The sequence below is a fragment of the Phyllobates terribilis genome, unplaced genomic scaffold, assembly GCF_046119375.1.
Source record: "Phyllobates terribilis strain yellow unplaced genomic scaffold, ASM4611937v1 Scaffold_4__5_contigs__length_816908805, whole genome shotgun sequence".
Classification (NCBI taxonomy): Eukaryota; Metazoa; Chordata; class Amphibia; order Anura; family Dendrobatidae; genus Phyllobates; species Phyllobates terribilis.
Window position 1 is genome coordinate 414,418,952 of NW_027362764.1, and position 72,089 is coordinate 414,491,040.

The 72,089-nt window shown below is 44.6% G+C and overlaps 1 protein-coding gene across 1 annotated transcript; it reads left to right on the plus strand.

Moving 5' to 3' along the window:
* The first annotated feature begins 32,181 nt into the window (after positions 1 to 32,181).
* Positions 32,182 to 47,130, plus strand: MED10 (mediator complex subunit 10). The gene is made up of 4 exons (XM_073676640.1): positions 32,182 to 32,497; positions 38,693 to 38,776; positions 45,252 to 45,354; positions 46,612 to 47,130. The coding sequence occupies exons 1-4, from the start codon at positions 32,376 to 32,378 to the stop codon at positions 46,708 to 46,710; spliced, it is 408 nt and encodes a 135-aa protein (XP_073532741.1). The 5' UTR covers positions 32,182 to 32,375; the 3' UTR covers positions 46,711 to 47,130.
* Positions 47,131 to 72,089: the final 24,959 nt, after the last annotated feature.

The window sequence follows — 72,089 nt, forward strand, 5'->3', positions numbered from 1 at the left end:
ATTAGAGGGACTGGGGAAGGGGCTGGGTGGATGGGTATAAGGTTAGAAGGGTTAAGAGAGTTACGCATAAATCGTGAATAGGAGGTGGAAGTGATTGTAGGGATGTGGTGAGGAGGGCAGGATTTGAAGAGATGTCGCCGGCAGTGAGAAGGAGCAGAGAAAGTGTTAGTAGGTGCGAGTAGGAGAGGGCAGGGCATGGGGTGTCTGTTTGTGTTTGGAGACAAAGGATTGTATGCTGAGGAATAGCTCTGAGGAGGAGGTGAGATGGGTGGGTAGGATGGAGGGAGAGATGAAGAGTTCATTGCTAGGTGTAGGGATTAGGGGTGGTTGGAAAAGGTAAAGGATTAAGGGGGTGAGAGTGAAAACAAAGACAAACATTGCTTCCTGTGACTTAGTATCCAGTTCACCTGTAAGTTTCTGAGGTTTCATTTTAGCATGTTTTAGGGTTTTTTTTCAATAAAGAACAAATTTTAATTATTTCCTGTTGGATGTGCCGGTGGATTTCCCTTTTCTTTTTCATTTGCTTGTGATCACCAATGGGTGCGGCACGCTCAGGATGGATTCTGGCTGACATATGGTTTTGAAATCGACAACGTGGTAAGCTTTCTACATTTCCCCTCCCCTCCTCCCTTCTACACCAGAGGGGAGTGGTCTGTGCTCATCTTGATCAGCTGATTAAGGCTGAAATAGATGCTGGATAGTCAAAGGCTAAGTAAACAAGGTCATAAATGAAAGTGGGGGGTAGCTGGTGTTACTTGAAAAACATACCATTAGTATATAGGGGCAGAGAGGTAGAGAGAAATCTGCATGGAAATCAGGATGAGAAAGCTGATTCACGTACCATTAGTTTATAGGGGCAGAGAGGTAGAGAGAAATCTGCATGGAAATCAGGATGGGAAAGCTGAGTCACATACCATTAGTATATAGGGGCAGAGAGGTAGAGGGAAATATGCATGGAAATCTAAATGGGAAAGCGCAGTCACGTATCATTAGTATATAGGGGCAGAGAGGTAGAGAGAAAACTGCATGGAAATCAGGATGGGAAAGCTGAGTCACGTACCATTAGTATATAGGGGCAGTATATAGCAACCTTTTCACACCCCTTGATTGTGTAGTGAGGATAGGCAGTTAGTGTATAGATTGACACGCCTCAAGGTGTCACGCCAGATGTGGCAAAGACTTAGTGGACGGCTAGGGATGGGTGGAGATGAGCACTAGTCAACTTCCGCTAATCTCTATAGAGAACAAGGGTAGACAAAACAGGGGGAAAATGGCTTAGCTTTAGATGAACTCCAAATAAGCACATGGCCTCAAGCTCCAGAGAGGACGAAGTACTGCTCCTGCTAAGCTTCACAAGTAGAAATGAGTATAACTGACGACTCCCTCTCAGACACACCAGGTATGTAGCGTCGGCGTCCCTGCCCCCTGCTTGGCAGGGACGCCGTTCCCCTCACCTCTCCGCTCCGTGCCCGGCGTCTTCCTCCCGCTCTGCTGGCAGCGCGCGCTGCTTCCCGGCCACTGTGCTTAGGGCGCGCGCGCGCGCTCCCCCCTCTCTTAAAGGGGCCGCGCGCGCCGTCCTAAGGAGTCCCCGGCCAATGGCCGGAGGATCTCACCATATATAAGTCACCTCCTCTAAAATGGAGGTGCCCGAGCAATGTTGTTGCAAAGCCTATCAACTCTGCTTCAGCACTCAGGTCCCGTTACCAGATACCTGCCAGTTACCTGCCAGTTTCCTGCTTGATACCTGCCTGATACCTGTCTATCTGCTTGCATTCCTGCGGTCCGACAGTCTGCCTACCAGCACCTGCCAGTCTGTCTATGGATCAGTCTGCCCGCTCACCTGGGAGCGCCCACCTGCTACCTGCCTGCTAGCCTACCTGGAGGCTCTGCCGTCACTTTCCGTGACCACCTGCCAGCCAGCCGTGAGACTCTTACCCGCTCACCTGGGAGCGCTCACCTGCTACCTGCCTGCTAGCCAACCTGGAGGCTTAGCCGTCACTTGCTGTGACCACCTGCCTGTCCAGAGACTCTTGCCCGCTCACCTGGGAGCGCCCACCTGCTACCTGCCTGCTAGCCTACCTGGAGGCTCTGCCATCACTTGCTGTGACCACCTGCCTGTCCAGAGACTCTTGCCCGCTCACCTGGGAGCGCTCACCTGCTACCCGCCTGCTAGCCTACCTGGAGGCTCTGCCATCACTTGCTGTGACCACCTGCCTGTCCAGAGACTCTTGCCCGCTCACCTGGGAGCGCCCAACTGCTACCTGCCTGCTAGCCTACCTGGAGGCTCTGCCATCACTTGCTGTGACCACCTGCCTGTCCAGAGACTCTTGCCCGCTCACCTGGGAGCGCTCACCTGCTACCTGCCTGCTAGCCAACCTGGAGGCTTAGCCGTCACTTGCTGTGACCACCTGCCTGTCCAGAGACTCTTGCCCGCTCACCTGGGAGCGCCCACCTGCTACCTGCCTGCTAGCCTACCTGGAGGCTCTGCCATCACTTGCTGTGACCACCTGCCTGTCCAGAGACTCTTGCCCGCTCACCTGGGAGCGCTCACCTGCTACCCGCCTGCTAGCCTACCTGGAGGCTTAGCCATCACTTGCTGTGACCACCTGCCTGTCCAGAGACTCTTGCCCGCTCACCTGGGAGCGCCCACCTGCTACCTGCCTGCTAGCCTACCTGGAGGCTCAGCTGTCACTTGCCGTGACCACCCGCCTGTCAAGAGACTGTTCCCGTCACTTGCTGTGTCCGTTCTGTCCTTCTACCCTGAGACTGTTCTTGTCACCTGCCGTGTCTACCTTCCCGCCTTCCCTGGGAGCCACCTGTCTCCTTACAAAGACTGCCCCTTTGTATAATAGCTCAGAGGTTCCACCTCCCAGACCCGTTACAAGGTATATATACACCCAGGCCAGAGAGCTAATTAGCAAGAGAGAGGTAGCTGCTCGGCCCTAAAGACAGCCTCTTATCTAAGGAGCTGTCTGCAATGCCAAACGTAGAGATCTCCTGCAACCCACTGCAGGGCGACTGTCTGTCACCTCTGACACACCCGTGACACCAGGACAGCGAGTTTTAAATACTGCTGTCAGAGATTGGCAGCAGAATTTAAGGGGTTAACAGAGTATGGAGATCATCTCTGCTCACTACTGATAGAGACACTCCTGAGCCTGTATGAAAAACTAGGACTTGATGTAAGACATAGCAGTATGTCTAATGTCGGAAAGGTGTTAACTGTGTGCACATAAGTTTCTCTACTTGAATGAAGAAAAATAGAACATTTAATAATATTACAATATTTCTGCAAATGACATTTCTGGCATCAAAAGTGGAAAAAAAGTTTAGGTACACTTTAAAACTACTTGAAAAAAATTCAATATTAACTACATTTTTTTCCATAAATCAATAGTACAAATAACGTCATGGAATTTCGTAATATATCTTATTAGAGTGTAAGGGTGTGACAGAGATTGCCGTGTTTCTGCCCCTGATGACAACAACTGTGTAGTGTAAATATTGAAAGCTAGTGGGACAAAAAGAAAACTACTTCCTGGTTTAGTCAGTTAGAGCTAGTGAGAGTGTTCATGAGAGACAAGGCCAAGTTCAAGTGACAGTTGGCTGGAGGCACGTGAAGTACATATCATTTTGGAGGTATAAGTTCGTACCAAATTACCTGCGGACCTTCTATAACGTACGCAGCCTACAGCCCAAACTAGGCACAGAGGAGAGTGCTTTAATCCCATAGAGAGGAAGCCGGAGAGGGAACCGTGTCAGGGAAACGTAGTGGATCTCGAGAATACTGCGGTGCCGGACAGGGAATCCCTAGGTCTAACAGGACCTGTTAAAGTAGGGATACGTAAGCAAATGCTTGAAATGTACTGTGTTGATGGAACAAGAACCGGAGGGTTCTGTGCCCGATACTGCATGTTAAAGACTTGTCCTGTTCAGTAAAGTTGAACCTCTTAAAACAAACTGGGTGTCACCTGATGTGTGTGCGGCTTGTCCTGGAATTGAGGACGTGGAGACAGCAAAGGCTTCTGGCCTGCAAGTGAGTACAATGCAATGTACTGTGGTAGATCGGCTCACTTGATTGCACAGGCTGGTACACAGGAACACTGTCTCTTTAAATCTGCTGGGTTTATTAAGAGTGCTGCATAAATCACAGCAATGTTAGCAAAAACAAACACGGCCTTCCCAGCCTAACAGGAAAAACAAAACATAACATATGGCACAGTCCTTGTTGCTACGGGTAACCGCCTGCATCAAGAACAAACAACCCAAGGTTTGTCTTTCCTTCATATGACAAAACAGCTCAGAGCTTTCACCTCCATTCCCTCCCCACACCAAATGCTCTAAAAGACTGGGATTTTATCCTCTGACCTCCTCCCTCTCTGTAGGTGTTTAATCACCCTAGCACTAAAGATGTCTGATTAACCCCTTATCACTTCGTGTGCTGGAACATTTTTCCTATGTTTATATTACTGGAGCTAACAATCTCAGTGCTAAATATCTGCCCTCGAGCACTTTGCCAGTGACTTTGTCACAGTACACAGCACAACATTCATGGACTGGGAAACTGTTGGTAAAGTGCCAGGACATTAAGGAGCAGCAGCTCGCCCACGGCTACCGTCAAAGGCACCTTACAAGAGAAAAATGATTCTCCCTCCATTTATCAGTCACTTCTTCACTCTCAAACACGGCTCAAATCTGTCTTCAGTTCTGTTTAGATCAAATTATACTTGCTGCCTATAAAAATCTATGCAGAAGGGAGGGTGGGAAGCTGGGGGTAGAAGCAGAGCACACAAAAAGAAGCTACTGCAACTTCTAGTGACTAAAACCTATATATGTTTTATTCTGCATGTACACACATATGAGCTTATTCTGAAAAGTCATCTAAAAGGACCTATATTTGAGATGAGAGCATCTTTTCATATTCAAATTCGCCAGTTTCACCAAATTTTTCCCCAAAATGTAATTGCTTTGACTAAATCAGTTGCGAATAGAAATGCTGAAAAGCCACAAAAAAAAACAAATTGGCTTAGGCGGACTGCCCTCCTTATTTGCAGTTTGTGAAGAATAAAAAAAGCCGTTACACTGAGTGACTATACAGCTACAGTACAGACTGTAGCACTCCCATTTTCAATGTGCTTGAGCACTGAAGGTAGTATTCACAGTAAGATTAGGACTATTTCTATCACTATGTGAATTGTGCACTTTGACCTGCCATCCCTACACTGTACAAGCATAAAAAAATCAAAACCTAGCGTGAAATAAAAATGAGCAAATACCCTGCAGTAAGTAAATAAATAGTAATAGTACATATAAATAACACAGGGTACTTAGTTGACACTATTTTGATCAAAAGAGTGTAAAAGCCATTCCACCGCAACAAGGTGTAATCAGGATCCCAATCAGGAGGGTCCCTAACTCTTGTACATGGTCACTGAGGGATTGATTTTAATCAAAAAAGTGTCAGCTAAGTACCTTATATTATTTATATGCACTATTACTATTAATTTATTTACTTACTGCAGGGTAATTACTCTTTTTTTTTTCCTCGGTTTTGACTGTTATTGGCAACAGTGTGAAGGTGCACCTTATACCAACATGTGTTCCAGCTCATTTCTTTGACATCCTTGAACAAGATATTGTTGTCCTCTGGACAGGGAAATATATAAACAGCAAAATATGATAATATTGTCATATGATAAAACATATTCCTGCTTTTCTTATAATCCCACTATGGAATTTAAGTTTATTTTACAAAAAAATTATAGATGAGAGAGTTTCTCTTGGAATTTTCCCCAAAAACATGAGGAAACAACAATTTCCTTTATATTTTACTAGCTATTGAACCACCCGTTCTACGCCCGGGTGGCGAGCATTTTTATTGGCATATGGTCTCTCATGCTGGTATGTGCTGCCCCCCTCCTGGTATTTGTGCTGCCCCCATCCTGTCCCCACCATCCTATACTGGTATGCGTGGTACCCCTCACCCCAATCCTGGTATGTGTCGTACCCCTCACCCCAATCCTGGTATGTGTGGTACCCCTCACCCCAATCCTGGTATGTGTGGTACCCCTCACCCCAATCCTGGTATGTGTGGTACCCCTCACCCAAATCCTGGTATGCGTGGTACCCCTCACCCAAATCCTGGTATGCGTGGTACCCCTCACCCCAATCCTGGTATGCGTGGTACCCCTCACCCCAATCCTGGTATGCGTGATACCCCATACCTCATCCCTATCCTGGTATGCATGGTATTCCTCATCCTGGTGTGCATGGCCCCCCTCATCCGAATCCCGGTGTGCGTGACACCCCTCATCCCCCCAATCCCGTATGCGTGGCACCCCTCATCCCCCCAATCCCGGTATGCGTGGCACCCCTCACCCCCCCCAATCCCGGTATGCGTGGCAGCCCTCACCCCCCCCCCAATCCCGGTATGCGTGGCAGCACTCATCCCCCCAATACCGGTATGCGTGGCACCTCTCATCCCCCCAATCCCGGTATGCGTGGCACCCCTCATCCCCCCAATCCCGGTATGCGTGGCACCCCTCATCCCCAATCCTTGCAGGCGTGCTACCCCTCCCCCCCATTCCCGGTAAGCGTGGCACCCCTCACCCCCAATTCCAATATGCGTGGCACCCCTCACCCCCAATCCCATTATGCGTGGCACCCCTCACCCCCAATCCCGGTATGCGTGGCACCCCTCATCCCTATCCTGGTATGTATGGTACCCCTCACCCCCCAATCCTGGTATGCGTGGTACCCCTAACCCCCAATCCTGGTATGTGTGGTACCCCTCACTCCTAATCCTGGTATGTGTGGTACCCCTTACCCCCAATCCTGGTATGTGTGGTACCCCTCACCCCACAATCCTGTTATGTGTGGCCCCCTCATCCCTATCCTGGTGTGTATGGTATCCCTCATCCTGGTATGCATGGTACCCCATCCCTCATCCCAGTATGCATTGCACTCCATCCCTGATCCCCAATCCCGGTATGCGTGGCACCCCTCATCCCCAATCCCGGCATGTGTGGCACCCCTCATCCCCAATCCTTGTATGCGTGGCACCCCTCATCCCTAATCCCGGTGTGCGTGGCACCCCTCATCCCTAATCCCGGTATGCGTGGCACCCCTCATCCCCAATCCCGGTATGCGTGGCACCCCTCATCCCCATATGCGTGGCACCCCTCACCCCCAATCCTGGTATGCATGGCACACCCTCATCCCCAATCCCGGTATGCGTGGCACCCCTCATCCCCAATCCCGGTATGCGTGGCACCCCTCATCCCCAATCCCGGTATGTGTGGCACCCCTCATCCCCAATCCCGGTATGCGTGGTACCCCTCACCCCCAATCCCTGTATGCGTGGTACCCCTCACCCCCAATCCTGGTATGCGTGGTACCCCTCAACCCACAATCCTGTTATGTGTGGTACCCCTCACCCCCAATCTCGGTATGTGTGGTACCCCTCACCCCAATCCTGGTATGTGTGGCCCCCTCATCCCTTTCACACTGTACACACATACAAAAAAAATAAACAGTTATACTCACCTTTCTTCTCTGTGCTCCAGCACTGCTGCGTCCTCTTCTGCCGGAGGCCGGGGGAGGAGTGCGGCGCCGGAGCACCGCTCTGTCCGGCGCCATTTTGCTGAAGACACACTGTAAATGTGTCTTCAGTAAAATGGCGCCAGATAGCGCAATGCGCACGCGCCGGTCCGACACCTTCACTCCGCCCCCCGGTCTCCAGCGAAGAGAGGCACCGCGGCAACGCTCCTACCGGTCAGGTAAGTATGGCGCTGGAGATCCGCGGTATGCGTTCAGTTTCTACGCATACCGCGATCTCCGACGCCATACACTCCTCTTACCTGTAACGGCTGGATGCGTGCTTCTGTCTGGAGCCAGACTGCGCGTCACGCATGCGCAGTCTATCGAGGCTTCGGACAGAGACACGCTTCTACGATTATATTATACATTCTTTTCCAAAACTCTATAGAAGGGGATTTTCCCCTCCCATGCAGCCAATTGTTGCAGGTATTGGCTCACGCAATGAACGCTTATTGGTGGGCCGATATCATGCTACAACCCTTCATACAGCTTAATTTGGGATACATCAAAGCTATTTGCTTTGGATAAATTTACATGGCAATGTAACTACAGTTGGTTAGCCGCAGAAGTTATATCTTTATATTCAGTCATAACTCATAAAAAAGCTATTGAGGCATTAAATGGATTCCTCAGGAAATATAGTGACTACATCTCTGATCTGTTGGACTTTCTATATTCTGTTGTTTATTATTTTTTAAAACTTTTTTTATTGTGAATATATTTTGCAGAAAATCGGTGCTTCGGAGGGAGCCAATTTCTATTTGTCTCTAACAAATATTTAAATGGCATTTTGGGAAGGGGAATTTTTGTACAATTTGGGGTGGTTTGACGTGGTCTTGTGGTCTGGTATGGTCGCCACATAGATGACCTCTGTATTTGGGTCTGTGTTTGGGGGGGGTAGGGTCTTGGGGGGGGCCCTGCTGGACTTCATGGCTCACCTCAACTCCAACATTTCATACCTTAATTTTACTTATATTTTTTCTATTACATTCTTGGATGTATATTGACAGACAAGATGTTCTGCAGATCAAAGGGTGCTCTCACGAGTTTACTGTAAGGAATCGGCAAGTAAATCCATTGTGCATCTGGATTCTTGCCATACTTCCAATACTGTCAAAGGTATCCCTGTGGGAGAGTTCCTGACAGTCAAATGAAATTGTTCTGATATAAATGATTACACACGTGAAATCAATAGAGTCTGATCTAACTTAAAAATTAGAAGATACACACGATGGGTTTTGTCTCGTGCTAATACCATAGCAAAACAAAAGAATAGAAATCAACTTTTATCTAATGACTTAAAAACTAAACTAAATACCATCAATACATCTGTGTTAGTTTTTCTCACAATATTCAGTTAAATTTCATGCTATTTCTAAAACCATTAAAAGAAACATTCCCATATTAGTGACTTGTCTTTATAAATATTTAGATGCTGGAGTACATTGTGTATCATGTAAGGCACCCACTTTTTCTGTAAGGTGCTTTCTCGTCTCTTTTCTCACATAATCCACAGAACACAGCCACTTGGCTACAATTAAAAGGGAATTTCAAATGTGGACCTGGGCAATGTTTATGCTGTAAACACATGTTCACATCACGTGATTTTACATCTACTTCCAATAACAAAAATTGTCAAGTAAAACAAAATATCAATTGTACCACTGTTTTCATGGTTTATCTGATCACTTGCACGGACTGCAAATTACAATATGGTTGATGCACTACTGGTAACTTAAAGCACTACTGCAGCGTTTTTTTATTGCACCACTGGAGTGGTGCTTTAAATGTAAGTCCCCTCTCCCTGTCTCATACACCTGCCGCCGCCTTCATCGTTTTCCAGCGATGCTACCATCGGTCTCCAGCGAAAAGTGACCTGCTCGCAGCTCCAGTGTTTCATGCAGATACACAGAGGTCACTTTTCAATACAAGTCTATGAAAGCCTCGTTCTGGCCTTGTTGTGGCTCACATAGACTTGCATTGTGAGCTGGTGACGTAGCTTCTAACTTCCGGCGTGTCAGAAGCTGAGCTCACAAGATTTTGCAGGGTGAATGGAGCAGTGCCAAAAAATGGTGAAGATGCCAGAGGGTAAGTATGTGACTGGGGGCAGGGGACTTACATTTTAAGAGCCACTCCAGGGCTAAAAAAAAACAAACGCTTGGGTGGTGCTTTAAAAACACATATTTGTTAGTGTTGAGCGAGCACTAAAATGCTCGGGTGCTCGAAGCTCAGGCTGAGCTCACCGTGATACTCGGGTGCTCGACCTGAGCAACGAGCCCAATGTTAGTCTATGGGAGACCCGAGCATTTTTGCGGCGGCACCCCCGGCAGTCTGTAGAAAGCCTAAAAAGTGCCCAAAACGATAGTGACAGTGCTCAAAAGACATGGGGACAGCATGGGCATCGCCCCAGGAAGCATTTCTGACCCCCAGGTCACTGCTGTCAACAACGTGGTCAGAGGTATTAAGCCACTTTAACGGGCTCACAATAAAACGTTCAAAAACGAAACTGAAACAGTTTTCCTGTGAAATATGTTAAGGAACTTCCTTTCCAGGGTAAAGACTTGTGTATAAGGTAAAATAAATAACCAAAAACAAAAATACTCCTCCACACCTTGGGCTATATTCACAAGTAGCATTTTTTATGCGTTTTTGCACTTTTGTATTGCTTTCAACCGTGACAAATGCATTCACCGGGAAATGTCATTTTAACATTTTACAATCTTATCTGACCATGTGCTGTGTGACACATGCATACAGTGCTGAAAAGAGATGGGAACAGCATGGGGAAAACCCCTGGAAGCATCTCTGACACCCAGGTCACTGCCTAAAAGTGTGCCCATCAGAAGTGATCCTTTCCGCATCAGAAGATGCAGACTTGCAACTATCCCCGTGCAAGTCCTTGTCCCAGGGCAGTGTTCAATTGTACCTCCCCCATTTCTTGCAATGCAAGCGCAAGTATGCAGCCTGCCACCCACCCACCCCCAGGCTGCAATACCATACTGCTAGCTTGCTTGCACTTGAAATAGGGCCTTTTAGTTTGGAGGAGGCTGAAGCTGGCCACTACCTCATGGCTGCTTCGGCAGCGAGGTATTCATACTCAGTCCCCAGCCGCCCAGTGGCCGGGTGTCCACGCTCGGTCCCCAGCTGCCAGGGAGCGGCCGGGTGTCCATACTCGGTCCCCAGCCGCCCCGCGGCCGGGTGTCCACACACGGTCCCCAGCCACCTGGGGGCGGCCGGGTGTCCATAAACGGTCCCCAACCGCCACTATTTCTCCTTCAAACTTCCCCCACACTTTTCTTAGCCTGGCCTGCTTTAGGGCAGCATTGGACGAGCCCACCAGAGAACCAGACTCCTCCGGTGGGCCCTGGCTTCTCCATCAGGGGAGTTGAGAGTGCCAAGGTGAGGAGCATGATGATGATGATAGAAGTTAGCATCTGCTTTGTTTTCTTGGAATGCAAGCGTAAGTGTGCAACCTGCCACCCACCCACCCCCAGGCTGCAATACCATACTGCTAGCTTGCACTTGACATAGGGCCTTTTAGTTTGGAGGAGGCCGAAGCTGGCCACTACCTCATGGCTGCTTCGGCAGCGAGGTATCCCATACTCAGTCCCCAGCCGCCCGGCGGCTGGGAATCCACGCTCGGTCCCCAGCCGCCCCGCGGCCGGGTGTCCACACACGGTCCCCAACCGCCTGGGGGCAGCCGGGTGTCCATAAACGGTCCCCAGCCACCCCTATTTCTCCTTCAAACTTCCCCCACACTTTTCTTAGCCTGGCCTGCTTTAGGGCAGTATTGGACGAGCCTACCAGAGAACCAGACTCCTCCGGTGGGCCCTGGCTTCTCCATCAGGGGAGTTGAGAGTGCCAAGGTGAGGAGCATGATGATGATGATAGAAGTTAGCGTCTGCTTTGTTTTCTTGGAATGCAAGGGCATGTATGTAGTAGCGGCTAGGCCTGAGGTGGTCAGCGTTTTGGCGCATATCCTACCTCCTCCGAGGATTGCTGGATGTTTTCCTGCTACTATCCCAGTTCTATGACTCCCGTTAAAACAAAGCTTCAGGTGATGAATGATGGATGGGGTGGTGGCAAAGGAGAAAGAGCAGGAGGAACAGGGACCATTCACCAGTTCCACGTCCCTTGCCACGTGCCTTGCCCATTGTAAATGAAGTAAAATAGCTTACACTCGCACTATCAATGGAAAAAGGGTAATAAAAAGGAGATTAGAACTGTGGAAGAGGAAAACCACAGTTCTATTTGTCTGGCCTACACCAGAATCTTTTAAACAGATACTGTATATTTGTGACTGAACAGACAGGGAGACACTATTAATGTTTTTTTTTAAAACAGGCCAAAAGTTGGATAATACAGAGATTTGAACCGTGGAACTGCAAAACCACAGTTCTAATTTACTGGCGTATACCAGACTTTTTTAAATAGATATATTTGGGGCTGAACAGTCAGCGACACACTTTTACTGTTTTTTTTTTACGGCAAAAAAAGCCAAAAACAGAATAATACAGAGATTTGACCTGTGGAACTGCAAAACCACAGTTATAGTTATGTGGCGTACACCAGACTATTTTAAACAGATATATTGGTGTCTGACCAGTCACGGAGACACTATTACAGTTTTTTTTACAGCAAAAAATGCCCAAAACAGGATAATTCAGAGATTTGACCCGTAGAACTGCAAAACCACAGTTCTATTTTTCTGGCCTTCACCAGACTCTTTTAAACAGATATATTGGTGTCTGAACAGTCAGGGAGACACTATTACTGTTTTCTTTACGGCAAAAAATGCCAAAAGCAGGATAATACAGAGATTATCTACACTACCTATTTCGCACTATATATCTCTCCCTAACTCAGCAGCACTGACCCTACACTGGCTGATCCGGAGCGACTGTGTTCAAGATGGCGGCGCCCGGTTTTAAATACTTGAGGTTACGCTGTGCGGCCAGCCAATCACGGTAATGCCCACAAACAACATGGCTGCGGCATTACAGTGACTGGCTGGCAATGTCGGCATGTTCATTGGCTCTGTAAAGCGCGCCCAATGTGCAGGACGGAGACCCAAGCTCCCGCCCGAGTAACCCGGAAATGCTCGGTGCTCGCCGAACATCCCGAGTAGCATGATGCTCGGGCGAGTAATGAGCAGTGTTGAGCATGCTCGCTCAACACTAATATTTGTAGATATGCAGCCAGCGCAATTAAAAAAACATCTCAGCAGTGTCAGCATATTGCATTACCAAACATAAAGGAAACACATCTCATTTAAATGTGCAAGGAACAGAAATAGTTAACATATCTAGTAGAGGTGGGGACCATTTACTCAGTTTGTTCAGCAGGTAAGCCTATAGGATGTTCCTGTTGAACACTTGTGTCCCTTTTAGTCTTAATAAAAAAAATACTTATTTTTTCATTATTAGCTCTTTATCATTGCTTGTTCTATATAGTGGTAATAATACTCTGTTTGTTTTTGAAATCAAACACTATAAGTTGTACAATCATTGAGTGTTTGTCTATTCAAGGGTTAATTGTGGGTAGGTTGTATCTACAATTGGCTCACAACTGGTCAATGGTTGTTATGCTTGAAACACACCAGGTGTCAGAATTTCAGTTTCCATCTACAGTTTGACCACTAGTGGCTGCTATTGTTCACCTTAATAATTGTGCTGCAATCCCACTCCTTACCACTGGAGGCGGCTGTTGCATTCAGCAATTGCCCTTTACTAAGATGGCAGATTCTGAACCTGTGGGATCCATTTTGTTTCCTGTTTGGGCATATTTAAAGCCGCATGAATCTCTCACTCAATGCTTGAGTGTTGTGTCTAGCTGTTAGCCTAGTTTCCAGTCTCCAAGCTCCTGAACATTCTTACCTAGATTGTTCTCACCTATTTATGGATTGTTTCCTACAACTCCTATTGCTAACTACAAGAACTTCTATTACCGCTTGCTGTACTGCTTGTGCTCCTTTAGCCACTGGTTTCCAGCAGTACTATTCCAGTATTGTAACATCAGAACATATGTGTCACGGGTGTGTTGCCACGAAGATCGTCACGAGTACACAGCCTGACTTCTCGCAGCTGACTTGTTGGTGCTTTGTGTTTCTCGGCAGTGAGGGAGTTAATTCTCTCTGGGCTAGATGAGGTCCAGCCTCGCCCAGCTGCAATCAATACTTCTGTAGTGAGACTCCTTCATATACCTGCTGGTCTGTTTGGGAGGTGTCGGTGAAAGCATTTCATTCAGACTGACAGAGCGGATCGTGGTGTTTGGAGTTGCTGAGATAAGTGTATTTGGAAGTGTTTTTTCCCTTTCCTCGCTTTATCATTTATCTCCTTTCCCGTTGGTTTTCCCTCTGTTGTAGTTGAGAAGTTGTTTGTATGCAAGGTGGTTTTGGTTTTTCCCTTGTACTGTCTCGTTCGTCTAAATACTGTGTTTGGGCATATTATTTCTTGTTCCCTTTGGTTGTGATCGGGGTCCTTCTCAGGACTAGATTACTGAGGTGCAGGGATCTTCAGGAGGTAGGGGTTACGCTGGCGGCCTGGACCTCTGTACCTTTAACAGTACCTCCAGGTTGAGGGATTAGTCAGGGCCCCAGCTTAGGGTCAGCTTAGGCCCCCTACCTCCAGTTTACAGAGACAGCGTGACATTTTCACCGACCCACTTAGTTTTTCTCCAGCTACTATGGATCCAGTAGCCGGTCTAGCTCGGCAATTGCAGAGTTTGTCCATGGAGCTGGCGGACGTTAGGTCCAAGGTTTGGCATCCTCAGGAGCAAGCCGGACCAGAACCTAAAGTAGCTCTCCCTGATAGGTTCACTGGGGGGCGGGACAAGTTTTTTGTTTTCCGGGAGGCATGTAAATTGTACTTTCGGCTGCGGCCTCGGTCATCGGGGAGTGAAGAACAAAGGGTGGGAATTGTCATCTCGCTCCTACAAGGGGACCCACAATCTTGGGCGTTCTCTCTCCCCCCGGGTTCCCCGGCTCTCCAGTCAGTGGATAGGTTTTTCGCTGCCCTGGGACTCGTATATGATGACCCAGATCGGATCTCCCTTGCTGAGTCTAAGTTACGTAGGATCCAGCAGGGAGATCGTCCGGCGGAGGAATTCTGTTCGGAGTTCCGTAGGTGGGCCACGGACACCCAGTGGAATGACCCGGCTCTTAGGAGCCAGTTTTGTCATGGTTTATCCGACAAATTACAGGATGTGTTGGCACAGTATGACTCTCCCGTGTCTCTGGAAGCCGCTATGGCCCTCGCTATTCGCGTGGACAGACGGCTTCGGGAGAGGTGCGGGATAACTCTACCCCCTGTGATGACTTCACCTCCTACAAGGTCCCCTCATATGGTGGTTCCCCTGGTCAGTCCAGAGGAGCCTATGCAATTAGGAGGGACATCATTTCGGGGGAGGGGACCGGTGGTGCGCCATAAGGCAGGAAGGTGTTTCTTCTGCGGGAGAAAGGGACATTTTATTGGGGGGTGTCCATCCCGTCCCTTGCAGAGTGAAGAGTCGTCGGAAAACTGTTGATCCCAGGTTGTGTGGTGGACGGCAATCTGGGAGTAGGTATTTCGTCCCTAGGTTCGTCTCAGTTTCTCGTACCGGCGGAGGTGGTGGTGGGTACGAGAACTGAGAGGATATCTGTTCTTCTGGATAGTGGGGCCGGGGCTAATCTGGTTGATGCTCGGTTTGCCCGGGTTCAAGGTATGCGGTTGAGTGAGTTGGCTAAACCCATCCCCATATTCTCGATCGATGCCAGGCCTCTCGGGCAGGGAAGTTTTTTGCAAGTTGTGCATGACGTAAAACTTCAAGTGGGGGCAATACATAAAGAACTGTTGTCTTGCTACGTGTTGGAGGGTCTTCCCACTCCTATTGTGTTGGGCCTTCCTTGGTTAGCCAAGCATAACCCGGTTATTAATTGGCAAACCAGGGAGATAAGCCAATGGAGTAAATTCTGTAATAAAAACTGCATGAACACGGTCATTGGTGCGGTTACTCCTTGGGTCTTACCTCCATTTCTGGCGGACTTTGAGGATGTATTCTCGGAGAAAGGGTGTCAGGAACTACCTCCTCATCGCGTGTATGACTGTTCTGTAAAACTGCTCCCTGAGGCCAAGTTACCTAAAGCTAGGTTGTATAACCTTTCTGGTCCTGAGAGGCAGGCCATGAAGGATTATATCTCAGAAAGTCTGGCTAAGGGGCATATTAGACCTTCATCTTCACCGGTGGCTGCGGGGTTCTTCTTTGTTAAGAAGAAAGATGGAGGCCTACGCCCTTGCCTGGATTTCCGTGAACTTAATCGGATTACGGTCCGAGATCCGTATCCGCTCCCACTTATTCCCGATCTCTTTAATCAGATCGTGGGCGCCAAATGGTTTTCTAAGTTGGATCTCAGGGGGGCGTACAATCTGATTAGGATGAAGGAGGGGGATGAGTGGAAGACGGCGTTTAACACTCCGGAGGGGCATTATGAGAACCTTGTCATGCCATTCGGTCTGACTAATGCCCCGGCGGTGTTCCAACACTTTGTTAATGACATTTTTCGCCGCTTGGTGGGACAGTTTGTTGTCATATATCTGGATGATATCCTAATTTACTCGCCGGATCTGGTGTCTCATCAGGAGCACGTTAGGCAGGTGTTACAGATCTTGCGGGATAATAAACTGTATGCCAAGTGGGAAAAGTGTGTGTTCGCCGTACAGGAACTCCAGTTTTTAGGCTTCCTGGTTTCAGCGTCCGGTTTTCGTATGGACCCTGGGAAAGTGCGGGCAGTTCTTGAGTGGGATCGGCCAGAGAATCTTAAGGCACTACAACGTTTCCTGGGGTTTGCTAATTATTACCGGAAGTTCATTCGTAATTTCTCGTCCATGGTTAAGCCTCTCACTGACATGACTAAAAAGGGGACGGATTTTTCTAGGTGGTCTGACAAGGCTTGTCAAGCATTCTCCTCTTTGAAAAAATGTTTTGCCTCGGCGCCCATACTCATTCAACCTGATGCGTCTCAGCCATTCATTGTAGAGGTAGACGCTTCCGAGGTAGGGGTGGGAGCAGTATTGTCACAGGGTTCGTCCCCTGGTAAGTGGCATCCGTGCGCCTTTTTCTCTAAAAAATTGTCGTCCGCTGAGAGGAATTACGATGTCGGCAATAGGGAACTCTTGGCCATTAAGTTAGCTTTTGAGGAGTGGCGCCATTTTCTGGAGGGGGCTGTTCATCCGGTCACCGTCATCACCGATCACAAGAACCTGCTATATCTGGAGTCCGCGAAACGTCTGAATCCCAGACAAGCTAGGTGGTCATTGTTTTTTACCAGGTTTAATTTTGTCGTTACATATCGTCCTGGGTCAAAAAATGTAAAGGCGGATGCCTTATCTCGTAGTTTCCCGGGGGCCGGGAATACGGACGACCCGATTCCTATCCTTCAGGAGGGGGTGGTGGTTTCGGCAGTATGCTCTGAGCTGGAGGAGGAGGTATTGGAGGCTCAGGGGGACGCCCCTGTTGGACCTCCAGGGAGATTGTTTGTTCCAGATCAGTTGCGACAAAAGGTGATCGAGGCACACCATAACTCAGTTTTTGCAGGACACCCGGTGAGTAAAGCTACTGTGGATCTCCTCTCGCGTCGGTTTTGGTGGCCTAATTTACATAAGGAGGTGGTAACTTTTGTCGCGTCCTGTGGGGTTTGTGCGCGCTCTAAGACCTCACATACCCGTCCGTCTGGGGCCCTCTTACCTTTGAAGATCCCGGAGCGTCCTTGGACTCATCTGTCTATGGACTTTATTACGGACCTCCCTCCGTCTTCGGGTAAAACGGTCATACTCGTTGTAGTGGACAGGTTCAGCAAGATGGCACATTTTATCGCTCTTCCGGCTCTCCCTAATGCTAAAACTCTTGCGCAGGTGTTCATTGGGGAGATTGTGAGGCTTCACGGGGTACCCTCCGAGGTGGTGTCTGATCGGGGGTCTCAGTTTGTGTCTAAGTTCTGGAAGGCGTTTTGTGCACGGCGGGGGATGCAGTTGTCATTCTCATCGGCTTTTCATCCTCAGACCAATGGTCAGACGGAACGTATGAACCAGAGCTTGGAGACATATCTCCGGTGTTTTGTGTCAGAGAACCAGGAGGACTGGGCTTCTTTCTTACCTCTGGCAGAGTTTGCTCTTAATAATAGGCGGAGCGAGTCCACTGGTAAGTCCCCGTTTTTTGGGGCATATGGTTTTCACCCCCAGTTTTGTACTTTCAGTAGGGGGGGCTCTTCGGGGGTTCCTGAGGAGGAACGATTTTCCTCATCACTCGCTTCAGTATGGAGAGGGGTGCTGAAGAATCTGAATACTATGGGGAACCGATACAAACGTATGGCTGATAGGAGGAGAGTGTCTGGTCCGGACCTAAGTGTGAACGATCGGGTATGGTTGTCTACCAGGAATATAAAACTTAAGGTTCCCTCCTGGAAACTGGGTCCCAGGTTCATCGGGCCGTACAGAATCAGTTCTATTATTAATCCGGTGGCATTCCGTCTTGACCTCCCCCCTACGTTTAAAATTCACAACGTGTTTCACAGATCATTGCTTAAGAGGTATGTGGCGCCGGTGGTACCGTCACTTTTACCTCCCCCTCCAGTGGTTGTCAATGGTAACTTGGAGTTCCAGGTATCGAGGGTCATTGATTCACGCTTTAATCGCCGGTCCCTTCAGTACCTGGTTCATTGGAAGGGGTATGGTCCTGAGGAGAGGATGTGGGTTCCTGCGTCGGATATTAACGCAGACCGATTAGTTCGGGCCTTCCACACGACTCACCCGGATAAACCTGGCCCTGAGGGTCCGGAGGCCCCTCGTAGAAGGGGGGGTACTGTCACGGGTGTGTTGCCACGAAGATCGTCACGAGTACACAGCCTGACTTCTCGCAGCTGACTTGTTGGTGCTTTGTGTTTCTCGGCAGTGAGGGAGTTAATTCTCTCTGGGCTAGATGAGGTCCAGCCTCGCCCAGCTGCAATCAATACTTCTGTAGTGAGACTCCTTCATATACCTGCTGGTCTGTTTCGGAGGTGTCGGTGAAAGCATTTCATTCAGACTGACAGAGCGGATCGTGGTGTTTGGAGTTGCTGAGATAAGTGTATTTGGAAGTGTTTTTTCCCTTTCCTCGCTTTATCATTTATCTCCTTTCCCGTTGGTTTTCCCTCTGTTGTAGTTGAGAAGTTGTTTGTATGCAAGGTGGTTTTGGTTTTTCCCTTGTACTGTCTCGTTCGTCTAAATACTGTGTTTGGGCATATTATTTCTTGTTCCCTTTGGTTGTGATCGGGGTCCTTCTCAGGACTAGATTACTGAGGTGCAGGGATCTTCAGGAGGTAGGGGTTACGCTGGCGGCCTGGACCTCTGTACCTTTAACAGTACCTCCAGGTTGAGGGATTAGTCAGGGCCCCAGCTTAGGGTCAGCTTAGGCCCCCTACCTCCAGTTTACAGAGACAGCGTGACAATATGCTTGTCTGTATCCTCTCTTGTCACACCATGATGCTTCTACAGTGGTACAATAAACTGACGTTCTAGCGACATTTGGAACAGTGGATTCTATTAATTTTTTGCTGCTTCCTGCAGTCTAATCCTGCTGCTCCATGTGAACCAATTTTAAAGAGGTTGTCCACTACCCTAACTCAGTTACTAGTTTTCCCAAAAATGCCTGGAACCTGTTTTGCTGTCACATTATCACTCCTCAGATTCCTGTGCTCCCTTCTAAATACATTTCCAATCATCTCTTGTGCTGGGCTACATCCAGCAGCGAGCACACCACTGTAACTCCACCTAAACACTCCCACTCCATCTTCACTGTAACATACAGCCTCGACATACCATCCTGTCCAAGACACTGTTACAGGCAAGTTACTAATACATGGCATAGAAGTTACATAAAGAACCAGAACAGTAGACCAGGCGATAAAGTTTATAGCCAAACTCATCATCATTCCATTAATCAGGTTCCACTGTAACAGGATGGATGCATGGTTGAGGAACATATATATCCCCAAGGAAAAACTGCAGCACAGCTCTAATGTTGTGGGTGCAATACTTCCGAAAGCAACGAGCCAAAAACCCTCCAAATATAGAAATAAAATAGACTGGAAGCAGCACTCTATTTCTTACACATTCCTCACATGTAATAAAACTGTCAAACAGTTGCAAATCATGCACACGGAGCGATTCAACCATATCACCGAGCAGCTATAAATACTCGGAGCTCGGCCCGAGCATACTCGGACAGAACATACTCGCTCAACCCTACTTACAGCCAATGAAAACACAAAAGTCATTATCTCATTAAATTAGAATAATTTCTAACACCAGCTTGAAAAATGTTTTTAAAATCCAAAATGTTGGCCTACTGAAATTTATTTATGTTCAGTAAATGCACTCAATACTTGGTCGTGGCTCCTTTTGCATCAATTACTGCATCAATGCGGCGAGGCATGGAGGCGATCAGCCTGTGGCACTGCTGAGGTGTTATGGAAGCCAGGTTGCTTTGGTAGCAGCCTTCAGCTCGTCTGCATTGTTGGGTCTGGTGTCTCTCATCTTCCTCTTGACAATACCCCATAGATTCTCTATGGGTTTAAGGTCAGGCGAGTTTGCTGGCCAATCAAGCACAGTGATACTGTTGTTTTTATACCAGGTATTGGTACTTTTGGCAGTGTGGACAGGTGCCAAGTTCTGCTGGAGAATGAAATTTCCATCTCCAAAAAGCTTGTCGGCAGAGGGAAGCATGAAGTGCTCTAATATTTCCTGGTAGATGGATTCGCTGACTTTGGTCTTGATAAAACACAGTGGACCTACACCAACAGATGACATGGCTCCCCAAACCACTCTTCCTCCAGACTCTGGGATCTTGATTTCCAAATGAAAATTGGAACTCTGGGACCTTGTGGAGTGTGTCAATGACTGCCTTCTGGACATCTGTCAAGTCAGCTGTCTTCACCATGATTGTGGAGCCTAGTGAAACAGACTAAGGGGCATTTTTAAACACTTAGGAAGCCTTTGCAGGTGTTTTTTGTTAATTATTTTAATTTACTGAGATAATGACTTTTGTGTTTTCATTGGCTGTAATCCATAATCATCAAGATTAACAGAAATAAACACTTGAAATAGATCACTCTGTTTGTAATGACTCTATATAATATATGAGTTTCACTTTTTGCATTGAAGAACTGAAATAAATGAACTTTTTGATGATATTCTAATTTGGTGAAATGCACCTGTATATAGTGACGAGCAAAAGGGTAATGTTTTGAACTTTTGATTTTCAGGCTCCATATCTCACCATCCACTACTCCTTTGAACATGAGACAACCATCATTTTAAAGACAATCATCTTGGCTATCACATACATAAATTTGATTTGCAACTATTTAGCATATGATTAGTTATGCAGATTCTTGTCATGTCACTGCATTGTTACTGTTTTGCTCCTAAAAATCTAAATTGTCATTTTTATTATTTTGTTAGTATTTTGTAAATCCACCTTGGCTTTCAACACTGCCTGAATCCTTCAGGGCATGCTCTCGATCAGATTCAAGCATGTCTTGACCGAAATCCGATCCCAGGTCTATTCTACACATTCCCAAAGTTGGTGCACACTGGTCGACTCACTTGGGTATGTATACAGCTTTTCCAGCACCTCTACTTCATTGTCATTGAACCATTTCTTTGCCAATCTTGATATATGCTTTGGGTCATTGTCCTGCTGGAAAACTATGTCGTCCTTTTCATACCCAAGGTACTCGAGTGTACGAAGTAACTTATCTTGTAGAATGCTCACATATAGCTCAGCATTGAGACAATCATCGATCCTGGACAAGTATCCAATGCCTTTGTCTGTGAAAAACCCCATATCATCAGGCTTCCTCCACCGAACTTGCCAGTTCCTAAAAATTTCTTGATCTGTTAGCCCCTTTTACCCTTTTTTCTTCCAGACTCATTTGCACCCATCAGAGCCTAGTATATTGACTTTTGTCTCATCACTCCAAATCACCTGTTTCCAATCTTCCACTGTCCACTTTTCATACTTTTTTGCAAACTCAAGCCAACACTTCTAATGACGATATTGAAGTCGAGCCTTCGTCACCTTTTTTCGGGCCACCATTCCAGACTTATATAATGTGCGTCACAAGGTGCTTGCATGGCTGTCTATGATATCACTATTACAAAGCATACGAGTCACCTCCACTGCCGTGTTTGTTGCTCCAGGACTGACAGACCTTGCGATGAGCCAACTTGTTGACTCCCATATTTTGCCTGGACGCCCAACTCTTGGCTTTTGAATGGATGGATGGACTTAATTTCAGATTCTCCCAGCTGTCATGGAACTCACATGATGCAGTTTGATGCAGTTTGGAAAATTTCTTGCCCGAGAGACCACTATCGATGAACTGGATGATGCTGTTTCTCTTTTCTTTGGAAATCTTCTTCATGGCTGCTCCTCGATCCGCACCAGTGACCCTTCCCTTGGGAAACAACCTAATAACACACTGAGCTATTAGGGAATGTGAGAACAGGTTGTAATTTGTAGTATACAGGAAGGAAAAGATTTTTCCACCACCAGGGGCAAAACAGTAACAATGCAGTGACATGACAAGAATCTGTATAACTAATCATCTGCAAAATAGTTGCAAGTCAAATTTATGTACAGTACAGACCAAAAGTTTGGACACACCTTCTCATTTAAAGATTTTTCTGTATTTTCATGACTATGAAAATTGTACATTCACACTGAAGGCATCAAAACTATGAATTAACACATGTGGAATTATATACTTAACAAAAAAGTGTGAAACAACTGAAAATATGTCTTATATTCTTGGTTCTTCAAAGTAGCCACCTTTTGCTTTGATGACTGCTTTGCACACTCTTGGCATTCTCTTGATGAGCTTCAAGAGGTAGTCACCGGAAATGGTCTTCCAACAATCTTGAAGGAGTTCCCAAAGATGCTTAGCACTTGTTGGCCCTTTTGCCTTCACTCTGCGGTCAAGCTCACCCCAAACCATCTCGATTGGCTTCAGGTCTGGTGACTGTGGAGGCCAGGTCATCTGGCGTAGCACCCCATCACTCTCCTTCTTGGTCATATAGCCCTTACACAGCCTGGAGGTGTGTTTGGGGTCATTGTCCTGTTGAAAAATAAATGATGGTCCATCTAAACGCAAACCGGATGGAATAGCATGCCGCTGCAAGATGCTGTGGTAGCCATGCTGGTTCAGTATGCCTTCAATTTTGAATAAATCCCCAACAGTGTCACCAGCAAAGCACCCCCACACCATCACACCTCCTCCTCCATGCTTTACGGTGGGAACCAGGCATGTAGAGTCCATCCGTTCACCTTTTCTGCGTCGCACAAAGACATGGTGGTTGGAACCAAAGATCTCAAATTTGGACTCATCAGACCAAAGCACAGATTTCCACTGGTCTAATGTCCATTCCTTGTGTTCTTTAGCCCAAACAAGTCTCTTCTGCTTGTTGCCTGTCCTTAGCAGTGGTTTCCTAGCAGCTATTTTACCATGAAGGTCTGCTGCACAAAGTCTCCTCTTAACAGTTGTTGTAGAGATGTTTCTGCTGCTAGAACTCTGTGTGGCATTGACCTGGTCTCTAATCTGAGCTGCTGTTAACCTGCGATTTCTGAGACTGGTGACTCAGATAAACTTATCCTCAGAAGCAGAGGTGACTCTTGGTCTTCCTTTCCTGGGGCGGTCGTCATGTGAGCCAGTTTCTTTGTAGCGCTTGATGGTTTTTGCAACTGCACTTGGGGACACTTTCAAAGTTTGCCCAATTTTTCGCACTGACTGACCTTCATTTCTTAAAGTAATGATGGCCTCTCATTTTTCTTTACTTAGCTGCTTTTTTCTTGCCATTATACAAATTCTAACAGTCTATTCAGTAGGACTATCAGCTGTGTATCCACCAGACTTCTGCACAACACAACTGATGGTCCCAAACCCATTTATAAGGCAAGAAGTCCCACTTATTAAATCTGACAGGGCACACCTGTGAAGTGAAAACCATTTCTAGTGACTACCTCTTGAAGCTCATCAAGAGAATGCCAAGATTGTGCAAAGCAGTCATCAAAGCAAATGGTGGCTAATTTGAAGAACCTAGAATATAAGACATATTTTCAGTTGTTTCACACTTTTTTGTTAAGTATATAATTCCACATGTGTTAATTCATAGTTTTGATGCCTTCAGTGTGAATGTACAATTTTCATAGTCATGAAAATACAGAAAAATCTTTAAATGAGGTGTGTCCAAACTTTTGGTCTGTACTGTATATATATATATATATATATATATATATATATATATATACACATAAGTAAAATCCATTCAGATATAATTGTATCATATGTGAATACAGTGATAAAAATACAATAGTACATAAACACAGAATAAATACTGTATGGTCCTCCAGTAAATTTATGAATAATATATAACCCTAGGTTAAGTAATACAATCAAGTGAACACATGTTAAAAGTAAACATATACATTTAGGATGCTCACCAAAGACCTGGCAGCCATAAAACATGTGGCCTGGGCATTTGTTAACCTTCAGTAAACAGACACCAGACGAAGTGCAAAAAGAAGCATGGACTTCAAATCTGTGGCAAAGCTGGGGCGTGAACCAACTCTGGGAGACACCCAGCCATTACATCATCAACTCTGTCATATGACTCATCTCAGTAACCTGGTTAGTTCATGCCATTGAGCAACTGACACAGCAGTATACATGCTTATATTTATATATATATATAGATAGAGAGACAGAGAAGAATATGTGTGTATATGTATATATATATTCTGCTATATACATATAGATAAAAGGGAGAGCTTGGAGAACGACATGTAAATGGAGATGGGAGAGCTGTGTCTGCAGCTGTATGCCCAGAACCAGAAGCAGTGAGTGAGCTCTGCTGAATAAAGCCCCGCCCACCCACACAGCATAAAAGTCACATGACTGTGATGTCACATCAGATTCCAGAGCCAGGAAGTCAGGGAGAATCTAAGTGACTTCAAGGAAAGTCAGAAGATTCTCAGCCACAGATCATGTATTCGAGGGTGCAACTCAAGTTACAGAAAGATTTGGGAAAGCAAAGTATTTATAAAAGAGCTTATCTTTGGTAGTTAGTTCACATAAAAGAGACTTATAAAGTAATGACCAACCGCTAATGATGAGTGAGCTGTAATCTACATCTACATCATTTTACAAAGCCTTTATAAGCATTTAAATGAAGGCAGAATTTAGTTTCTGTGCAATTATATGCCTAAAAATATATAGATACAGTAGGCATTAGCTCACAGTAATTATTTTCGTCATTATGAAGGTCTATTGACTGCTTTTGTTGCCAGTTTCTGTTACATTACTCCAATTCAAAGCATCATGCTTTACTTTGAAGACAGCAAAACCTGCCTGAGTATATTCCATTGAAAGCGTCGATAGGCTATGTTTGGAAGATATGAAACATCTGCACAACCTCTATCAATAAAACAACTACAGTGATCAGATCACAGAAAAGTAGACTGATTAGATTCACACTGGCGGGCAGCAATACCTTCTTAAGGCCTGCACGCTGAAAAATTAATAAGAGCTCTATACGATGCAATAACCTCTAAGGATGATCTTGTGTCTAACAAAACATGCACTCGGAATGACTTAGCTTCTACAACCTGGCTACGTGCGTTTTATTATTGTGTTAGGCTTGAGATGGAAAAACACCTCACTTAACGCTTTGTTTACCGGCAGTTCAAAAGCTAAACACAGCCATAAATTTTGCTGCCTGGTAATCAACGCTTGGATTAAGCATAATTTCTGGAGATCCCCCACAAGTGGCCCCATCTTATAAACTCCATTTTGGAATTTGTCAAAGAGTGTGGTGTGCATTTTGAAACAATAGGTGCTTCACGAAATTTTATTACTTACATTGTGCCGTGAAAACAAAAATTTATGTTTTTCCACTAAATTGTGTCTTTAGCCACAAATATTTTGTTTTCACATGATGTAATAGGGGATAATGCAACCCATAAATTGTCTTCCGAAAGAAGTAATAACCCATATTTGGTTGCAATTTACTACCTGGGCACATGGCGGGACTCGGAAAGGAAAAAACGGTCCTTAACCTCTGGAATGCAGATTCTTCTGAAATAGTTTGCGGGTGTCATTTGCAGACCTTCTGAGGTGGTAGAACAGCAGGAAATCTCCAAAAGTGACCCCATTTTGAAAATGTGTAAATTTAGAAATGGGAAACAATGCAAAATAGGGTGATATCCTATAGAGGGAGAGTAGGAGAGTGCTGGTTATGCTCACCTGGTGGAGTTGTCACAGATACAACTCCTATGTAGGCACGAAGAAAAACAGCTGCTGCTGCCCCATGGCTGGTGGATAAATCCTCCAGGAGATATTGGATCCAGTTGGATGAACACATAGGTGGGCTGCACTGTTGGAGTAAATCCGTTCTTCAGAAATGAGGATGAGAAAAAGGTTTTTTATTCACAATGCATTTTAACGTTTTTTCCAAAAACTAGGAGGATTGGGCATCTTACTTACCGCTGGCAGAATTTGCTATTAATAATCATCGCCAAGAATCCACTGGCAGGTCACCGTTCTTTAGTGCATATGGTTTCCACCCACAGTTTGATACCTTTAGTGGGGGAGGGGCTTCGGGAGTTCCTGAGGAGGAACGTTTTGGTTCGTCGCTCTCCTCGGTGTGGTTCTGAGTAATTTGAAGATCATGAGAGACAGGAATAAACGTATGGTTGATAGGAAATGCTGGCCAGGTCCGGACCTGAGTGTGAATGACTTTATGTGGTTGTCTACCAGGAATATCAAGTTGAAAGTTCCTTCTTGGAAGCAGGGACCTAGATTTATTGGTCCCTATAAAATAACCGCCATCATTAACCCAGCAGCGTTTCATCTTGAGCTACATCAGGCACTTAAAATCCTCAATGTCTTTCACAGGTCTCTGCTCAAGAAATATGTAGAACCTCTTGAGTCTTCTTCCCCACCGCCGCCCTCAATCATGGTTGATGGTAATTTGAAGTTTCAGATTTCGAGGATTGTAGATTCTCGTCTCCAGCGTCATTCCCTACAATACTTGGTGCACTGGAAGAGTCATGGTCCAGAGGAAAGGATGTGGGTTTCAGCATCAGAGGTGAATGCCACCAGGTTGGTTAGTGCATTCCACACCTCTTATCCTGAGAAACCTGGTCCTGAGTGTCCGGAGGCCGCTCATAGAAGGGGGGGGTACTGTCACGGGTGTGTCATGTGTAATAGACAGTCGCTCTGGATCTAGCTGTACAAAGTAACTGCACTTGGCATTGCAGACACATTCTTAATCTTTCTTCCTTTAAGACCCAGCGGAGACCCCCCTCCTGTTGCTAATTGACACACCCTTGCATGGGAGTTAAAACCCTCAGTTTGCTCCAGGCAATCGCTGGTGATACTTCTATGTTCAGGCTTGGAGCACTAGCAGTCGGCTAGCATCTTCTCTGGTGCCCTTGGAGGACAGTTGGTGTTACTCCTCTGGTGTCTTCTCAAGCTAAGTTTATCCCCTTTGTTTGTCTACTTTGTTGTCTTTAGTTTGTAGTGGGGCCTGACAAGAGCTCACCCCTCCCCCTCCCTATCTAGGGCCAAGCTTTAGGGTCATCCAGGGTTTAGGGTCCTGCTCAGCAATAGGTGTGGAACCTATATAAGGACGGTAGGTAGGCAGAGTGATATTAGATCTCATTAGGGGTCTCCAGCCCCCTTTCCCTAGTGTTTGGGCTTCCTCCCCCTCTTCCCTTTGTGTTGCACTTAGTCTTTGCCACACCTTGCGTGACATCAGATTCCTCTGTTATTTCTCCTAGAAATAAGCAAATAAATTAACAAATGAGTGTTGCAATCCTTCTCATTATGGGAGGTGTTCCTTTAGGCTTGGTTCACATAGCGTTTGTCCCTACGTTCAGTGGCTCCATCAAGCCTTATGTTTGAACCCCAGCAAAATGGATTTGGGTGTATACACTGACGGGGCCATTGACTGTTATGGTGCAGACGGAGTGACAGTGTGCTCTGTTGTTCACCATTTTCGGCCATATACGCCTAGTTGACGCGATCAGCAAGACGTAGGAAACTGCTGCACTGGGTCATAAACTCGGTAGTGTGGAGTCTGTCACTCTCTACCTACTCTCTAGGTGTAGTGTGGGGTCTGTCACTCTCTACAGGGCCGGGACAAGGTATTTGGTGCCCTAGATAACGAAGAAAATGGCACACCACCCCAAATGAACCCTCAGCCCCCAAGTAAAGGAATAGATTGGAGACTAAACTCAAAGGAGCCCTAACGCATCCTCCCTCCCCCTCCGGTGGGTTAAGTAACAAGCTCTAGCCACCAGAGACCGAGCCGCATGAGAGAATAGTCGGACACAGGGGTCTTCATCTGCTCCTCCCCAACTGCTGCCCTAGAGTGACAGGTCTCTGCTTACATACGTTCTCTGGCCACGTTCAGTATATGGTCAATATTTGGAAGCAAAAATCAGGAGTGGGTGATAAATACAGAAGTGGTGACGTGTTTCTATTATACTTTTCCTCTGATTGTTCCACTTCTGGTTTTACCTTACAAATACTGATGTAAAATACTGACCAAGTACTCAACGTGTCCTTAGGGAGAGAAGCTGTCTGGGACTCATCTGTTCTACTAATCTCCAGTGCGGCTCAGTCCCTGGTGGGTAATAAACTATGTTTTTCTCTGAAATGCTGCAGCGCTTCAGAGTCAGAGATCATACAGCCAGTTCCTGATACATGCTGGTCATTTATTGGGCAACATATATCAGGTGTCAGATTCCCTTTAAGACCTTTGACGTATGAGTATGTCCAAAGTCGTATCCCTGCACTCCATGCGGCCTCCGGCGCTGAGCCTGCATGTTTTCAGGCACATGACAGCTGATCTCATCAGCTGTTATGTGCCCATAACAGCTGATCTGATCAGCTGTCATGTGCCCATAACAGCTGATCTGATCAGCTGTCATGTGCCCATAACAGTCGCAGGTGGAATCACGATCTACTCACGGCTGTTAACATGTTAAACGCCGCTGTCAAACTCCGACAGCGGAATTCAACATGCATGTGCCAAGAAGCGCGTCACTAATCTCGGCCATTGGCGCCTGTGTCACATGACCGCAGGTTACCGATGGGTTGGCATGACAACCCGGGGTCTGCAGGAGCACCCTGCAGGTGTCATTGTCGGGATGCTATGAGCGACGTCCAATGTTCGGCGCTCATATCAAGTGAGCATTCTTTCTACACACACCAGAGTTGAAGCCCTGCTGTGTGTAGCACAGGCGATCAGATGATTGCAGCTTCTTGTCCCCCATTAAGACTATTGAAGCCAGTGAAAAGTAAAAAAAAATGTTTTTAAAAATATTGCAAAAAATTAAAAAAATATAAAAGTTTAAATCACTCCCCTTTTGCCCCATTCAAAATAAAACAATAAAAAAATCAAATATACACATATTTGATATCGCCGTGTTTAGAATCACCAGATCTATCAATATATGTAAATAATTATTCCGATCGGTAAACGGTGTAAGGAGAAAAAAATCAAAACGCCAGAATTACGTTTTTTTGGTTGTTGCAACATTGCAATAAAATGCAATAACAGGTGATCAAAAGATCGTATCTACCCCAAAATGGTATCAATAAAATCGTCAGCCCGGCGCGCAAAAAATAAGTCCTCACCCAGCCCCAGATCCCGAAAAATGGAGATGCTACGGGTCTCAGAAAATGGCAACTTTTTTTTTTTTTTGCAAACTTTCAGATTTTTTTTTCACCACTTAAATAAAAAAGAGCCTATACATGTTTGGTATCTACAAACTCGTAATGACCTGGAGAATAGTAGTAGCAGGTCAGTTTTAGCATTCAGTGAACATAGTTAAAGAAAAAAAAAAAAAACAATTGTGGAATTGCACCTTTTTTGCAATTTCACTGCACTTTAATTTTTTTTCCTGCTCCTTGTACAAGATATGGTAAAACCAATGGTGTCGTTCAAAAGTGCAACTCGTCCCGCAAAAAATAAGCCCTCACATACCCATGTTGACAGAAAAATAGAAAAGTTATGGCTCTGGGAAGAAGAGGAGCAAAAAACGAAAACAGAAAAACCCAAGGTGGTGAAGGGGTTAAAGCACCACTCCAGCGTTTTTTTTTTTTCTTAGGCTGTGTGCCCACTATGCTTTTTTTAAGCGTTTCCGCCGTGGCAATTCCCCTGCAGAAACGCTTAAAAAATGCTTGGTAGAAGGTCTGCAATGTTTCCCAATGATAATCCGCATGTGCTGTGCACATGCTGCGGAAATTTCCGCTGCGGATTATCATTGCGGAAAAATACGCAGCACTACCAATTATTTTGCGGAAGCGCTGCGTTTTTGCCACCATTGACTTGCATTGGACCACATGACATCCGCATCACTGCTTCTGTAGATGCGGAATCCATGCGCTTCAATGTGTGGATGGTACCCGGGTTTGGAGAAGAGGAGACTCTCCTCCAGACCCGGGTACCCTAGAACCTGTAAAAAAAAGAATAAAATAAATATATACTTACCTTCTGATGGCCCCCGGAGTCTTTATTCGATGCGTCCAGGCTTGCCGGCAGCTCGCGGTGGACTCAAGGACCTGCCATGACGTCATTTAGTCATGTGACGGGTCACGTGACCGCTGATCCTTAAATCTACCGCGAGCTGCCGGCAAGCCAGGACGCATCGAATAAAGACTCCGGGGGCCATCAGAAGGTAAGTATATTTTTATTTTTTGACATTCTTTGGGGTCACACTATATAAATCCATGCTGTTTGCATGGATTTATATAGTGTGACCAAGTTGTCAAGCACTTTCCAAGTGATGCTAAAATCGCTTGGAAAGCGCTTGTCAACCCGCATGCGGAAATGCATGTGAAGAACGCTTCACTTTCGCTTGTACAATCCGCATGCGTTTTTTCTGCCAGGGAGATGCAGAAACGCTCAGGAAAAAATCTGGAGCATTTCTGCATCGTGGGCACATAGCCTTATACTCACCCTCCTGCGTATTCAACTTTTACCAACGCCGTTCCGGTCTTGCAGCGTCATCTTGTGCCCGAAATTTCTGACTGGCCGGAAGTCAGAAATTGTGTCACAAGAGCTCAATGCAAGTTTATGAGAGCCAGAACGAGGGTCTCATAGACTTATATTGAAAAGTGACCTCCGATGTGCTCCATGAATCACTGGAGCTGTCAGCAGGTCAATTTTCGCTGAAGGCTGAAGGGAGCAATAATGACGGCGGTGGCAGGGGAGTATAAGACAGGGGGAAGAGGAATTACATTTAAGGCACCACTCCAGAGGTGCAATAAAAAAAACGCTGGAGTAGTGCTTTAAATGGGTTATCCACTACACAGCCTTTTCTTAAAGTGAACCAGTCATCAGGATTGTGCTATGTAAACTAGAGGCCGTGTCAGGTGGGCGCCTTTGCACTGATTAAAATGATACCTTGGTTGATGAAATCTATCCTGTGGTTCTTGTATAATCTTTATTTGCAGTTTGGAGATAATGACATGCCCGTGCTCCAGGGCAGCCTGTGTGGGCGGGGCTTTTCTTGGTGCTCTGTTCTCATATTCATCATTGTGGCTTAATTAACAGCTCACTGTACCTTCACTGACCAGCCTCCTACTTTTAACCCCAGCAAAATGGCACCAGCACCTGCACAGCAGCAGCTATCGGAGGCAGGTCAGTGAAGGCACAGTGAGCTGCCATAAGAGCATACAGATGAATATGTAAGCAGAGCACCAGATAGAGCGCCCCCCACAGGCCACCCCGAAGCATGAGCATATCATTATCTCCACACTGAAAGTAAAGATTACACAACAACCACAGGACGGATTTCATCAACCCAGGTATCATTATAATCAGTGTAACGGCGCCCACCTGACAGTGTATGTAGAGTACTGAGCACAATCCTGCTGACAGCTGCGCTTTAAATACTATATTCCTCACTGTAAAATAATCCTCACCTCCCACAATGGTGCTGCTCCAGCTATGATGACAGCGGTTCTCCTAAGGTTCGCATGACATTGTTAGGCCACGTGACAACATGATCACAACTAAGCGACTTATCTCAGGTGGCAAAATAATGTCACATCAGCCCTGGATCCTATTTTGCTGGAATGGCTCCAGACAGGAAAAGATTTATTATTTCATAAGGGATATTTATTATTCAAGAATCATTATCGGCCGCACATCCTATTGTGTAAGTAGATGCTATCCTGCATGCACAGAATGATCGTAGTGACACTCGTTCTGTGATCACATTGTGGTCGCCCCCTTAAACGTCTGTATACATTGGAATAGCGAACGCTTAGCGGCAGCTGGTGTACGTGCACGTTTACACTAAGCTGAGTACGGCGAACACATCACTATCAGCTGTAACGTGCAGCCGCGTGTGCGCGCCTCCACCAGCCGCGTGTGCGCGCCTCCAGTCTGTGACTGTCGCCGGCGAAGAGCACACACACAAAGTGAATCCCGCGCACGTTCCCGCCACACGTCACCGCTCGGCATTAAACCCAGTCAAGAGCGCGCACGCAGAAACCATACACGTTCTGATCACGTGATTCTCTTTCTGCGACACCTGGGGGCGGGGACTAGACCGGAAGACGAGAGCGCTGTGCCGTGGAGTGTTCCGCAGCCTTTATACCGGGAGCTATGGGGACCCGGTGAGGAGACGTAGTGACTGGAGCATGTTTGGCCGGTAGAGACAGACGCGGGAGAAGTGTCGCAGGGAACATGGCGGAGAAGTTTGATAACTTGGAGGAGCACCTGGAGAAGTTCGTGGAGAACATAAGACAGCTGGGGATCATCGTGAGCGACTTCCAGCCCAGCAGCCAGGCTGGCCTCAATCAGAAGCTGTGAGTCCTTGTGTGCTGGTTGTCATGTGATCTGTGCTGTTCTCTATGGCAGGAGATGCTGCATGTGGCCGGCTGCTGCTGTCACTGCGGTGCGCATCTCTAGCTTCTTCCTAGGGAGTACTAATACTGTGGCACATCCTTTCCAGCATCAGTTTTGTGTAGAGAAACAGACAAATGAGATTAAAGAAGTTGTCCAGTACTTTATATTATCCCCCCGGGGCCCCTAAGGATTTTTGGAAATACCTTACGTTGCAGACACTGCCTGTGAGCGGCGCTATCACTGGCCGCTCACTGGCATCACATGACCCCGCGCTGACGTCACGACAAGTGCTGGCAGCAGCCGGGAGTCACGATCTTCCTGGTTCCAGGGTGGATGCCAGGCTGTGGGAGGGGTTATTCCCGGGTCACACCCAGCATCCACCTCACGCTTTCCCAATGAATGGGGAGAGACGGAGCATGCGGTGGATGCCGGGTGTGACCCGGGAATAACCCCTCCCACAGCCTGGCATCCACCATGGAACCAGGAAGATCGTGACCCCCGGTTACTGCCAGCACTTGTCATGACGTCAGCGATTTTCTCGCCAGCTGCAGCCAGGGGTCACGTGATACCTGTGAGCGGCCCGTGATAGCGCCACTCACAGGCAACGTAAGGTAATTACAAAAAGGCTTAGGGGCCCCGGGGGATACATTGGGGGGGGTAATATAAAGTACTGGACAACCCCTTTAATGTACGGAAAGGATACAATGCATTAATGGGAACCACTCATCTCTAATATGCAAATAAAATAGGGATGAGCGAGTAGTGAAATAATCGGACTCGCTATACTCGTAACGAGAAGGTCCCAATACTCGGGTACTCGTTACGAGTAGCGAGCCCAATGTAAGTCAATGGGAAATGCGAATAAGCCGAGTAATTGCTGGAGCCTATAAAGCAGTCTGGGGGCTGAGGAAAAGGCTGAAATGGGTGCATGATTGTTTAAAAGCCGGTGGTAAAAAGCAGTCTGCTTTTAAACAATCACTCAGCCCCATACTGGCTTCCCCGCCCGGGTCCTTCGCCCCCCGCTCGCTGGTGCTGCGCTCTTCGCCCGGTCCTAACTTAGGATCGGGATGGGAGGCGGTGGGGGAGCGTACATCAGGGAGTGGGGAGCGCAGCACCGAATGAGAAAGCCGGCGGTGAAGTCTTTTCACTGCCGGCTTTCCCGCCGGTTATTTCAAATGGACAGCTGAGGTATCAGCTGATGCTGATCAGCTGTTCATTTGAAGTAGCTGTGGTGCCCTCAGAGGAGGGTTCATGTGAGTTCATGCTTGACTGCATGAACTCACATCAACTTTCCCACGGCCGCACAGCTCAGCTACATCTCTGATAGAGAATCAATGCCTATTTGTACCTGGCTGGAAACAAAAATACATGGAAGCCCTTTTTTTAAATTATTTCATGAATTAATTAAAAAAATTATGACGTGGGGCTTCGTCCTATTTTTGTGTCCAGCCAGGTACAACTAGGCAGCTGGGGGCTGGAATCCGCAGTGCAGGGAGGACCAAGCTTTCTGCCCCCCCCCCCCCCCGCTGCAGATTGCAGTCCGCAGCCACCCCAGAAAATGGCACGTTCATAGAAGCGCCATCTTCTGGCGCTGTACCCAACTCATCCAGGGCCCTGGTGCGGTGGCTCACTGGGTAATAAAGGGGTTAGGGCCAGCTATGTATTATCAGCTGGCTCTAAGCCGGAAATTCATGGGGTCACGCCAATATTAGACATGACCGCCATGAATTTCTAAGTGAAATATTAAAAAAAAAACCAACAACACAGAAATACATTTTTATTAGAAATAAAACAAAAAAAAATTAGATACTCCATCTATATTAAAAAAATTATTTTCCGTCCGACGTAGTCCAATGGTATTTTCTTCTTTAGCTCAGCTACATCTCTGGTAGAGATTCTCTACCAGAGATGTAGCGGAGCTGTGCGGTCGTGGGAAAGGTGATGTGAGTTCATGCAGTCAAGCATGAACTCACATGAACCCTCCTCTGAGGGCACCGCAGCTACTTCAAATGAACAGCTGATCAGCATCAGCTGATACCTCAGCTGTCCATTTGAAATAACCGGCGGGAAAGCCGGCAGTGAAAAGACTTCACCGCCGGCTTTCTCGTTCGGTGCTGCGCTCCCCACTCCCTGATGTACGCTCCCCCGCCGCCTCCCATCCCGATCCTAAGTTAGGACCGGGCGGGGAGCGAAGCACCAGGGAGCGTACATCTGGGACCGGGGAGCGCAGCACAGAACGGGAAAGCTGGCGGTGAAGTCTTTTCACTGCCGGCTTCCCTGCCCGGGTCCTTCGCTCCCCGCTCACTGGTGCTGCGCTCCCTGCCCGGTCCTAACTTAGGATCGGGATAGGAGGCTGCTGGGAAGCCAGTATGGGGCTGAGTGATTGTTTAAAAGCCGGCGGCTTTTTACCACCGGCTTTTAAACAATCATGCACCCATTTTAGCATTTTCCTCAGCCCCCAGACGACTTTATAGGCTCCAGCAGACAAGGCTTACTTTTCCCATTGACTTACATTGTACTCGTTACTCCTAGCAAGTAATCACAAGGAAACTCGGGGAGTAACGAGTAGCCCGAGTACCGTACTATTCGGCGAGTACCGAATAGTAACGAGTATACTCGCTCATCCCTAAAACAAAAGCAATCAGCTTTAAAGAAGCACTCCCATGAAAGTTTTTATCCTCTTAATATATTACAATCATCATATTATATAGCACTGTGTACTTAGAATTGCTCATTTTGCCTTTCTACCCAGTTAATTCTTCTCTTTTCCATTAGGTCTATGACATAAAATAATTAAAAACTGACTAGCTGAATCCTTCTAAGGGTGTTTTCACACAGCATTTTGTGTCCCCGTCAGGGCATACGTCCTAAAATTCCCAGCAAAACGGGGTCCGGACAAATGCTCGGACAGGGCCATAGACCGCAGTGGTGATGGCAAAGCGAACATGCGCTCCGCTGTGCACTTTTTTTGGGAGTGTACTTCCACAGGATGCACAGTCAGACGTAGGCTGCTGCATCTGAGTGTCCGCCTCCTGTGGGCGTACACTTCCGAAAAAAATGCACAGTGGAGCACGTTCGCTTTGCCGTCACCATTGCGGTCTATGGCCCTGTCAGAGCATACGTCAAGACCACGTTTTGTGGGGAATTTTAGGACGTATGCCCCAAGGGGGATACAGAACGCTATGTGAAAACACCCTAAGCTCTATGTAGAAACAGGAGGCCAATTTTCCCTGTATGACTCATCAGTCACTGCGAAAGTCCCTGGCAGGGGAGAGGACGGAGCCGCTGGGTCAGGAGTTGAAGAGGGGAATGATAAATGCAGGGACCAGAGACTTCCTGTTTCTACACAGAGCAGAGAAAAGAGAAGAATTAACTGGGTAGAAGGTAAAATGAGTAATTGTAAGTACACAGTGCTGTATAATATGATGACTGCAATATGTTAAGAGGATAAAAACTTTGGGAGTACTTTAACCAGTCCTTCGTCGCAGTCCACAAACCTCTTTATTATCTATGAACTCCCCTTATATATTCCCAAAATATACCATTTGTTTATCTCCGACATTGTATGCTAACTACCTGTAATGCTATTGTGCAGGGGTGAGATTTTGTTGTTATACATTTACTGCTGTCATGAGCTGCTTATGACGTTTGGTTTGGTGGCCCTGGTGGGTGCCATTCCCTGGGTTTGGATGTCCCTAATAAATGCCCTGCGCCTGGCTGGGCTAGGGGTGGCTCTGGTGGGCGGCTGGGGTGTCGTGGGTCCGGCTAGGCTGATCTGACTATGAGGTTAAAGATTTACTGCAGCAATAACTTGACTGGGTATGATGTACAGTCAGGTTAGATATGCCTCCGTTCTCTATTTGTTCATGCCAGCATTGTTATAAGATATAGTAATGTTTCCCTACATAAACAGCGAGTTCTTAACATTTTGTATATCTTCCATGCTGATGCTAATTACATAGTTCTCCTCACCTAAAAATGCTGAGTAGTGTGGGCGGACCCGTGGATGTTCGGGTCCGTCGGGTTCGGTTCTGGTACCAGAACGGTACCTGAACTCTAACCTGGACCCCATTCAAATGAATGGGGGGCCTGAACATCAGGCGGTTACCACGCTGTCATCTATGTGACAGCGCAGGAAACATTGGCTCTGGTCAACGGTAACCTTACTGATGTTACCGCAGGTCTTCCCAGGCAATTAATATCAGCCTGCAACTGTCTGCTTAACCTTTACTGGTCATTAAAATGGGGGAACCCTCCAAATAATGATGTGGGGGTCCCCCCTATATTTAATAGCCAGCAAAGGTTAGATAGCTGCGGGCTGATATTACTAGGTTGGGAAGGGGACCATAGATATTGGTCCCTTCCCAGACTCAGCCGCCCCAGAAATGGCGCATCCATTAGATGCCCCAATTCTGGCGCTTATCATCGGCTCTTCCCACTTGCTCTGGTGCGTTGGCAAGTAGGATAATGGTTTTGGGGTTGATGTTAGCTGTTTTATGTCCTCTAACATCTAGCCTAGGGGTTAGTAATGGAGAGGTGTCTATCAGACACCCCCATTATTAACCCCATAATCAAAAGTAAGAAAGACACACGCCCACACACACACAGAAAAGTCCTTAAATAGAACAAAACACTCCCTGACGAAACCCCTCTTTTACCCATTTATTAAGATCAAAATAAAAAAATCAGTCAACCTTACCTGTCCGCCGATAATCCATATGTCCCACGACGAGCCCCAGCTCTGCTACATCTGGATTCATTGCTGAGCGGTGATATAAGTAATGCGACCGCTCAGCCCGGCATCCAGGACATAATGAGCTGAGCGTGAGAACACGGCTGGGTGTGACCGATGATAACCTTAATGACGCCACTGCTGGTCACACGCAGCTGTGTTCTCTCGGTCAGCTCAATGTGTCCTGGATGCCGGGCTTAGCGGTCACCGCTTAGCAATGCATCCAGATGTAGCCGTGTTTGGTTTTGTCGTGAGACATTAGCATTATAGATTAACGGTGGACAGGTGAGGATTACTCTGATTTTTTAAAAAATTTTATGTTAATGGGTAAAAGAGGATCATTGTCAAGGAGTGTTTTGTTGAATTAAAGGACTTTTCTCTGTGTCTTTATTACTTTTTACTTGTTTAGTAATGGGGGTGTCTGGGCTTGATGTTAGCTGATATTACAAAGCTGACATCAACCACAAAATACTACCCAAATGCACCAGGGCAAGCGAGAAGAAACGGGCATAGCTCCAGAATTGGCGCATCTAATGGAATTCACTATTTCTGGGGCAGCTACGGGCTTTGATTTTTAAGCCGGGGATGGCCCAATATCCATGTGCCGTTCCAGCCTGAGAATACCAGACTCCAACTGTCTGCTCTAGCTTGGCTGGGTATCAAAAATGAGTGGGGGGAGGGTGAGTGGGGGGAGGGTGAGTGGGGGGGCACGCCGCTTTTTTTTTTTTTTTTTTTTAAATTGGTTATTTAAATTTAAAAAAAGGGCGTGGGGACCCCTCTGTTTTTCATAACCAGCCAAGATAAAGCTGAGGGCTGCAGCCGGCCGCTGTCAGCTTTACTTCGCGCTTGTTATCAAAAGTAGAGACGACTGAGACCCCACGTCTAAATGTGGGCTGCTGAAACCAAACAGTAACACAGGTGTCCAGTACGGACTCCGAACTTTACCATTCGGGGTCCGTACTTAAGAGGATTATTGTTACCTTGCTGGAAAATATTTAGTGCGACCTCTGGTCCCTGGTTGGGACCTCTACATTTGCTGGCTATTATTTCTCCTGCTGCTTTTTTTCTATCCTAAAGCATTTCCAAAAGGAAAATGTAGGTGCAGCACCACAGCAGAAAAAAAGGTGCCAAGCCTCCTAGGCAAAAAAAAAGCAATCCTCCAAATATATCAAACAGTGGAGGCAGCTCATCAATGCCAAAAATTAGAAATAAAGTAGATTTTAGTCAATAATGATGATGTTTAGATCCATATGTGGATCTTTCTCAAGCTAAAGCATTTCCAGATACTTTTTTCATTTTTTCTCAATTCTGCTTTACTGCAGATTTTAATAATGGGTAGAAGAGCAGCTTCCTAAAACATCTTATCTAGACAAACCTGTATGCAGTGTGCCTAGTAATTAATTGCTTGCTTGTATTTCTACAGGAATTTCATGATCACAGGATTACAGGATGTTGACAAGTGTCGTCAACAGCTTCATGACATAACTGTGCCCTTGGAAGTATTTGAGTAAGTTTTCTATATACGGTAGTTTACATTCCTATAAGCGTGTGTATTTACTTTACATTATGAATGACTTGTTTGTCTCTGTGAAATGTTTGCTTGCAGTGCACTATTTTCTTCAATCTGATATCGTATTTTTCATTCCCAATAAATGAGTCTGTGTTTTCCATAGTGTCCCCCATACACATTAAATTATTAAAACCTGCTAATTTGGCAGGCTATGTGTATAGCCTTCCATTGTCATAGTTGGGGGTGCAGCTGCATGGGAAACCTAGTAGTACATGGCACTCCAATTGACTGTGTGGTAATGTAATTGCATTATTGCACAAGATCTACCAAAGCAGGCACTGCTCTTACCTGGGCCCCCACCCCCAATTGACCACTATGTGACATCCATGTGTCATAATAGGGTTTACATTGAATATTAGTTGCTGTTTTCTAGTTAGTTGGTTACACTGATAGTCAATTGAATAACTATGTCACTTTCTCCATTCATGTGACAAAAATAAATTGGGAGCTAATCTCAATGTAACACTTGATTACTGTATGTGACTTTTACCAGGACTCTGCAGCTGGAGTCCTGTTCTTTAGACTGTGGCTTTGGTTCTTAATCTGTCAAGTATTATTACTATCCTTGCTCGTTTTGAAATCAATGACTTAGCCCCATGCAAGGCTGAGGTGCAACTTTTCTCTGTCAGGCTTAAAGAGAATCTGTCCGCAGGATTTTGCCAAGTACAGACATGGCCACATTGGCATCTAATACTAATTAAAATGATACCTGTGGTGAAGACCTCCCGTTTTGTGGTTTTTGTGTAATGCGTGTATGAAGTTTCCTTGTAATGAGCTTTCCATTCATTGGGGCAGGACGGTGGGTCTTTTCTTCCTGCTCTGGCCCCTCCATCTGCCTGCTGTGTTTGAATGACAGGGCACTGATCTGCCTCCTATTTCACATTTCGTGGCGGCGCAGTCATTGTAGTTGTCTCCAATAAAATGGCGCTGTCGGCACGCGCAGTTGCATATAAGTCATTGCTCGAGTTCTCGACGACAAGTGCAGGAGCGCGCAGAAGAGGGAGACATATTGTCGCCGCTCCTGATAGTGTGCTAGTGAAGGCAACGTCGGCATTGGTGTATCAAAAAAAGCCTTAAAATTGATTTTATCATTCGTGCTTCAAGCACTGATATTCTATGATTATCCAATTTCCTTGATGGCAATAAAGACTAGCAGCAATGACCCTCTATGATGTATTGAGGAAATGATGGTCAGTGATCTGTAAATATTTTTGCTATTCTCTTTTTTACACCCCTGTGTTATCTGCTATCTTTACATCATGTTTAGTCCATATATTTTTTTTCAAGGTATAATTATCCTTGAGTAGCCGAGTGTCTTAGAGGGATGTAAAGGGACAGCCACCGTTGAGCAGCGGTGCCATTTATCGTTGATCCTTAGGGTGCCAACCTCTGAGGCTAGGCAGATTTAATAATATAGGATAACAATATAGGGTTTATTAGTGTTACTTGGTGTCATCTGGATACTTATTTACCCATTGTGGAAATGTTGTGTGTGGTTCTTGTTCCATTTTCATGAATATCTAATAAAATACTAATTTTTTTTTTTTTTTTTTTTTTATGATACACGGAGTTGGATGACCTTGAGAAATATACTATATTTAATGTTTCTACATTAGTATTAATAATATAATGACTTTCGGAATTGTGTGCATGTGCCATTTTATTGGAGACCAGTGCAATGACTGTGCCCATGCGAGATGTGAAATAGCAGGCAGGTGTCTGACAGATCAGTGCCCTGTCATTCAAACACAGGAGGCAGGCTGAGGGGCCGGAGCAGGAAGAAAAGACCCCCAAGTCCTGCCCCAATGCACGAAAATATTGTTACAATAAAGCTTCAAATGCTGATTACACAAAAACCACAAAACTGAATTCTTCACCGCATGTATCATTTTAATAAGCATTACAGCGCTAATGTGGCTATACCTGTACTTAGCAATATCCTGCTGACAGGTTCTCTTTAACACTCATAATCTGATGGATCTGAATTGACCAATATTGGTTATATGTGATGCAACATTGACTCTCATTGAACTGCTTGTCTTTAACTGAGCCTGGGTGACAGTCTGGTCTTATAGTCCAGTGCATTCACAAATCAGTAGGCCTCAGTGGAAATCTACATGGCTGTATTACAGGCCATCAGCACTCCATGTGCCAGTTATACAGCATGTTTTTTGTATAGTATTTCATACAGGAATTTTTTGTTCTTAATGCCTTTTTCACTGCACCTTAGAAGCTTAAAGCATGTGTCTTTCTAAAGGTTTTCTACGGTTTCTAACAATAACCGAAAGAAACGCTTCTGCCGATCCTCACTATAATGCAGGTTGTCACTCAGGATCAGTAAGAGTGGCAATTTAATCAATGTAGATTAATTTGATGTCTATTGTGGGAAAATCCCTTTTAAACATGGCTCAGCTATCCACATGGACATTGACCTGCGTAATGGATTTTAATGGAAATCTATCACGAGGAATTTGCTGCTCCCTCTGAGCATACCATGAGGGGCCAAAGACCCTGATTCCTGCGATGTATCACTTACTTGGCTTCTTGCTGTGGTTTTGTTAGATCACTTTTATTTGCGGCAGCTCTGCTAGTCCTGTCAATGATGAGCATTGTACAAACAGCATTAATTGTTAGCTTTCTGTTTACACTGTGTAGAGGAAGAAAGCGGATAATCATTGGTGGTGAGTGGAGATATGTTATGAAGGACTACATTGCTGTAGGTTTACTAGTCTCTTTAAAGGGAATTTGTCATCAGAAAATTAACTATTGTTTAAAGGGAACCTAATAGCTGATACATGCCTGATCCACGGGCAACATGTCTCAGACACTGCCTGTATGATTTCAGTCATGTACGTTTGTCTCTGAAATACTGCGGCCACCAAGCCCCATGGCAGGTTAGTTGGAAAGGCCAGTGCCCGGCAGCTTCTCCCCGACAGCTCCTCTTGAGGTGACAGGTCTCGTCCTGCTTGCTTGTATAGGGAGAAACCTGACAGTCATTGACAGCGGGCGGGCAGAAGCCACTGGGGAACCTCCTGTCTGGCTAGTCTCCTGTGCAGCTCAGTCCTTAGTGGCTTTTCAAGTATGGTTTTTCTCTGAATCACTGCAGCATTTCAGAGTCAACCATCCATGGCTAAAATCACATGGCCAGTGCTTATGTGCTGCCTGATACACAGGCAGCTCATAATCAGCTGTCAGGTTCCCTTTTTAAATCAGTTTTTTTTGTTTAAAAGTGTGTTTTTGTTTTTTAAACCTTTGGCAATTATTTTTTTCTCTCCCAGCCCTGTATCACAGTCTGTTTGTAAAATTCCTAATTTTTATTTTTGAATTTCACATTGGCCACTAGGGCTCTTTTAGATTTTTCTATTCCTAATGTTTGGGAAAATGAACATAAACAGCAATAGACTAAGGGCTGGCTCACACTGGCGTATAAGACGCCCGAGTGCGATCAGATGTTTTATTGAATAGCACTTGGCCCAGTGTTGTATTATCGGGCAGTGCAGATCTGCGATTGTTTTCTCACACTGATTCAGCACGAGAAGACAATCGCAGAATGCTGTGTGTGGCTCCGATATTCGGATCATATGCACCATACAAGTCTGTGGGTGCAGGTGAAACATCGACCTGCACTCAGATGTCATCCAAGTGCAGTCCGGTGTACGCTCAGTGAGACAATAGAGAGGATTCAGAAATTAAAGGGGTTTTTCTACAGAGTTAATTTTAAAGTTGATTTTTATCAACACATCTTGGAATAATGATAAATTCCACAATAGGATGTGTTTTTAAAAAAAAAAATGTTCCAGTGCTGAGATAATCTTATAAATGTGCCCCTGCTGTGTACTGTATAATGGCTGAGTCTCACCCTGCAGGAACATGGTCTGATCATATCACAGCTCCTGGGCAGGGGAGGAAGGAAGAGTATACAGACATTACAGCTGATTATTTTTGTGAGATAAAACCGTTCACTGCCCATTTTTAAAAAGTGTTTTACTTCAAAGAAAGAATCAGCTGTGATGCCCTGTATGTCTGTGTAAGAGGGTGTATAGAGATGTGTGTTGGTGATGACTGTGAGTGGAGGCCACACCTGTAACGATGACATCTGACCACTAGATGTCAGTGACACTCACTGTTGATCTAAATTTTATTAAGTGTTAAGAAAACAATACTTGAATAATTTTATGACTGCTGCGATGCAAATAATAGACGAACTGTGCAGTGAAGATGTAATTTTGCTGCTTGAGTTATAAAATACTTTCATTGCTCTGCCACTCAAGCTGAGGATGGATAAAGTTTGTTTGGTGGAGAGGGGTTGGGTTGCCAGGGAGACGGAGCTGGGACGTGACGCGTGTGGTCTGGGAGCTCCTGGTGGATGAGGAAAAAAAAAAAAAGGAAGGTCCGGAGTAGGCGAACCTGGTTGGACCGGTCAGGGAGAATTTAAAATAAGAACAACATGAGGTATCTCATCCTTGTTTAAAACATAGGGTGCTTTACCCTCCGTGGGCGCCGTATCACACTTCAAAAGATGGCTGGCTCTTTTCAATGTTATCCCACTGTTGCACTTCCCCGCGCTCTTCACCGAACAGAAATAGAGGATTATTGTCCCAGACGTCACCAATCACAGGAGCACGAAACCGCTGCACTCCAAGGGGGAACCAGGTTCGCCTACTCCGGACCTTCCTTTTTTTTTTTTTTCATCCACCAGGAGCTCCCAGACCACACGCGTCACGTCCCAGCTCCTTCTCCCTGGCAACCCAACCCCTCTCCACCAAACAAACTTTATCCATCCTCAGCTTGAGTGGCAGAGCAATGATGCAATGAAAGTATTTTATAACTCAAGGAGCAAAATTACATCTTCACTGCACAGTTCGTCTATTATTTGCATCGCAGCAGTCATAAAATTATTCAAGTATTGTTTTCTTAACACTTAATAAAATTTAGATCAACAGTGAGTGTCACTGACATCTAGTGGTCAGATGTCATCATTACAGGTGTGGCCTCCACTCAGTCATCACCAACACACATATCTCTATACACCCTCTTACACTTGCATACTATTTTGCTTCCTCCCCTGCCCAGGAGCTGTGGTATGATCAGACCATGTTCCTGCACGGTCAGACACAGCCATTACACAGTACACAGCAGGGCACATTTATAAGATTATCTCAGCACAGGAACATTATTTTTAAACACATCCAATTGTGGAACTTATTATTATTCCAAGATCTATTGATTAAAATGAACTTTGTTCCTGGAAAATCCCCTTTTTAAGTTCTCGATCTTCCCTGCACCTGTGCTGCAATTCTCTCATGCGATAGAATCAGATCACAGTAAGATGATGCTCGGATTCTGAGAGCGTTTGAGCATAATCTACCCGCGTCTCTCGCATGAGAGAACATACGCCAGTGTTAGCGTACCCAACTCAGACCCTTTGTCTTGTATTGAGGCATCTAATGAGCGTGTGCAAAGATCATTGTGAAGGCAAGTGAGCAGTGCCAGCTGTTACATCATCTGTTGTGGTTGGTGGATCCTGTGTTATCAGCTGTATTTCGGACATTGTAATCCTGCCTCTGGTAATGGAAATACATGAAAAAATTCATGAAAGGATAAGAAGTCGGAGTCTAAAATGGCCCCAGTGGCCTCTGTGACAATTACAAGATTACTATTTTTTTAATAGAGATAATGATATGGAATTTTTTTTATTTTTTTTTTTTAACCAAAAAGCCTGATGTAAACAGTAGATCAGTTTCTGATGATTCATTCTATTTAAGTCTGCAGCATGCCAATTTATGCTGCTGGTTTCCACCATGGATTTTGCCCTTGACCATGCATAGGGTAAACTCCACAATAACTTCTGCATATTAAAAAAAAAAAAAAAAAAAAAAAAATGTATATTTTGCTACAGATTTCACGGTGAGTTTGCAACAGATTATTTTTTTTCTGCTGCAGTTTTTGCGATGGGTTGATGTACCTTTTTATAGTAGGGAGATCTGTTAAAATTGGTACATAAAACGTGAGCACCACTTGTGGTGATTCTGCCCTAGAGAAATGAAGTGCATCGCCAAGCTTTGAGGATTGCTGTAACATATTTGTTAATCCTTGTAAAACTTTTCAGTATATGCAAAAAGATATAGGCCTCATTTGATTGGTTAAGCATGGTTTATTCTTTGTTTTATCCTTTTTTATATACATATATTGTGGTTTCACTTGTGTTGAAAGGGGTTTGTACATTAATTTCTTTTTGCTGTGCCCTCTGCTGCCATCCTTGCCTACAGCTGCACTATTGTTCTGTAAGAAATCCATTAAAAAGCCTCTTGAAAAACCAACTTAAAAATTCTATTTTGACTATAAAATTGAAGGCTGCTATACATGAGTGCATTGGTTTAAGAGTTACCATTTGCAATGTTGTGTTTTCTAGCTACATCGATCAAGGCCGAAATCCTCAGCTGTACACAAAGGAGTGTTTGGAAAGAGCATTAGCGAAAAATGAGCAAGTTAAAGGGAAAATCGACACAATGAAGGTAAGGAAGTAAATGTCTGTTTAGCAAATAAGAAGGAAAGTTTTCCGAGAGCTGTATACTTCTCTTTGGGTCCAATCATAATTTGGTTAAAAACTTCATTAAGGGGATTGGCCACTTTATCATTTTTAGGCCAAGATTTTCTACCACTTCCAGGTTCTCCTTTTTCCCGTGTTAGTACAGCTTTCTTCATTGCCTGTGCAGCTCTCCTGGCTTCCTGGAAGTTGATGGAAAAGGCCAATGTATTGGTCACATGACCATCTAATTAAAAAGCACTGCACATTGGTTGATGGATAGATCTGGTCCCATTCTTCTCCACCTGCAGCTATTTTCTGGACAAGAGAGCTGTGCAGTCTGAGGAATGCAACACTAACAAGCGCAGGAGGAGGACCTGAAAGGTTTATGTATGTAAAAATGAATCTCTGATGTCCGTTCTTTATGCGTGGCCAAGCAGACCATTCTGTCCCAGATTTGGCACATGGGTAAATTTGGAACTTTGGAAGCTTTTATACCAGGTTTCACCAGCCCTCTAATACCCACTTGCCAAAAAATGTAATGCAAAAGCATTCTCGAGATATTTGTCAAAAAAAAAAAAACAGAATTTACTACATGGTGACGACATTAATGTAGCATATAGGAAAATCAGGCACTTCAGAGAGTTGTAGACTTTCAGCCCTCTAGATTCTCAAGATATTTGCACAAAAAAAATGAACACCAACACAAATATCAGTAGCAAAGTTTTTAACCATACGCCAACAACAACCAGGTAAACATATAGAACTTGTGAAGCTGGGTAATTCTACCAGTGCTTTATATATTAGGAAGTGCTGCAACCATGTCATCAATACATTTGTTAAAGTAGCTAAACCCCTTTAAATGTTCACTAGAATTGCATTGTATGAACAAGACATTTAAGCGGATTCATACTGGATCTGTTTAATCCTGTATGAAAGTTTGTGTGCCTAATATTAAAATGAGCATTTTGTTAGGTTTTTACCGCTATCTTGACATGGATTTTTATTGAAAGTATGCCTGTCTTATCAGATTCAGGCCCTTCCTCGCATAAGAAGTAATGGTACATCCCATGAAAGGTGTATAGAGCGGCCTTCAACAACAGCGGCCAGAGCTTGTCCTGTTTGCTGCTGTTTAAAAGGGATTAAATTAATTACATACAGGGTTGTGTTTTTTTTTTTTTTTTTGCTTCTGTTGAAAATGTTTTATTTTTAATGTTTTTTTTTTTTTTTTTTTTGCATACTGCAGAAATTTAAAAGCCTTTTAATCCAAGAGCTGAGCAAGGTCTTTCCTGAAGATATGGCTAAATACAAGGCAATTCGAGGAGAAGAGCACCCTCCATCATGACTGCACTTCACCTTTACATGATATGAACTTTACCTACACTTACAGAATTCTAATTCTAGCCGTGCGTTTACAAGTGTGAGAAAGTGTCACCGGAAGACCTCTTATGACAGACGTATTTCACAGGTCACATTACCTGGAATTGAGAGGGATGAACTGAGAACTATGTGCCATACAGGCTATAGTGTTCAGTGGGAGACGCTGAACATGGAGTATTGCAAGATTCCTCACTGTTTTCTCGCCACACATTACAAAGCCCCATACAGCACTAAATTGAGTAAAATGAACAATGTGTTCTTCTCTCTCCTGTTTCAGATATATATATATATATACTTTTTTTTCTACATTTTTGTTTTTTATTTTGGGTCAATATATAGTTATGCATTTTGTGTACTGTATTCAATAAATGTAGTTTAAAATGATTACATTGGTATGATATGCTTCACTTTGCCGCTCTTAGGTTTTATTAACTAAAGGCACATTGAGATATGACGGAGAACTGCAGGAGTAAGCAAAAGGAAAAAAAAACACATTCCTGCCTCATAATATCACACATCTGACTGTGGAAATAATACAGCAATGACCAAGGGAAACCTGAATGATCCTCTGTTTAAAGGAGTTGTTCAAAGTTGGGAGTGGGAGTAATTTTTTTTTTTAACCTATAGGAACCTATCATCAACTCCTTTTTTAACCCCTTTCCGACCTGGTCAGTAATAGTACGCACCAGGTCGGAAAGGCCGGTTCAGCGGGGGCTCCGGCGGTGAGCCCGCACTGAACCAGGCACATGTCAGCTGATTCTTACAGCTGACGTGTACCCGCAACAGCCGCGGGTGGAATCACGATCCACCCGCGGATGTTAACCAGTTAAATGCCGCTGTCAATCTGACAACGGCATTTAACTCGCGCTTCCGGAAAGCGCGTCCTAAGCCCCGCCCATCGGTGACCCTGTCACGTGATCGTGGGTCACCCATGGGTGGGCATGACAACCCAGGGTCTGCAGCAGACCCCTGTGGTTGTCATGTCTCAATTGCTATGAGCGCCATCTAGTGGTCAGCGCTCATAGCAAGTGAGCATTTCTGCTGCATGCAAGCGATCTGCTCATCGCCTGTATGCAGTATAAGCAATCAGACAACTGCTGCTTCTAGTCTCCTATGGAGACAATTGAAGCATGCAGAAAGTGTAAAAAAAAAAAAAAAAAGTTTTTCAAAATATTAAAAAATAAAAATATAAAAGATTAAATCACCCCCTTTCACCCCATTTAAAATAAAATAATAAAAAAAAAAACCACGTACACAGATTTGGTATCGCCGCGTTCAGAATCGCCCGATCTATCTATCTATCTATCTATCTATCTATATAAAAGAAGAATTAATCCAATCGGTTAAACGGCGTAACGAGCAAAAAATTCTAAACGCCAGAATTACGTTTTCTTGGTCGCTGCAACATTGCAATAAAATGCAATAACGGGCGATCAAAACATTGGATGTACCCCAAAATGGTATCAATAAAAACAGCCCGGTGCGCAAAAAATAAGCCCTCACACGGCCCCAGATCCCGAAAAATGGAGACGCTACGGGTCTCGGAAAATGGCGTAATTTATTTATTTATTTTTTTTTTTTATCAAACTTTGGATTTTTTTTTAACCACTTAAATAAAAAAGAACCTATACATGTTTGGTGTCTACGAACTCGTAATGACCTGGAGAATAATGATGGCAGGTCAGTTTTAGCAATCAGTGAACGTGGTGAAAAAAGGACCCAAAAACCAACTGTGGAATTGCATTTTTTTTGCAATTTCACCGCACTTGGAATTTTTTTCCCATTTTCCAGTACACAATATGGTAAAACCAGTGATGACGTTTAAACGTACAGCTCGTCCCGCAAAAAATAAGCCCTCACATGGCCATATTGAACGAAAATTAAAAAAGTTCTGGCTATGGGAAAAAGGGGAGCAAAAAATGAAAACACAAAAACAGAAAGACTCAAGGTCATTAAGGGGTTAAATGCATGTATTTTATAGCTTAAAATAGTTTTGCCATTGAGTCACATTAAAAAATGTTGTACCATTTTGGCTTTTGTTTCTCTGCACATTCCACTTTTATGTGGTCTGTGGTCATATATGAGCTGAGGAGCTCAGAAAAAGACTGACCAGAGTTATCAACTCCCTGTCAGACTGTAACATCAAGCTCACTGATGGATTCTCAAATCACTCCACAGCCAACAATCGTGCAATAAAAGACAAATGGCGCAAATTTTTTCATGAAACCAAATAGAAATATATTTATTTTTAAGACTTCCGAACATGTGTTAAGTTAAAAAAAAAAAAAGTCCTCAAAGATTTTTATAAGTGACTTTTTACATTTTTCAGAAATCTTGTGCACATGCTGTGAAATACATCTGCAGTGCAAATTCACCAGATCTACATCATGTCAGTTATTGATGTGGATGATGTGTTGATGCAAGTAATACCTTGCCTGCTTCAGAAAGATGACTTAATATACTGACTCTCAAACACTGGTGTGTGGGGTCTCTTAACACCGCTTAGCTAAGCACAGTATCCACTGATATCCGAGTGCCTTCATATGAAGGCGCTTTAAAGAATATGGACCATTTGTTCCAAAAATACATGTATTTTGGTCACTTTTTTTTTTTTTTTTTTTCTTCCTTGTACATTTTGGACAAACCCTATTGCATCAATGCTTAATTATCCTTATTAAAATGTTGTACCATTGTATTGAAGCTAACTGGTCCAAAATTTTGAATGGCAGCCTTAAAAGAGCACTTTTATCCGTATACAACACATATCAAAACCCTGAAAACAAACGACTGCACATTGTTAAATAAGCCAAAGAAGGTTATGGCCCAGAGATTAGAGGTTGTCCACTACAATGTGCAGTGGGCAGATCGATTTAAACTTTAGAAATAAGGCTTTCTACCTTGTGTTTCCAAATGTGCCTGTGAGCGGTGCTATCGCTGTCCGCTCATCACCATCACGTGACCCCCTGCAGCTACCTCTGATGTCCGGTGATGTCGCGTCAACTTCCGGAATGGGAAGCTGACCTGGCATCACCTAGGTGGGACTCTGAGGGACTGGACTGTGGGCAGAGTTTCACCGCACGTCACAGCCCAGCGTCGCTTTTTCCTGCTCTGCTTTAATTAACAGAACGCGAGTGATGCTGGGCTGTGACTTGCAGTGAAACTCTGCCCACAGTCCAGTCCCTCAGAGTCCCACCTAGGTGATGCCAGGTCAGCTTCCCATTCCGGAAGTTGACGCGACATCACCGGACATCAGAGGTAGCTGCAGGGGGTCACGTGATGGTGATGAGCGGACAGCTATAGTGCCGTTCACAGGCTCATTTGGAAGCTAAGGTATTTGAAGAAAGCCTTATTTCATAGGTTTAAATTAATCAACCCACTACACATTGAAGTGGACAACCTCTTTAAATATTGTTTAACCCATTTTTTGTTCTGATTTTTTTTTTAGACACCCAACGGAAACATTAAAATACATCCAAAGAATACAACTTTACAACTTTAAAATATGATCCTTCGACTCTCCAAGCCAATAATGAATATATTAACAAACTCCTTTCTCAAATCAATCTTCCTACCTCATTGCGGGATTGCTTGAATCAGCTATCCTCTCCTTTCACAGAAGAAGAAATAATAGAAACAATTTAAACTGAAGTCGAAAAAATTATCTGTACAGACAAATACACTAAAGAGTACTTTAAAATTTTGATATCCCCTACTAGCTCCTCATCTTGTAAAAATTTTCCATAAAGCATCCCTAACAGGAAAATTCCCACAAGAAGTGTTGCAGGCCATCATAACTCTTATCCCTAATCCTAAAGGAGACCTGAAACGGATTAATAATTATAGACCAATTTCATTCATCAACTCGGACATAAGAATTTATTAAAAAAATAGCGAATAGACTAAAAAGAATCCTCCCTAAAATTAACAACGACCAACTAGGGTTCATCGAGGGCCGTCAAACATCTGATGGAACCAGAAGATCTTTAAATGTAATAAAGATGATGGACTCCTCAAAATCCCCATCTTTGCTTTTGACGCTCGACGCGGAAAAAGCATTTGATAGTCAACTGGGAATTCCTTAAACGAATATTACTAAAATTTGACTTTAATAATCAAATACTCTCAACTATAATGGCATTATATGTTAGTCCTTCTGCAAAAATTTATGCTAATAACCATATATCCAGCTCTGTCCCATCTCTAACGGAACCAGAGAGGGATGCCCTTTGTCCCCACTGTTCGCTATAGTAATGGAACTGCTGGTCAAACAAATCCCAATATAAAAGGGATACAAACACCAAAGTGTCAATTTAAGATCAGTCTTTTTGTGGACGATATTTTACTATCTCTTAACGACCCGCTCAAGTCTATTAAAGAAGTCCAATCTGTCCTAGATAATTTTTCTAAAGCTTCTTACTTTAAAATCCACTCCGAGAAATCAAAATTATTACAATTTAATATAGCTAACACTAAAATTTTAATATAAGAAATATTTCCTCTTTTGATTGGGAAGAGGAATCCATTTCCTACCTTTTGGTATTTCACTTACTAAAAATTGCAAAACGACAATTGACACCATTATGGAAATTATTATAAAAACTACAACGAAAGGACCTGATTAACTTTTCTAAATTTGAACTGACCTAGCTTGGTAGAATTATAGCTTTCAAATTGTTTATTATTCCCAAGATTTTATGTTTTTTAGAGCCATTCCCTTACTAATTCCAGTCAACTGTGTGTATGTAAATATATATATATATATATATATATATATATATATATATATATATATACTGTATATATAGTAAAAATTTAATTTCAAACCACTTTAAATAAATTTTAATGAAGAGCAAATCGAAAGGAGAACTTGGCCTACCTAATCTAATGTGCTACTATCACACTAACCTAATCAAACAAAGTATTTTCTGGTTAAAAGCGTATCCACCGCTTGGCTAGATATAGAGCTAGCAATGAATCACGATCGTCCTCTTCATGAACTTTTAATAAACCATATTATTAACCCATCTATAACCCAACCAACACATTCTACCTTTTTGGCCACGATTTTAGCGTGGAAAAAAATGTCAAAACCCAATAATAAAAAAAAAAAAATCTCAATTTGACCAAGTAAAAAAACACTCCCCTGCTGTTTATAGAATTCTAAAAAAAAAAAAATACCAGCAACTTTGACCTTATTAGGTATAATAAAAAATGCATAACGAAAATAACTTCATTCCTTTCTCAGGAGCTTAAAATAAAACAAACTCTTGAGTTTGGATTTTTTTTTATATCTTCTCATTGTTAGGGAGACAATTCAAGAACTATTAGAAAGTAAACACTAGTGTTGAGCCACCCCCGTAGTGTTCGAGTTCGGTTCGGTTCGTCGAACACTTTCGAACACTGTTAAAACCAATGGCAGGCAAATAAAAACACATAGAAACACATAGAAAACACCTTCAAAGGTGTCCAAAAGCTGACAAACTGCTCAGAAGACACAACTAACACATGGAAAAGTGACAAGTACATATAGTCATGCGAAAAGAAAAGAGGTGGAGGAGTAAAAGGAGGGGGAGACACAGATATAGGCATGTCATGCCCTTCTAAAATCCAAAAAGTGAGAAGCCGACACGGCCAGTCCGTTCCTGCCCGTGCCACCTCTGTGTCGCCGGGTTTGTGCCAGAGCCACGGTGGACCCTGACGGCCAGCCCCCCTATCCCAATACTGGTGCCTGTCCGCCGGTGGGTCGAGGCCCCCCACGGTGGGGGGGGAGTAACATCTGCAGAAGAAAGACCATCTTCCAGCCAAACTAAAATGTCGACTTCTTTTCGTGGACAATGTGATACGATCCCATTCTTACGGATACGCCCATCGCTACAAATTCTAAATGAGGCACAAAAACAGCAGGTGCTTCAACGGATATCAAGTGCTCCTTCAAGTGGGCTCTCCATCACCTCAATTTCAACATCACAAATACTCCAGTCCTCAGAGGTGTCACCCCAATCGCACTTGCTTCCTCACAGCTCCCAAGTCTCCAGCTGCCCGTCTGAGTATGGGGTAGCACAGATGGTTGAGTCTGCACAGCTGTTTACTCATACTATAGCCTGGGAAACGGAGGTCTGCTCCAGAGCTTCTGTTAATCCAGATGAAATGATCTGATCTGATGCCCAGAATCTTTATAAGTCGGATCCAGGACCAGATGAAGAAGGTTCTGAGCATAATGTAGACCCTTGTTCCCAAACTGTAACTCCTGTTGGTGGAGACAATGATGAAGACGATGATGAGACTCAAATACCTGATTGGAGCGACAACTTGACTTTTCGGTCAGTGCAGGAAGAGGTTGGCTCTGAGGACGACGGGTGTGATAACACACAGGGTGATGATGACGAGGTTGGAGATCCCACTTACTGTCAACCCACAGTCAGCCTGTCGATGAGGTCAGCAGAGGAGGTGGAGGAGGATGTGACTAGCCCTGGGGATGGGGATGACTCGGTACCCGGGCATTTGCCTGGCCTTGGGGATGTCGCGGTGGTCGGCTCCCTGGCCCGTACCCTGGGGTCTCTCTTTAAAAGGGTGGATAATTGTTAATTTTATAAGAGTTCATGACGCCACCTGTGGTATCTGGTGACAAGCACCAGCGCTGCAGCAGTCCACTGAGGCCGGTGATAAGGCAGCTCGATGGTATAGCTCCCCACAGGTGGACCTAGGTCTCAGGGCAGCGTATGCAGGGGGAATGCAGGACAGGCGAGACCCAGCTGGGTCAGAGCAAGAACGGGAACGGACACGGTAGTCACTTCAGTACCTTTTACTGGTAGAAATTCAGGCACATCCCGGAGCACTGTAGGGTGAAGGGTGCATATCAGGATCCTCCCCAATGAGCGGGTGTAGGGCCTCCTGTTTCTTGCCTCTGCGTAGTAAGTTTCTGACCTGCCTGGAGCTAGGCCTAACTTTGTCTCTGTCCTGCGCTGGCTGACCTTGTGGTAGGGCCTTCTCTTGGAGTTCACGCTCCCAGTATGCGGGGCCTAAGCGTCTCCTGGCTCTGTTACATATCAGCACCTTAGCGATCCTGGGACTTGTAGTTCTCCAGGGATTCCGGTTATGCCTTACTGGGTCATAGAGATACCGGTAAGCTCGGATCCTGTGTCCGGTAAATGCTTCGGGGTGAGCTGGTTAAGCTCCTCTGCCCCTTATGTACTAACTCGCCACTCGCCTTCGGCCTACTCGGGCCCTCACTAGGCTATACACACTAACGGCAGCTTGCCGCGCTTCACTGATCTTACGGCACTGGCACACCTTAAGCTCTATCTGGGCTCCCTGAATCTAGCAAGCAGGAGCCTCGTGCTCCACTGCTGAACTATTAACTGCGTTCTCTAGACTAGACTGAGCTCCACTGCAGACTGACCTCTCTTAGGCTTCTCTACTGCAGGAACTCTTCAGAGGAACTGAACTGCCTAGCTCCACCTTCCCTATTTATATCCCTAACGGGCTCCCTCTGCTGGTCTGAGGTGGAAGGTGGAGATGTGTGAATGTTTATGGGGGCCTCTTGTGGAGGATTCCATCAATGCACTCTTCTAGGATCTGTGATACCAAGCGCAGCGGGGCATCACAGATGCTATTGACGACGAGGTTAGGTTGCGCCTTCCTGAACAGAGACGGAGTACTGGAAGCACGTCAACAACTGCATCCTCAACCACAACTCTGCCTCTGACCACAAGTCGTAGTGGCTCTTCAGGTCACATGGGCTCTAAGCCTTGCATAGCCTGGGCATTTATTCAGATCGATAAGGATGACCCAACTCGTGTTATCTGTAATATTTGTCAGCAAAAGCTAAGTAGAGGCCAAAAAATCCATAGTTTGAGTACTTCATGCATGTACCGTCACATGGATATGAAGCATAAGTTGCAGTGGGAAGCTCACTGTGCTACAATGCGGCCTAGCCGGCTGGGTCAACCACCGTCTGCCCCATCTTGTGCATCCGCAGCCTCTTCATCCTCTGTGACTGGGGGGACAGCAGTCACACATGTTTTTGGACGCAGACCTGCCACCTCTTTACCCGCAACAGCCAGTGTGATTGGCAGGTCGTCAGTTCATTGGGAAGTGGAAACACCTGCTAGTGTTGAGCGCTCTCTGACATCGAGAGCACCACCTTTGGATCAAGGCAACCTAACTTGTCCGCCTGCATCTTCCTCACAGACCGGCAGTTTGCCGGGGACACCCTACTCAACACCGTCTAAGCACAACAGCCAGCCCTCGGTCCCTCAGATGTGGAAACGTAAAAGACCATTTCCTCCTAGCCATGAGAAAGCTAAGAGGTTGAATTTCACCATCTGCAAGCTGTTGGCTACAGAAATGCTGCCTTTCCACCTGGAGGACCCAGAGGATTTTTAAGACCTTATGTCCGTCACAGTGCCCCAGTACCAGATGCCCAGTCGGCACTACTTCTCAAAGAAAGGTGTGCCTGCGCTCCACTAGCATGTCGCACACAACATCACCGCTTCTTTGAGAAACTCTGTGTGTGACAGGGTGCACTTCACCACAGACACTTGGACGAGAAGGCATTGACAGGGGCGTTACATGTCGCTGACTGGGCACTGGGTAACTATGGTGACAGCAGGACAAGGGGCTGCTGTCCAAGTCTTACCGTCCCCACGAGTTGTGCGTCAATCCTCTTTATCTCAAAGTTCCTCCACTGCTTCTGCCTCCTCAACCTCCTCTCGGTCCTCCACCTGCACCCAAAGCCTGTCTGGTAATGCCACCTGCTTTCTAACTGCGCAGAAGGAATCCTGCACACCTCCTTACTATTCTGGCAGCAGGGCTCAACGGCATCAGTGTTTACTTTGAAATGTCTGGGAAATGTGAGTCACACAGCTGAGGAGTTGTGGTCAGCTCTGGGGACCCAGTTTCATGAAAGGTTGTCTCCACTGGACCTGCAACCAGGGAAGGCCATGTGCGACAATGCTGCAAACCTGGGTGCGGCACTTCGCCGGGGCAATGTCACACACGTGCCTTGTATGGCTCACGTGTTGAACCTGGTTGTCCAGCAATTTTTAGCCCACTATCCCGGACTAGATGGCCTTCTGCAGAGGGCAGGGTCGCTGTGTGCTCACTTCCGCCGTTCGCATCCCGCAGTTCAACGACTTACATCTCTACAGAAGTCGTTGGGCCTGCCAGTTCACCGGCTGAAATGCGATGTGCCGACACGGTGGAATTCAACTCTGCACATGTTGCAGCGACTGTGGCAGCACCGACAAGCCCTGGTGCAATACGTTCTGACGTATAGCCTGGGCCAACGAGATCCAGAGGTGAGGCAAATCACGCTGCAGGAGTGGTCTCAGATCAGGGACCTATGAAGTTGACGCGCCCCCTGGGCCATGGGGTACCCTGAGCCGGGCCGGTAGACGCTGGGGGTTGTAGTCACTGTGGCGGTGACCCAGTCCGTGACCCAGGGCCGTCAATCCAAGGGTAATTTGTATATATGGATTTTAGAATGTCTGACTACGCCACCTGTGGAGTGCGGCCAAAGGGGCCGTCGCTGCGGAACAGTCCTCTGAAGCTGGTGGTTTTGCAGCAACGGTATTATTACTCACCACAGGAAGAGTGTAGCTTCAGGGCAGTGTGGGTGGATGATGGTGGTTGTAGTGCAGGGAGTCAGTAATGAACACAGAGTCCGTGTGATGCCGTCTCAAGATATTACTCACAGTTGTTGTAGTCCAGATTACAGGTACCAGAGCAATCTCCCCCGTCGTGCTGTGCATACTCAGTGAGGGGCTCAGTCCACCCCCAGATAGCTCCGGAGTACTTAGCAGGACCCCCTTCTGTGTGTCCTTTCTCTGGCCTTCTCCCTGCACCTCACACCCAGTGACACTTCTATCCGGTATCCTCGGGCCTTGGCGGGTGACGTGTGTTCCGTCCCCTGGGTCCTATGTGGCTACCTTCTTAGTGAGACTGGTGTGGACTTTGGCCTGCAGTACATGAAATGCAGCAGCCTCCGGTTTCTAGTTGAGCCTTGCTGTTTCTCCGCTAGTTGAGGGACCGGTTCCCCTTATCTGGCCTGACCCCTCTACCTCCTGGTAGCAGCGGGAGTACGGGTGGCCTTCTGCACGGCCCGTAGCCGTAGGGTCCCTTCGGTTCCTGGAGCCTTCCAGCTCCCACTCCTCTCTTCTCTCCTTCAGTCCTGGGCCTCCCAGGCTAGGCCCGCCTCCGGAGCAGAGCTCATGCCTAGTCTCTGCTCCTGTCACTTTTCCTCCTCTGTCTGGCTTGCTCTTTCTAAGATGGCTTCCTATTTATACTCTCCTTGTCATGTGCTCCCCTAAGCTGCTCCCCTAAGCACCCACTACATAGGACCCTCAAACCAGCTAGGGACCTGGGACTGTGCTCTCCCTTAGGAGCAATCTCGCCCTACCCCCACTGCGGGTATGTGTTGGATGCAGGAGTCAGGGTCCCGAGCCATACGCCTTCCTTACCTGAGGGTGAGATACCACACCTCTGGGTGAGATGCAGTAACTCTGTGGCGACTGAACCCTCAGGGGCGCCACACACCCTTCTGCACAGTTTTGAAATGGCGACGAAGATGTTTAGTGCTGACGACGATGCCATTATCAGCATGACTATTCCGGTGATTTACATGCTGGAGCACACATTAAACAGAATTCAGAGTCAGGTGGTGGGACAAGAGGAGGTGGAGGAAGTAGAGGAGGAGTCGTATGCGGAAGGGATAACATCTCCAAGGTCCAGACGGTTGGCAGCACCAAGGCGACAGGCATGGGAGGGTGGGGGAGAGGGATTAACCAGGGCGCATGGTAGCAGCCAAACTGTTGAGGAAGGTGCAGGAGCCGAGGAAGAAGTGGAGGACGAACTGGCGATGGGCATGGAAGACTCATCAGATGAGGGAGACCTTGATCACATTTCTGTTGTGCGAGGTTGGAGGGAGAGGGCAGAGGAAGGAAGCATGATTCTTACCTCGCTACCAACACAACAAGGACTTGGTACTTCTGGATGCGCAAGACACATGAGTGCCTTCTTGCTGCACTACCTGCAACATGACCTTCGGATTGTCAGAATTCAAAGTAATCCCGACTACTGGGTTGCCACACTCTTAGATCCCCGGTATAAAAGTATATTTGCCGAAATAATTCCTGCCATAAAAAGGTATTGACGAATGCAGGAGTATCTGCAGACGCTGTTGCAGAATCTTACATGTGCTTTTCAACAAAACACCAGTGGTGCACGTAGTGAATCTCACAGTTCTAACTTGCCAACAGTGGGACTGTCGAGTCTTCATCACTCAAACAGTAACAGTAACACAGTATCTGCTGGTAACAGCAATTTTGTGGAATCGTTTCACCACTTTTTTAGACCATCCTTTGCAAGGCCACAGGAGACAAGAAGTCTGACACATAGTCAATGCCTAGAGAGGATGGTACAGGAGAATCTCCAAGTGAACATCGAAGCCATGACTGTGTCACTGGACCCTTGCTCATTTTGGTATTCCAATCTGGAATAATCGCCGGAGCTCGCCACTCACGCCTTGGAGATCTTGTCATGCCATGCAGCCAGCGTTCTCTCTGAACGTGTGTTCAGCGCTGCTGGTGGTGTGCTGACAGATAAGCGCACGCGGCTGTCCACTGAGAATGTAGACAGACTCACGTTCATAAAGATGAACAAATCATGGATTCGCAAGGACATTTCTACCCCTGTGTCATCCTTGGGAGACTAAAAGCTTGGGGATTTGGTAAAATCACCTCACCAACCGTTTTAAGCAACAGTGGGGCAATTGATGCCACTTAACCCTAGAACGCATGACCATAAAAATCTACACTTTCACATACCTGGGGCCCTTTAGGCCCGTGTGCAAATAACATGGAATAATTCAAACTCAAATGACAAACAACTATATACATGAAGAATACCTAGAGTTTCAAAATTCTAACTAAAGTAATCTTGCAGAAAATAGAAAACAATTAACTGGGCGGGCCTGCAAGGCCACAGGTATGCGTTCTAGGGTTAAGTGGTGTCTGTGCCACAATTTTGGGAGTCCCCTTGCTGTGTCTTACGTGACGTTGGCATCGTCAATTCCAGATGGGTTGGGTCGCACCCCCCCCCTTTTAACTGTAAGAAACTACATACACTATGGCTTGGGGTAACACAGATGGTTGAGTCTGAAGAGCTGTTTACTCAGAGGTCTGCTCCAAATCTTCAGTGTCTGCTAGTCAGCATAGAATTTTTAACTGCATCTAGCCTAGGCAATACTTTGGGCGTCGTAGCCCAGCTGCGAAGCAAGCTGCACCGCCTGTGTATCTAATAAGAATTTTTAAATGAATCTAGCCTAGGCAGACTGTGGGGACCCCCAACCAAACCCAGACGCTCAGCCTCCCTACCGCCCCCCTTTCATGGACAATACAATATTGTAACTCTTACAACTGGATGGGTGAGGATCGGTCACAGCTTTATTAACTCTTTATACTCAATCCATTAGAAAGGCATTTTATTTCTAAAATAATTCAGCTTGTTGCAGCATGCCCTGGGTCCCCACTCCGGCAAGTTGGCCAACAAGTGTAACTCTCCAACATGTCCTTTCTATTTCCAGGCCACGGAGGATCCAGCGTACTCGTATGCAGGACTCTGACCCCCACCCATCACTCTTAACGCTTGTTCCACTCCGTCCTGGAGTCCTGACAGGAATATGTCCAGTCCAATATCTATTAAGTGAACACCGTCGGGCCGTATGAGGCCTGCTTTACCTCCTTCCAGTTGTCGGTGTCGTATCACTACACCGCCTCTGTCTCTTCTAAATTTTGCCATCCGAATATTTATTACCCGCCTTGTCCATTCGATGGCCGTGATGTCTCGCGCACCTTGCCATACCGCTATCGGCATAATCTCTGACCATACTATAGCTAATTTTGTGAAAAATTCTCTGAAGCGCTCAGTGTCTAGTTTCATTATTGCCATTAGTTATGCGCTCTTGTGATGACCTAGGTTGTTTCCCCCGGCCTGTATAACTAAGATGACCGGACCTCTTGCCTCTCTCCCTACCTTGATTACCTCCATTAGTACCTGTGGCCATAGCAGGCCTCTAATACCTCTCCAGTTGAAATATGTGTTATGAAACTCTAATTTCCTCCCGCCTGGGCGGACTTTCGCCCTTTTTTGTGCCCAATATATTTACGAGTGGCCTATCACTCACACTGTTGGCTTAGCGTCACCTGTAAAAGAAACAAACCACGTTAGGATAACAAGTCCGGTCTTATGTATCTCACCAAACACGTGGATCGCCATCTCCCTATCCTCTGAACTTCCGTTTCTGACAGTCCTGCTCTTGCTGCTTCCGTGGCCGCACCTATGCGGAATGAGTGTGTCCCGTAATCTTTGGGGTGGTTCCCTGCCGATGTTATGCATTTATTAAATATAGCTTGGAACAGGTATCTTGATAATGGCGTTCCATGAATGTGTGATAGGAAGAAATTACTTTGTGATCTGATGGTTACATATGTTTTTACTATTGTTACCCGACTCAGTGTACCGTTTGTGGGTTGTAGAAGTACCCAAGTACCCCTGCCCGCTGGAACCGTTTTCAATTGGTGTATGCGTAGACGTATTGCATTATTGGCTATGACTACGTCCTGGTGTAATAAGCCTCCACTGGTGGTAATTTTGGATTGAGGGACTAATTCGCTTATACATAGCGCCCCGAAGAAGGCGATCACAAATGCAGTAGACATTAGTGTTGCTTCAAATTGTGAGTGTCATGTTAATGGTGTTAGGGATATGATGTGAGAAATCAGTTTTAGTGACACGGGACGGGACGTCTACATTCCTGACTTGGCTGACCCCTTTTCCACCCTTTTATGGATTGTCTGATGATGAATCTTTATCACATCTCCCCAATTCAGTAGTTGGAAGTGAAATGCTACTCCGGTCAGACACCGCTGCGCTGACGCTCCTGATATGCCCCTCATCATTAGCTGGTGGAGAAATTCTATGGTGACTTGTGATCTGGCTTGTTCACATTGGTCAACCCGTCTGCCTGCTACTAGTCGTGTCCACTCTTCCCATGCCTTACCGTATGCTTGCCACATTGACGGGGCAACTGACGCTCTGATTAATGGCATCAACTATTCGCCACTAGATTCCATAGGGAGGGTGGGCAACTGTTGCCCGATGGGTGGGCGTTGTGGAAGAGCTCTGTGAAAATCTGCCAATTGAATTGTTATAAAGCGTTAGCAGCAGCTTTATACCCCTCAGCATAGTGGCTAGCGCGGACCCATACATTGTGTTTTAGGCACAGGAATGCTAGCCTGCGTAGTAGGCCTAGCACTGGGAGAGACGATGATGCCATCTTATTAATGCAGTGCGCTAGGCTGGTGTTTTGTGTTATGAAGCGTATATTTTTGTTAGCCAGGCGCGCGCCCCATATTTCTATTGCTACCACTATTGGGAAAAATTATTTTCAGGGATAGATGCAGCTAAAAATTATTATTAATTTCAAAGCTGGTGGAGCTTGGTATAGATGGCCTAATACAATGAGTCCCACACACTGCTAGAAGCCCAAATATTTTTTCAGAGCTAGATGCAGATAAAAATTATTTTTAATTTGCAACCTGATGGAGGTCAGTATAGATGAACTAATAGACCCAGTCCCACACACTGCTAGAAGCCCAAATATTTTTTCAGAGCTAGATGCAGAAAAAAATTATATTCAATTTGCAGCCTGATGGAGGTCAGTATAGATGGACTAATAGAACAAGTCCCACTCACTGCTAGAAGCCCAAATATTTTTTCAGAGCTAGATGCAGAAAAAAATGATATTCAATTTGCAACCTGATGGAGGTCAGTATAGATGGACTAATAGACCAAGTCCCACACACTGCTAGAAGCCCAAATACTTTTTCAGAGCTAGATGCAGATAAAAATTATTTTTAATTTGCAACCTGATGGAGATCAGTATAGATGGACTAATAGACCAAGTCCCACACACTGCTAGAAGCCCAAATATTTTTTCAGAGCTAGATGCAGATAAAAATTATTTTTAACTTGCAACCTGATGGAGGTCAGTGTAGATGGACTAATAGACCAAGTCCCACACACTGCTAGAAGCCCAAATATTTTTTCAGAAGTAGATGCAGAAAAAAATTATATTCAATTTTCAACCTGATGGAGGTCAGTATAGATGGACTAATAGAACAAGTCCCACACACTGCTAGAAGCCCAAATTTTTTTTCTGAGGTAGATGCAGAAAAAAATGATATTCAGTTTGCAACCTGATGGAGGTCAGTATAGATGGACTAATAGAACAAGTCCCACACACAGCTAGAAGCCCAAATATTTTTTCAGAGCTAGATGCAGATAAAAATTATTTTTAATTTGCAACCTGATGGAGATCAGTATAGATGGACTAATAGACCAAGTCCCACACACTGCTAGAAGCCCAAACATTTTTTCAGAAGTAGATGCAGAAAAAAATGATATTCAATTTGCAACCTGATGGAGGTCAGTATAGATGGACTAATAGAACAAGTCCCACACACTGCTAGAAGCCCAAATATTTTTTCAGAGCTAGATGCAGAATAAAATTATATTGAATTTGCAACCTGGTGTAGGTTAGTATAGATGGACTAATAGAACAAGTCCCACACACTGCTAGAAGCCCAAATATTTTTTCAGAGCTAGATGCAGAAAAAAATGATATTCAATTTGCAACCTGATGGAGGTCAGTATAGATGGACTAATAGACCAAGTCCCACACACTGCTAGAAGGCCAAATATTTTTTCAGAGGTAGATGCAGATAAAAATTATTTTTAATTTGCAGCCTGATGGAGGTCAGTATAGATGGACTAATAGAGAAAGTCCCACACACTGCTAGAAGGCCAAATATTTTTTCAGAGCTAGATGCAGACAAAAAATTATTTTTAATTTGCAACGTGATGGAGGTCAGTATAGATGGACTAATAGAGAAAGTCCCACACACTGCTAGAAGGCCAAATATTTTTTCAGAGCTAGATGCAGATATAAATTATTTTTAATTTGCAACCTGATGGAGGTCAGTATAGATGGACTAATAGAGAAAGTCCCACACACTGCTAGAAGGCCAAATATTTTTTTCAGAGCTAGATGCAGAAAAAATTATATTCAGTTTGCAACCTGATGGAGGTCAGTATAGATGGACTAATAGAACAAGTCCCACACACAGCTAGAAGCCCAAATATTTTTTCAGAGCTAGATGCAGAAAAAATTATATTCAGTTTGCAACCTGATGGAGGTCAGTATAGATGGACTAATAGAACAAGTCCCACACACAGCTAGAAGCCCAAATATTTTTTCAGAGCTAGATGCAGATAAAAATTATTTTTAATTTGCAACCTGATGGAGATCAGTATATATGGACTAATAGACCAAGTCCCACACACTGCTAGAAGCCCAAACATTTTTTCAGAAGTAGATGCAGAAAAAAATGATATTCAATTTGCAACCTGATGGAGGTCAGTATAGATGGACTAATAGAACAAGTCCCACACACTGCTAGAAGGCCAAATATTTTTTCAGAGCTAGATGCAGAGAAAAAAATATTTTTAATTTGCAACTTGATGGAGGTCAGTATAGATGGACTAATAGAGAAAGTCCCACACACTGCTAGAAGGCCAAATATTTTTTCAGAGCTAGATGCAGATATAATTTTTTTTTAATTTGCAACCTGATGGAGGTCAGTATAGATGGACTAATAGAGAAAGTCCCACACACTGCTAGAAGGCCAAATATTTTTTCAGAGCTAGATGCAGAAAAAAATTATATTCAGTTTGCAACCTGATGGAGGTCAGTATAGATGGACTAATAGAACAAGTCCCACACACTGCTAGAAGGCCAAATATTTTTTCAGAGGTAGATGCAGATAAAAATTATTTTTAATTTGCAGCCTGATGGAGGTCAGTATAGATGGACTAATAGAGAAAGTCCCACACACTGCTAGAAGGCCAAATATTTTTTCAGAGCTAGATGCAGACAAAAAATTATTTTGAATTTGCAACGTGATGGAGGTCAGTATAGATGGACTAATAGAACAAGTCCCACACACTGCTAGAAGGCCAAATATTTTTTCAGAGCTAGATGCAGAAAAAAATTATATTCAATTTGCAACCTGATGGAGGTCAGTATAGATGGACTAATAGAATGATGCTATGCCCAAAAGATTTTACTTCACTAGGTGCAGTAAAAAAATTGGTATTCTATACACAGGTGGTATGTCTTGCAACACAGATAGGCTACTCCACTGACTAACACACTCTGCAATAGGCCAAAAAGGATTAGCTTTGCTAGATTCAGCCAAATGCTGTGAAAAAAACTTGCACAGCACTGGCACAGACCTGCCTGGCAAAAACTGATAGGAACTGATGTAACCTAGTCCTGAAAAGGACTGCAATTACAATTAGTCTTTACTCCCACAATCTATCTATTTAAGAGCACAGACCTGCCTGATAAAAGTCGTAGGAAATGCTGTAACCTAGTCCTTAAAAGGACTGCAATCACAACTATTCCCTACTCCCAAGCTATCTGTAGATTTGTGCGAAAATTGGCTTGAAATTAACAAGGTATAGCGCACACAGCAACGGCGGTGCCGTCTAACACGCAGCTTCAGCAGTGAGAAAATGGTGGCGACAGGGAAAATGGCTGGGTCTTATAGGGCAAGGACATGTGACATACACTGCCAATGACACATGCCCTTGCTTGTGTGAAAAAAAGCACTTCGCTCCGTGTGTGCGCTGCTGATAGGCTGACAGATTGCACCTCCCCACTGTAAATGCGGGAAAGAGAAAAAAAAATGGAGTTCTTCATTATTCCTGCAGAGATCCATCCCCTGCCCCTCCCCCCGCCCCGCTGTACACTCAAACTGCGTATTAACATTAATTTTCATCATTACTGAGAAAAAATCCAGTTATGATTTTGGTGCACGAACAGTTATCGAACATAACCTCGAACAGCCGAATTTTTATCAAATTGTTCGTGTTCGCCGAACGGCTCGAACACCGCCCAAAACAGCTCGAATTTGAGATTAGCGAACAGTTCGAGTAGAACAACGCTCATCTCTAGTAAACACCCCCTTTCTAAGATAAATAGCCTACTTATAGGCAATATGAACATTTCCTGGAAAACCAGCAATATTTAGGACTATTTAAACAATGACCGTTCTTTTGAAAAAAAAAAACTCTTACATGTTAAAATGGGAAAAAAGACCGAAGAAAAATGTTTTCCCTAGACCAGTGGCAAAATAGCTTTGATATACAAATATCTGAAGAATTAATTGAACCTCTCCACAAGGCACACTACAAGACCCTGACAAAATGGTACTTTACTTTGCTTAGACTAGCCAAAGCATTCCACAAATCAATCTCCCTACTGCTGAAGAGACTACGGCCAGAACAGTGATTTACTACAGACAATGTACAGTGCATCTTTTGGGGTTGCCCCAAGATAAAAAAAATAACTTATAGAAATAGGTGTCATTACTGGTTAACCCAGGTACTGACTGGCAATCTGACCATCACCCCTCAAATGGCACTATTTTCATTAGACATGGACTCTATAGATCCAAATTTCAATCTATTTCGATTCATATATTTTTAATGGGTAAAAATTCTATTGCTGCTTTATCGGAAAAAAAACAACTTCCCAAAATTTCCCATGATATAGAAAAAAAATCTTGTTAGCATGACTTCTTTCATAAGCATTATATATCGCAAACATGTTCAAAAAATCCTACAAAAAATGAGAATTATGGACTATTTCCCTTAAGATGTGTTACCTCTGGCACTTTCTGTAATATTTCAAATTAGATATAGAATTTAACAACCTTCTATATTTTAACCCCATTACGCTGAGCCCACATCTTTTCAGGCATACCCCTAACAACCGTGGATGTAATCGCGATCCACCTGCGGTTGTTAAATGCCGCTGTCAATCTCTGACAGAGGCATTTAACATGATTGCATCAGAAGCACGTCACTAGCTCCACCCACTGGCGCCCCTGTCACATGATCGCGGGGCGCTGATGGGTTTGCATGACAACCCGGGGTCTACAGGAGACCCCTGTGGTTGTCATTGCTGATCCGCTCTGAACGCATGGCATGATCAATCCTGCTATGTGTAGCACAAGCGATCAGAAGATCGCAGCTTCAAGTCTCCTATGAAGAATATTGAAGCAGGTAAAAAGTGTAAAAAAAAATATAAAAGTTCAAATCACCCCCTTTTTTTCCCCATTCAAAATAAAAAATAAATATATACACATTTGGTATCTCCACGTTTAGAAAGTGTTTAATCTATCAAAATATAAAAATAATTAATCTGATCGGTAAATGGCGTAACGAGAGAAGAAATAAAAACACCAGAATTACGTTTTTTTTTGGTTGCCGCAACGTAGCAATAAAATGCAAAAACAGGCGAGCAAAACATTGTATCTAGCCCAAAATTGTATCAACAAAAACATCAACTTGGCGCGACAAAAATGAGTCCTCACCCGGCCCGAGAGTCCGAAGACGCTACGGGTGACAGAAAATGGCGCCTTTTTTTTTCACCACTTAGGCTGCGTGTCCACTATGCGTTTTTCAAGAGTTTTTGCCGCGGAATTTCCGCAGCGAAAACGCTTAAAAAAACGCTTGGTAATATGTGCCCCATGGTCCCCAATGATAATCCGCATGTGCACACGCGGATATCATGCGGTTCAATGTGCGGATGGTACCCAGGCCTGGAGAAGAGGAGACTCTCATCCAGACTCGGGTACCATATTACCTGTAAAAAAAACTAATTTAAAATAAAAAATAAAGATTATACTTACCTTCCGATGTCCCCCGGCCTCCTCAGCGATTCGTGAGGTGTGTTGGGCGGCTCACGGTGGTGTGAGGACCCGACATGACGTCATTGAGTCATGTGACAGGTCACGCGACCGCTGACGTCGGCGGTCGCGTGACCTGTCACATGACTCAATGATGTCATCGCCGGTCCTTCACACCACCGCGAGACATCGGGGAGACCGGACGCATTGGAGAAGGAGACCGGGGGCCATCGGAAGGTAAGTATAATCTTTATTTTTTATTTTTCATCATTCTTATTCTTTTTTTTCTAACTATTACTTGGTCACACTATATAAATCCATGCCGGTTTATATTGTGTGACCAAGTTGTCAAGCACTTTCCAAGTGATGCTAAAATCGCTTGGAAAAGCGCTTGATAACCCACATGCAGAAATGCATGCAAAAACGCTTGACAAACGCTTCTACCTGGCGGGAAAAACGTATGTAAAAACCGCGTGCGTTTTTCCTTCCAGGGAGAAGCGGAAAAAATATGCGGCATTTCTGCATCGTGGGCACATAGCCTTAAATAGAAGAGAACCTATACATGTTTGTGTCTTTGAATCATAACGGCAGGTCAGTTTTAGCATTTAGTGAACATGGTAAAAAAAAATGTGGAATTTTTTCCAGTACACTATATAATAAAATCAATGATGTTCAAAAGTACAACTTGTCCCTCAAAAAACAAGCTCTAATACACTCATACAGCCACAATTACCGAAAAATAGTAGTTATGGTTCTAGGAAAGACAGCAAAAAATGAAAACACAAAAACGTAAAATCCCAAGGTTGTGAAGCGGTTAAGCTCTCCCCCACTTCTCTCCTCTCTGCTTCCCTTGCTTCCCCTACCCAATAAACATTGAACCCCACTTTCTCTTACCCCCCACTCCATGTTTTTTCTGTATTTACAGGTGCTTCTCACAAAATTGTCAAGAGGAAGATGAGAGACACCATACCCAACAATGCAGACGAGCTGAAGGCTGCTATCAAAGCAACCTGGGCTTCCATAACACCTCAGCAGTGCCACAGGCTGATCGCCTCCATGCCACACCGCATTGATGCAGTAATTGATGCAAAAGGAGCCCCGACCAAGTATTGAGTGCATTTACTGAACATACATTTCAGTAGGCCAACAGTTCGGATTTTAAAATTATTTTTCAAGCTGTTGTTATAAAGTATTCTAATTTACTGAGATAATGACTTTTGTGTTTTCATTGGCTGCAAACCATAATCATCAACATTAACAGAAATAAACACTTGAAATAGATCACTCTGTTTGTAATGACTCTATATAATATATGAGTTTCACTTTTTGTATTGAAGAACTGAATAAATTAACGTTTTGATGATATCCTAATTTTGTGAGAAGCATCTGTATATATAAAACTTAATAAAAAATATTGAAAACAACATTTTGAATGGCTTTCTATTGTAATAATGCCTTTTAGTCAAAAAATACCTTCATTTAAGAGAGGAAAAAAAGTCCTCAAGGCTACGTTCCCACGATGAGTATTTGGTGAATTTTGGATGTTGAAGATTTTCTACAGCTTTTCTCCACCCATTATGTAAATTGTTTTTTTCATTGCTTTTTTTTTGCGTGTGCCCTTCTTTTAACATGGATTTTATCACGTTTTTGACACTGCAGTTTTTCTCTCTTTTTGAAATGTGATGTTTTAAATAAAACTGATTTATGTTTGATACTTCCTGGTATTTGGGTTTGACAAAGTTTTATTGATATAATCATGTGCGGATTACATATGCTTTTAATGTGTCTCCAATGCTAAAACAAACTAAGAAAGCATCGGTGTTTTTTACCTGTGTATTTTCCGCATCTAGTTCAGTTATGGAGGAGGGGGAGGGTGCACATAAAACTCAACTTTACCCATCTCATCCACTTTGTTGGAACTGTAAAAAGCTGTGTTTTTAAAATACCTCCTAAGTCCAACGCAGAGTCTGTCACTTCCCACCAATGTTGGTAAGGCCTCATTCACATGACTATGTTTAAACACATAGTTAAAAAAATGGTACCAGTGTCAGCAGTGTCTGGTCTATGTGTCCATTTTTACCCATCAGTGTGCCGTTACTGTATTTCAAGGATGGATAAAGAAATAAAGCTTCTCCTATTCTTTGCAATGTTACATACAGTGGCTACGGAAATTATTCATCATGGACAGCATGTGACTTAAATATGAGTGTCTGAGCAAAGGGTCTGAATACTTATGACCATGTGATATTTCAGTTTTTCTTTTTTAATAAATTTGCAAAAATTTCTACATTTCTGTTTTTTCAGTCAAGATGGGGTGCAGAGTGTACTTTAATGAGAAAAAAAATGAACTTTTTAGAATTTACCAAATGGCTGCAATGAAACAAAAAGTTAAAAATTTAAAGGGGTCTGAATACTTTCCGTACCCACTGTACGGATGGCACACGGATACCATTTGCGTGTTATACGTGTTTTTCACAGACCCATAGACTTGTATTGGCCCTTTACATCCGGGATGCTGCAGACAAGAAGGGAGCTCAGTCGCATTAACAGACAAGTTTTTTTCTGAAACCAGAGAACCATTTTAAAGATGTCCATATCATGCTAGAAGCTGAAAATTGTAGAGTTTGTATTATTCTACGCGATCTATGGAATAAAATGTTTAACTGATGTCTCGCATCATTTCATTCCAGCAGAAAAGACCGAAAGATGATAGACTTTTAGAGCAAGTTCTAATTACCAAACTAGAATATGAGAGATTAGTTTTAAAAAAAAAAATCTAACTTGAAATAGATAGATGAGAAGATTGGAAGAACTAACATTTGTACGTTCTGAAGGAAAATTAGCTGCCTTTGTAGAGCCCAGAAAGCAAGAAGCTTGCACTAAAGCCAATATTTTTAACAATGTGATAGAATTATGATTAAGATGTATAAAGGTTTTTAGAATTTGTCCATGTGTTGTGCCTGGTATTACAGGCCCTTTCAGCCGCCCTCCTGGGTAGTGTGTAGTCAGAGCTGCGATGCCAATGATATACTGATGAGGTATCTGTCCATGCCTTGACTGAAATCACATTTATTACTAAGCTCAATGGGATCACTAATCTCTCGCCAGTGACGGCAGGAGGAGCACATACATTTTATGATTATTTATATGATGGCTGTGTGAGGTCACCATTACACGTCGTTTTTTTCATCATCCGTGTCTGTCCTGCTTATTTTTCAAAGTGTACAACACCTGAATCCATAGAGTATAATGTAACTATTCACACAATTTTTTTAACACATTATCTGTTCCATTAAAGAGTTTGTCCAAGTAAATCCTCATCACTTGAACAACCCATTCTCAAACACTATATTTGCCCCATGTAAAATAATAACACCTATACTTGCCTCCAGTGGGGGCGCTGTTCCAGCACCATCAGTACTTTCTCCACTGAGGCTCACGTGATATTGGCTGCAGAGCTCGTGTTACATAACAATGTCGTGTGACCCCTAGAAAAGCAGGTGCCAATATTGCTAGAATGGTGCCCGCGCAAGAGGCGAGTATGGCCGTTCTTATTTTCAATGGGAGAAATATGAAGATTGTGAAGGGGTTACCCAAGTGGTGGACAATCCCTCTGAACTAAGAGCATGTCCTTTTCTGCATTTTTGCAGATTACAGTAGGCCATAGATGTCTTGGTCTATCCACTGTTCTTCCAGTTTTCATCTGCTAATAATGGATCTGTTGCTATTTAACATTGAAAAAAATAAAGTTCTGACAATTTACCAACTTTCGTTTTCAAACCAGATGCGAAAAAACTGATTCAAAATGGATAAAACCAGAAACTGACGTGAACAGATAAAAGAATAAACTGTAATTATAAAAAAAACATATTAGGATATATTATAGAGCATAATTAAGAGCTAAGTTAGTATAGAATTCTATGCACTAATCCGCCTTAAAATTAAAACCGCTAGCGAACAGTCAGTTCTTGCAGTAAGCTCCAATTCACATGTCCATAATTTACATATGTGTTCTGTGTTTTTCATAGATAGAATTTAATGGCTATAAACATTCTATGAGTGTAATTGCCAATGATCAGGAAAAAAAAGTGGAGGGATTTCTGACTTTGGTTTGATTTGCGTGTCAAACTCACAAGTCGGTCTGTGATGTAATGGATAACGCACCTGCATCTGTGTTGCCATCATGTGTTGTCCGATAAGATTCAGGTTTGTGTGAATGGGTCCTTAAAGGGAATCTGTCAACACAGAATGACTGTTATGAATAGGACTGTCAATCAAAATAGAGGGGGCAGAGATAGAGGGAAAACAAATAGGTGTGTAGGTGCACTTAAAGGAACTCTGTCAGCATAGAATGACTGGTCAAACCAAGCATCAGTGGCGGTTGGTGCACCCTAGGCATGGCCAAACATTTAAATTCACTTTCCCACCTACTTGTTATCCCATCTACCCCTGCCCTTCTCTGGGCTTATAAAGCCATAGCTGTAAATCACAAATGAGGAGATGATGAAGATAGAGGGAGAGCAAACAGGGGGGAAGGTTCACTTAGACGTTGGACTAGGCCAAGGGTGAATCCAGCACTTGTACTTGGTTTGAACAGTCATTCTGTGCTGACAGACTCCCTTTAAGTGCACCTTCCCACCTACTTGTTCTCCCGCTACTTCCACCTCCCCTTTTCTTTGATTGACATCTCTGGCTTTTATAAGGCCATAGAAGATCAGAAAATAAACAGGTGGAAGGTTAATTTAAATGTTTGGCCATGCCATGGTGCGCCGAGCACCTGTAGTTCATTTGACTAGTCATTCTATGCTGAAAGAGTCCCTTAAATTTGTTGGAAGGCTTTGATTTGATTTTGAAACGATGAAGGAAGATGGCCTGGACCAAAGAGTCAGGAATGGTGTGAGGAACCAAGTGCAGAGTTGACTGGCCCTCCAAATTCCTCAGATCTCCATCTAGTCAAGCGATATGTGCTTGAAAAACAATAATGTTCCATGGAGGCCCCATATCACCACTTACAGGACTTAAAAGATCCGCTGCTAGTGTTTTGGGCCAGATATCAACCGACATCTTCAGAGGTCTTGAGTCTATGCCGTGTCAGAGCTTATTTGACATCATGTGTGGGACTTTCACTATATTAGGATGTTGGTTTTAAAGAAGCACTCATAACAAAGTTTTTATCCTCTTAATATATTGCAGTCATCATAATATATATCACTGTGTACTTACAATTGCTCATTTTGACTTTCTACCACTTAATTCTTCCATTTTCCATTAGGTCTTTGACATGACATGATTTAAAACTGACTAGCTGAATCATTCTAAACTCTTTATAGAAACAGGAGATCAATTTTCTCTGTATGACTCATCAGTCACTGCAAAAGTCAATGGCAGGGGGGAGAAGAGAGCAATTGGGTCAGGAGTTGAAGAGAGGATTGATTTCTGTAGGGACAAGAGACTTCCTGTTTCTACATGGAGCAGAGAAAAGAGAAGAATTAGCTGGGTAGAAGGGCAAAATGAGCAATTGTAAGTA

What these genes read in the sequence shown, in the direction of transcription:
- MED10 (XM_073676640.1), top strand. Translation starts at nt 32,376, where the DNA reads ATGGCGGAGAAGTTTGATAACTTGGAGGAGCACCTGGAGAAGTTCGTG. An exon ending in GCTGGCCTCAATCAGAAGCT is followed by an intron (nt 32,498 to 38,692) that starts GTGAGTCCTTGT and finishes GTATTTCTACAG; the next exon opens with GAATTTCATGATCACAGGAT. An exon ending in GTGCCCTTGGAAGTATTTGA is followed by an intron (nt 38,777 to 45,251) that starts GTAAGTTTTCTA and finishes TGTGTTTTCTAG; the next exon opens with CTACATCGATCAAGGCCGAA.